Here is a 71455-nt window from a genome sequence, read left to right on the forward strand (position 1 = left end):
CAAATTTATTTGGGCATAAGCTTTCATGGGCTAGAACCCACTTCATCAGATGCAGGGAGTGGAAAATACAGTACCAGGTATATATACATAGTACATGAAAAGATGGGAGTTGCCTTTGAGTTATTGTTTCAGGTAGGGTTACCATATTTCCACAACCAAAAAAGAGCACACTGTGCTAGCCCCGCCCCCGCCCTGCTCCCATCCACTCCCTCGGGGGGGGGGTTGGGGGGGGGGAGGAGGTCTGGGGTACAGGTCCTGGGTTGGGGATTAGGGTGCAGGAGGAGTGCAGGGTGCAGGCTCTGGGATAGAGTTTGGGTGCTGGGTGCAGGCTCTGGGCTGGGGCAGGGGGTGGGTGTGCAGGAGGGGGTGAGGGGTGCAGGCTCTGGGATGGAGTTTGGGGGTGGGAGGCGGTGCAAAGGGAGGGGGTGCAGGCTTTGGGAGGGAGTTTGAGGGCAGGAGGGGGTGTGTGGGAAGGGGGAGGGGGTTTGGGAGGGAGTCTGGGGATAGGAGGGGATGCAGGGGTGAGGGCTGTGAGTCTGAGGATGAGGGGTTCATGATGCAGGAGGAGGCTCAGGGCTGGGGCAGAGGATTAGGGTGCAGGGGGATGAGGGCTGGGGCTGAGGGGTTTGGGGCGTTGGGGCTCAGGGCTAGGGTGGAAGGGCAGGGGAAGGGCAGCCTGTCTTCCCATTAGTGGATGGGGGACGCTAGGACCCGGCGGCAGCAGACAGCAGTTGCTGCTGGCTCTGGCAGTACAAGCAGGCGGGCGGGGGCATGGGGGGGACGCGTGGGGGGGGTGGCAGGTGGAGGCCGGGGACCCATCCAACACTCCCCCGCTCCCTGACTGCCCACCCCCCCGACTCCCCTTACCATTCTGGCTCCACGTGTTTGCAAAACACGCTGCCCGGTGGGTCGGTTTGTGTGTTACACAGGGCTGCAGACAGAGGGAGGGGGGAGCAGGGGAGGGCTCTGGCTGCTGGAGGCCAATGGGAGTGGGTCAATCGGCCCAGCCGCCCAATCAGCAGCCGCACTCTGCATGGAAGGGAGGGAGGGAGGCGAGGGAGAAAAAAACCCCGGACATTTTAACCTTGTTACCAATTCCTCCCGGACGGCTGTTTAGAGATGCAAAAGCCGGACATGTCCGGGGAAATACGGACGGATGGTAACCCTATTTCAGGCTGATTGAAAGCAGTGCTCTATTGGTTTAAACCAGGTTTACACTGGAAGGTTTATTCATAAACATAAGGGCTACAAATGTAATTTTTTTAATACAAATTTAGATTCAGCATCAAAGGGTGAATTTTGCAGCAAGTTCCACAGCCACAGTATCGCAGAGGACACAGGACCTTGATTATGACATTATTATGGTACTGGGACTAGTAAAAGTACAGTCAGATCCTAATTTCTACAAAGTTCTGGAGACTTCTGATTTGGGGTTCTGATTTACGTCATTTCCATCCAATATGTTCCATTGTTTGAGAAGAAACTGCTGATTGAGACACAGAGGCTAGAGTTTTGGAACCGATTTTATTTATTTATATACATTTCCATAGAAACTAGACTGGTGAGTCCTTTTCTACCAGATGTGAGGTTTCATGGCTAATTAGTTTATAAAAATGACATATTTTCTAACATGACATCTGGGCAGCTAAGATTTAAAATGCTAGCTAAAATGCTGCCTCTAGCTAAAACATGGAAAATATCAATAATAATTCCTAGCTTTTAAAGTCCGCACACCTCAAAAATCTTTACACAGAAGAGGCAAGTATCATTATTCCCAATTTACCTATGGCGAAACTAAGGCATACAGAGGAAGTGCAGATAACACAGCAGATCAGAATCCATGTTTCCTCAGTCCCATCCTTACCCACTAGGCTACACTGCCCCTCTACAGACTACACCCTTCTTATCCAGAAAAGATCAGGACCATGTAATAAAGTTCAGAACTGGACTAGCAGTAGAAGGTGAGGGAACAGGAGGCAAAAATGTCTTAAAGCCAACTTTGCATCCCCATCTCCTGAACTGTGCTGGATGGAGCCCAGGATCTGAGCCCTGGTCCCATTTTTAGACTCAGATTTACAACCCAAACATAGCTCTCCCTTTTGTTACTGACAGTGATTTAAAATGGAAATGCTGAATCATGAAGACACAATTATAAGTAAAACCATCAGCTGCCAAGTGTGAGCTTTCCGCCCTGCTTTTCAGCACATTTATCTGGCCACAGTTTGTTCCTTACCTTCTGAGAAACAGAATCAATCCTGTTTTGTTAACGAAAAGAAAGGTGGGGGAGGTGTTGGGGATTTTGAGTCAAGAAAGGGATGTGGGTGGAACTTTATGCATATTGAAATCTTTAAAACAGTTTATTTCAAATGTTTTCATTTCTGTCTCTGTAAATCTTAATGGTCTGTGCACATTAGCTTATTTTGCTTCCTGGCTCATGTTTGTCTAAGTGGGGAACTATATCCCAGAGATGGCATATACAGTGAAAAGTGCATTTAGGGGGAGGGATAGCTCAGTGGCTTGAGCATTGGCCTGCTAAACCCAGGGTTGTGAGCTCAATCCTTGAGGGGACCACTTAGGGATCTAGGGCAAAATCAGTACTTGGTCCTGCTAGTGAAGGCAGGGGGCTGGATTCAATGACCTTTCAAGGTCCCTTCCAGTTCTAGGAGATGGGATATCTCCATTAATTAATTTAATTAAAAAAAAAGGCCTACAGAAGAAATGCAAATTTTCATTGACTAGGCCTAATTAAACCCATGAGGGTTTGGGACTATGAGTGGCACATTTCCTCTAAAGAATACATGTAATATGCTCACTGGAGATGGACTTACCTCTTTTTCTGTTCTGATGTCAATGGTAATTGGGACAAAATACAACATGGTTTTCCAAAAGGTAGATCATGCCAAACCAACCTGATCTCCTTCTTTGAGAAGGTAACAGACTTTTTAGACAAAGGAAAAGCAGTGGATCTAATTTACCTCGATTTCAGTAAGGCATTTGATATGGTTCCACATGGGGAATTATTAGTTAAATTGGAAAAGATGGGGATCAATATGAAAACTGAAAGGTGGATAAGGAACTGGTTAAAGGGGAGACTACAACGGGTCACACTGAAAGGTGAACTGTCAGGCTGGAGGGAGGTTACTAGTGGAGTTCCTCAGGGATCGGTTTTGGGACCAATCTTATTTAATCTTTTTATTACTGACCTTGGCACAAAAAGTGGAAGTGTGCTAATAAAGTTTGCAGATGACACAAAGCTGGGAGGTATTGCCAATACAGAGAAGGACCGGGATATCATACAGGAAGATCTGGATGACCTTGTAAACTGGAGTAATAGTAATAGGATGAAATTTAATAGTGAAAAGTGCAAGGTCATGCATTTAGGGATTAATAACAAGAATTTTTGTTATAAGCTTCGGACTCATCAGTTGGAAGTAACAGAGGAGGAGAAGGACCTCGGAGTATTGGTTGATCACAGGATGACTATGAGCCACCAATGTGATATGGCCATGAAAAAAGCTAATGCGGTCTTGGGATGCATCAGGCGAGGTATTTCCAGTAGAGATAAGGAGGTGTTAGTACCGTTATACAAGGCACTGGTGAGACCTCATCTGGAATACTGTGTGCAGTTCTGGTCTCCCATGTTTAAGAAGGATGAACTCAAACTGGAACAGGTACAGAGAAGGGCTAATAGGATGATCCGAGGAATGGAAAACCTGTCTTATGAAAGGAGACTCTAAGAGCTTGGCTTGTTTAGCCTAACCAAAAGAAGGCTGAGGGGAGATATGATTGCCCTCTATAAATATATCAGAGGGATAAATACCAGGGAGGGAGAGGAATTATTTAAGCTCAGTACCAATGTGGACACAAGAACAAATGGATATAAACTGGCCATCAGGAAGTTTAGACTTGAAATTAATGAAGGTTTCTAACCATCAGAGGAGTGAAGTTCTGGAACAGCCTTCCAAGGGGAGCAGTGGGGGCAAAAGACATATCTGGCTTCAAGACTAAGGCTACATCTACACTACCTGCCTGAATCGGCGGGTAGAAATCGATCTCTCGGGGATCGAATTATCACGTCTCGTCGGGACGCGACATTCGATCCCCAAATCGACGCTTGTATTCCACCAGGGGAGGTAGGAGTAAGCGCCGTCGATGGGGGAGCCGCGGAGGTCGATTTGCCGCTGTCCTCACAGCAGGGTAAGTCGGCTCCGATACGTCGAATTCAGCTACGCTATTCGTGTAGCTGAATTTGCGTATCTTAAATCGACTTCTCCCCCCCCCTCCCGTAGTGAGGACGTAGCCTAAGCTTGATAAGTTTATGGAGGGGATGGTATGATGGGATAGCCTAATTTTGGCAACTAATTGATCTTTGACTATTAGCGGTAAATATGCCCAATGGCCTGGGATGGGATGTTAGCTGGGGTGGGATCTGAGTTACTACAGAGAATTCTTTCCTGGGTGTCTGGCTGGTGAGTCTTGCCCACGTGCTCAGGATTTAGCTGATCGCCATATTTGGGGTCGGGAAGGAATTTTCCTCCAGGGCAGATTGGCAGAGGCCCTGGGGGGTTTTCGCCTTCCTCTGCAGTGTGGGGCACGGGTCACTTGCTGGAGGATTCTCTGCACCTTGAAGTCTTTAAGCCATGATTTGAGGACTTCAGTGGCTCAGACATAGGTTAGGGGTTTATTACAGGAGTGGGTGGGTGAGATTCTGTGGCCTGCGCTGTGCAGGAGGTCAGACTAGAGGATCATAATGGTCCCTTCTGACCTTCTTAAAGTCTGTGACTCTATGTGAGGCGGGCTCTGGCCATTCACCTGGAATGTACAAAACCGTTCAGGAAGTCCTTGGAGCTGTTCATCGACTTGGTCGAACGCATGAGGCTCTCCAACTGGATCACCTCGTGTATTCATACCTGTTACGACCTGGCGGGAGTCCCCCTGCCGCTGATTGTGAGGGCACACAATCGATGGCCCTTCGATGGCCAAGCCCTATTTGCAGGGCAAACAGACAGCAAATTGCATGGCCTCAAGGACTCCCGCACCACCCTAAAATCCCTGGGCCTCTACGTCCCAGCCCCGGCGTGTAAGCAGTTCAAACTGAAGAAGCCGCAGGGCCAGGGGAAGGTTCCACATGTTGACGAACCTCATCGCAGAAGTCTCTGCATTCCCTCTGACTACAGCCAGGGTCTGCCTGCGCCTGCTGGGCCACATGGCAGCATGCACTTACGTGGTCTGCCATGCCAGGCTCTGGATGCAGCCTCTGCAACAAGGGCTGGGGAGGGTTTATTCCCAGTCCAGAGACCCCCTGGAAAAAATTGTTGCCATTCCCCAGGTGATACTTACCTCGCTGCAATGGTGGACCGACCGCAGGACAGTCCTGGAGGGGGTTCTGTTCAACAACCCCCCTCACTCCATTGAGTTGGTGTCAGATGCCTTGGACCTCGGCTGGGGGGACACATCTCTGCAACCTCCAGACACAAGGGATGTGGTCCCCGGGTAGGCGAAATTGCACATAAAAGTCAAAGACCTCCGAGCAGTCCGACTGGTGTGAGGAGCCTTCCTGCCCCACCTGTTGGGCAAGGTGGTACGAGTCCTGATGGACAACCCAGCCTCGATGTTCTACATCAACAGGCAAGGGGGAGCCTGCTTGCCGGCTCTCTGTCAGGAGGCGCTCCGTCTGTGGGACTTCTGCATCAGCCACAAAATCCACCTGAAACTTGTCACCTTTCTGATGTCAGAAATACGCTGGCAGATCAGCTCAGCAGGGACTTCTCCTCTCACCACGAGTGGCTGCTCCATCCAGAGGTAGCCTGCATGATTTCCCAAAGATGGGGAACTCCCCAAGTGGACCTGTTCACTACCAGACAGAACAGGAAATGCCACCGGTTTTGTTATCGACAAGGTCTGAGCAAGGACTCCCTTTCTGATGCCTTCCTTCTGTCGTGGTCAGGGAGCCTGATGTATGTGTTCCCTCCAATTCCACTCATCGGCAGGGTCCTGGCAAAGATCAAGAGAGATTGAGCGCAGGTCGTCGTGATCGCCCTGGCGTGGCCTCGCCAACATTGGTTAGGCACGCTCATGAGCTTGTCAGCGGCCTGCTGTCACAGGACCATGGCCGGCTCCTACACCCCAACCTCAGGTCCTGCCACTTCTCGACGTGGATGCTGCGTGGCTGAACCCGGAGGAGCGGACCTGTTCAGAAGGAGTCCAACGGGTCCTCCTGGGGAATAGGAAGGCCTCAACTAGACTGACTTACCTGGCCAAGTGGACGAGGTTTTCCCGCTGGGCGTCCGAGTGTGGCATCTTTCCCTCGCGTTCTTCCATACAGGCTGTCCTGGACTACCTGCTCCATTTGAGGAACCAGGGTCTGGCACACTCTTCCATTAGAGTGCATCTAGTGGCCATCTCCGCTTTTCACTCGCTGATCCAAGGACAGACGGTGTTCTCCATGACACGATGGTCAGATTCTTGAGAGGGCTGGAGAGACTCGTCCCACAGTGGGATGTTAACTTGGTCCTCTCTAGGCTCACTGGCTTGCCCTTTGAGCCGCGGGTTCCTGCTTCCATCTGTCATGGAAAATCGCGTTCCTGGTGGCGGTGACGTCGGCAAGACAAATCTCGGAAATTAAAGCCTTGACCTCAGAACTGTTGTATACGGTCTTCTACAAAGATAAGGTTCAGTTGCGGCCCCACCTGGCCTTCCTGCCAAAGGTGCTCTCCACCTTCCATATGAACCAGGACATCTTCCTCCCGGTGTTCCGTCCCAAACCGCACAAGACCAGTGAAGAGAGGCGTCTTCACTCCCTGGCCTTGGCTTTCTACTTAGAACATACAAAGCCTTTCCGAAAATTGATTCAACCCTTCATCGCTACAGCGGATAGGATGAACGGCCACCTGGTGTCCTCGCAGAGGATTTCCAATTGGATCACCTTGTGCATAAGGACCTGTTACGACCTGGTGGGGGTTCTGCCACCGCCGATTGTCAGAGCCCACTCGATGAGAGTGCAGGCATCTTCGGCAGCCTTCCCAGTGCACATCCCTATCTAGGACATCTGTAGAGCAGCAACAGGGTCCTCTGTTCACATGTTTACTGCTCATTATACCATCACTCAGCAGGCCTGAGACGACGCTGGGTTCGGCAGAGCTGTGTTGCAATCTACACTTCCGTGAGCTCCCACCCACCTCCAGGGGTATTGCTTTGGAGTCATCTAATATGGAATGGACATGAGCAAGCACTCGAAGAAGAAAAGACAGTTACCTGTTCCATAACTGGTGTTCTTCGAGATGTGTTGCTCATGTCCATTCCACAACCCGCACTCCTTCTCCACTGTTGGAGTTTCGGCAAGAAGGAACTGAGAGTGGGGGGAGCCAGCAGCACCCCTTATACCGTGCCATGCTGGCGCCACTCCAGAGGGCGCCAGAGCTGGTCCCCTATGGATATTGCTGAGGGGAAAACTTCTGACACCGGTGCATGTGGCAAGCACGCACACCTAATATGGAATGGATATGAGCAAGCACTCAAAGAAGAACCTTTTTTTAATCGGGCCACTGACCCACAGAAAAAATTAGTCACGGGCCACACACAGCCCCGCGCGGGGGAGGAGAGGCGGAGGGGAAGGAGGGCGGAGGCTCGGGGTTTCTCCTAGGCTCTGGGGTGGGGCCAGAAATTAGGGGTTCAGGGTGCAGGAGCGGGCTCTGGGCTGGAGCAGGTGGTTGGAGTGTGGGAGGGGGTTGCGACCTGGGGAAGGGGGTTGGGGTGCAGGTTCTGGGAGGGAGTTAGGGTGCAGGGGGGTTGAACTGGGGCAGGGGGTTGGGGTGTGGGTAGGGCTCTGGGAGGGAGTTTGGGTGCGGGGGGGGGCTCAGGGCTGGGGTGAAGGTGGGGATGTGAGATCTGGGAGGAAGTTAGGGTGTGGCAGAGACCAACCTGGGGCAGAGAGTTTGGGGTGTGTGCTCCGGCCAGGTGACGCTTACCTGAGGCGGTTCCCAGTCGGCATCGCAGCGGGGCTAAGGCAGGCTCCCTGCCTGTCCTGGCTTCACACTGCTCCTGGAAGCGGCCACCATGTCCAGCCCCTAGGCAGAGGGGCGGCCAGGGGGCTCTGCGCGGTGCATGCTGCCCGCGCCCGCAGCTCCCATTAGCCATGGTTCCTAGCCAATGGGAGCTGGCACTGGGGGCGGGGGAAGCACGCGCAGCTGCCCTGATCGCCCCTTTGCTTGGGAGCTGCTGGGGGGCACTGAGGCTCGGGGCTTCCAGCCTGCAGCGCAGAGACTTGCCGCGGGCCAGATTAAATTAAACCGGGGGCCAGATCCATCTCGCAGGTGCTAGAGGGTCCCTACTCCAAAGAGCTTACAACCTAAGTATAAGACAAGCGACAACAGCCAGACACAGACATATGGGGGAGGATTTGCATCCATAACTGTAGCTTGTATGATGGCTGTTTCCTGAATCCTAACAAGCAAAGTAATCCAATTGGGGATTGTGACGGGTTGGATCACAGAAACCTCCTTGGGAGCTGCCACCTAATGTACCAAGACTACCTCTGCTCCTGTTTTTCAGCTCAGGACTCCAGCACCCTGTCTTGCTGAGCCAGACACTCCCGTCTGCTCCAACAAAGACCCAGGGTCTGAATTACTTGCCCCAAAGCTGCAGGTTTAACTGAAAACAGCTCACAGAAGTGTGCTTGTCTTTAGCACTCAGATGCCCAACTCCCAATGGGGTCTAAACCCAAATAAATCCGTTTTACCCTGTATAAAGCTTATACAGGGTAAACTCATAAATTGTTCGCCCTCTATAACACTGATAGAGAGATATGCACAGTTGTTTGCTCCTCCAGGTATTAATACATACTCTGAGTTATTTAATAAGTAAAAAGTGATTTTATTAAATACAGAAAGTAGAATTTAAGTGGTTCCAAGTAGTAACAGACAGAACAAAGTAAGTCACCAAGCAAAATAAAATAAAACACACAAATCTATGTCTAATCAAACTAAATACAGATAATCTCACCCTCAGAGATGCTTCAGTAAGTTTTTTCTCAGACTGGACACCTTCCAGGCCTGGGCACAATTCTTTCCCCTGGTACAGCTCTTGTTCCAGCTCAGGTGATAGCTAGGGAATTCTTCATGATGGCTCTTCTCTCTTCTCTTCCACTCCTTTATATATCTTTTGCATAAGGCGATAACCCTTTGTCCCTCAGGGTCTCCACCCCCCTCACTGGAAAAGCACCAGGTTAAAGATAGATTCCAGTTCAGGTGACATGATCACACGTCACTGCAAGACTTCATTACCCACTTGCCAGCACACACATATACAGGAAGACTCGCAGGTAAAACACAGCTATTTGCAGACAATGGTCCTGGTTAATGGGAGTCATCAAGATTCCAAACCACCATTAATGGCCCACACTTTGCATAATTACAATAGGCCCTCAGAGTTATATTTCATATTTCTAGTTTTAGATACAAGAGTGGTACATTTCTACAAATAGGATGATCACATTCAGTAGATTATGAGCTTTGTAATGATACCTTACAAGAGACCTTTTGCACGAAGCATATCCCAGTTGCATTATATTCACTTATTATCATGTTTTTATAAAACCATATAGACTGCACAACGTCACAGGGATATACATTGTTCTTCCAGTAACCCATAATGTGGATTATTCCCCAATAAACTGTCAAAAGTGCTCAGGGCCATTGAGACCTGTCATATGCATTTATTTGGACAAATAAGTCCTCAGCCGGTATAAATCAGCTTCCATTACTTCAATGGAGTGATGCCAATTTACGCTAGCTGAACAACTGTGGGCTGATCCTCTTCTTATGTGCATCCAGTCACCCCAGTGAGATCAGTGGAGTTACACCATAACCCAGTTGAAATGAGTGGAGCTGCACCATTGTAAAACTGGTTTAAATGAGAGGCGACGCAAGCCACTAGTGACCCAATTTTGATTCTGCAAATTAAGTGTAGGTGGGAAGCTTAAATACTTGCACATCTAGCTGGCATTTTATGTAGTGGCGCAACTAATCAGCTGTACAACTACAATTCATTATGTAGGCACAAACTACCCCTGCTAGAAAGGAAGATGCATGGAAATGTATCGCTTAATTTTGGGAGATAAAATATTTGGGCCATTTGTAATAAGCCCACTAGAGAGCAGCAGGAAATTGCTACTGTGACTACTCCATTTTGCAGAGCTTGGGCCTATCAACAATAAATAAATGATTCATCATGTTATCAGTTAATGCTTTTAAAAAAATTGTAAATGCCAAATGTAGCCAAAGTCATTGGATTTAAGAAAAAGAGTTTAATAGTGTGTTTCAATTAAAAATAACAATAATTTCCTCCCCATGTTTTAAAAATGCTCTGGATTGTGGGTCCCAGCAGCAGTTGAAGGTGGCAGCAAAATTGAGCCAGTGTACTACTTAAATCCATTTTTAGCCATTTTATTTAGATGTTTACAATGTGGTAACAAACAGGATAAAAAATGAAACCCACTTCTAAGATATAGAGTACAAGGTTAAAAATGCAGCCTTATATATATATAAGGATGTGAATTCAGTCTGATACAGCACTGCAATACTTCAGTTTCCCACGGCTATAACTATATTGAAATTCCTCCATGCCAAGGAAATCTCAGCTGCACAGACCCTGCTGATGAGATAGGTGAGGGAATGCCTAATTTGAGCATCCCAGTTCGGGGCCTCCAGGACTTGGGTTTGAGATACAGCTCTAAGCAGCATGGTAGCTGTGGGGCAGCATCAGCCTAGGTGGCTTTGCAAATGCTGACCAGTGGCCGCTGAGTAGCAGTTTTGAGAATAGCAGTAGTCACTAATGGTGGACTTAGGCACGTAAGTATTTTTGAAGATGTAGCCCCCAGTGTCTACAGCATCGGCATCAAAAAATATTTAGTCTGATTCTTCTCTCAGGTGGGTTTTATATCACTGTAATTCCATTGGCTTTCTCCTGGTTTGTAAGTGACAGCAGTCAGGTCCTGTGTCCTTTGCCCATAGCACCCGTACACTGTCCATGTTAGGAGCCCCCATTTCCACTTGGTTAAAAAAAAATCCTCTTAAATTGCATGAAAACAATCATATCCCACCAATGTAATAGAGTCAAGTGTTTTTAAATGCATATCCAAGCCCCTATACATAGTCCAAAGAGTCAACAGCATAAATTCTGCCATAAGGGGATGCTCAGGACTTGAGGATCCATAGGCAGTAAAAAGAATGCTCAGTAAAAAGGCATACATATACTTGCATTTCAATTGCACCTTTCATACAAAGATCAAAAAGTACTTTATAAAGATTAAATAAAGCCTCATACCACCTGTATGAATTAAGTAAGGGAGATGCGTTTCACCCACAAATAAAATGCAGATACTTAGATGGAAGCAGGCAGCAATTAGCAGCAGACACTGAAGTTTAGAATGTGATCACATAACCCAACTGCATGGAGAATTTTTGGCAGGCAGAATATAGTTATCTGAACTGAACTTTAGTTCAAACACCAGCTTTAATGCTCCTAATGCTAAGTTTTGTGGCATCTTTAATGATCTCAAGCTGTCAAAACCAGGGTTTAACAACTCAGTCAAGTATCATCTGCCAAATCACTAACCCCACTTCCTTTAGTAGCCAGGATCCTTAGAGTTCTCCATTTAAATATTGGTACAGCTCAATGCTGTAAGTTGTAAGAGTTGACAGGATCATAATGCAAAGTGACATGGGCACAGGTTATGTTCCGCATACCTTTTGGACTAGATCTCCAAGGTTTCTTATATTTTCCACTATCCAGGGTGTTCAAGAACAAAAAGGGAAAGCTAGGACAGTGCAACATTCAGGCTTTATTTCTTCCTCTGTACATACTGTACTATCCCATCAATCACTTCCCGAAAGTGGCATTTTCTAAGTTCCTAGTCTATACATAAGCATATTATAACATTTGCTATTGGGAAGCTATCTGTCATAACTGGGCTTAGCAGAATTCAATTTTTCTTATTTTATAATTGACAGATATCCATGTTTATTTTACACAATTGTTAATGCTTATTGATTTAAATTTTCTGTTGCACAAAATTATGAATGTTAAGCTTTATTTTTAGCAATTTACATTGTCCATTATGAGAAATTATGGGGGCAGACAATTCAGTAAATGTTTAGATTCAAAAAAAGTGAGTGCTCTATAATTGTTAACACATTGTCAACATATCAAAACATACGAAGTAAATATTCTTAAATCAAGCTAAGATCTCAAGCAGCATTTTTCTTACACTGCATATCTGTAAATTTCAATAATTATCAATGGAATATTTTTTCATCACTTTGTGTCTGTACAGTGAAAGTGACGGTTTCTGATAAAAAAAAAAATCTTTCAACCCTAATCATAACAGAGGGAGCCTTGAATAGATATATCAGTAGAGACATTTCCCTTTGCAACTGTTTGCCCATCATGTAAAAAACCTTCATTAGAACAATGAATCTTTAAATTCATGAGTGACTGAAGAACAGAGGAGATCTAATGTATTGCACATGTAAAGAGAACTGACTAGGTATAGTTTCCTCACATTATTACAGATAAAATATAGTCTATTTAAAAGGGCAGCAGCTACACCTTGTGGAAATATGTGGCACTGCAGTCTTGTTTTGGGGGGGAAAATCATGAAATCCATGAAGATTCATCACAGTAACTAGTTCCCCAAAAATGTTTAATGGAAATAATTAATATTCAAAGAAAAATCCCAGGGAGCGATATATCTTAAGACCACTGATAGAGCAGAGAGCTTTCCACTACAAGGCTAGCTGGTTAAATCCATTGCAAATCAGACCAAAAGTCAATATCCTCCAGCCATCCCTGCTGGCTGTTGAAACAGGCAGAGGAAAGTATGGGAAATTTTTGCTGTGAGGTTCCTGTTCTGTGAATAACTTACTACCTTATGTGAGTGTCACTTTCATGAACACTAAATTAATTTAAGTAAGGAAAACAGAATGGGTAGTAAAGTAGTATGAACAGGGAGAGATTAATACAGGGCTGTAGGGAGGGAGAGAGGTCAAAGCTGCCTTAGCATGGACTGATTAGTGCTTGCCCCTGCAAGGTGAAGCTCCATGTTGTACCCAAAGTTGCATATGAGTGGCAAAATGCCTCCCTCCAGTGCTGACTGTAATAGGAAACACTGCAGGGCCTTGAGCCATATTTCAAAACAGGAGCTGCGGTTTTAAAGAACTGAATCTCAAATGCCTTTATTTTAGGTTGTGTCACAACAGCTCCTTGATCAAGGGTCCCGTTCTTTGCAAACAACTTTCCTCTCAGACCTGACATACTCATGTCAAATACATTGCTCAGTGTCCATAAAATGACGTGTAAGATCTCTATTGAAAGCTTGCAACTTCTCAATGTTAATTATCCTGGCATGATGGGAAGGGGCATTGAAGTTTATGTCCTTAAGGTTAAGAGGAGTAATCAATTACTTAGTGATTGCCTATTTATACCAGAGGGAATTGGCACTGGTTAGCCAGTGATGTAATGCAATGCTCAACTGTCTACCATTGTCCTATCAACAACAAACCCTCAAAAAACAACTGAAAACAATTGAAACATTAAAACAGACAAGGGATGACCCTATGAATAAAGGCAAGAAACTGTTATACTCTAACATGAGAGAGAAAAGGCACTTTGGATCCAATCAGGAGGCATCTTGTTGATCTGGGCGGTTTTTTCATGAAAAAAAACTAGATCCTGGTTCCTGTTAAACTAGCCAGCTCTATAGGATGAACATGGTGGAGGAGGCCTACTTAGATAGGAAAGTTAACTATTCGTAAGTTCAGGCCCTAGTTTGGGTTTTATGACTGAGTTGTATTGTAATCATTTTTCTGACACTGATTTCTAGAGAAATCCTTATTCTTTCTTAAATAAACCTTTTGTTTTATTACAAATGCTGATACAAGACAGGACTGGTGATTTAAGGTAAAACTGGTGTATGCTGCTCCTTTGGGGGCAAAGTAGCTGGGATGTCTGTGAGTAATCAGTATCAGGGGCTGGATTTCATAGGGGAATGCTTCAAGGGTATTTGGGGTGCACATCTTGATAACTGCAAGGCAAACAGGGCTGGTGTAGCCAGTAGGACATTGGACTAAAGGTCTCAGAGCCCCTGAGGAGATTGCCACAGCTAAGGGATTAAGAGCCATGAGTGTCCAAATTTATTTACAAAATGTCAGTGAAACTTACACTTGCTCATTTATTCAATTGACTTTTCATAGACGTGGTGAACCTACTCATTCTAGTGAGTTTCTGAGTTAGGCAGACACTCCACATTCATAGCTAATACACAGCCAACATTATGTGAAGGAACAAGTGCAAGTGAAATCTATTACTTTTTATTACTTTCAACATACATAATTAAAAAGTCACTGAACACACAAAGAAAAAAGGACAGAATGAATCTGAGAGTGAACATATGTACAACAGTCCAAATATTAGATTTTTTCCATCTTTAAAATCAAGTCGTCACAGATTTTTGTTAGTTCATCATTTTCTTTTGCCTGTTAAGAAGACAAAAGAATTAGTGAGTCAAGAACAAACTGCAACACATTCATAGCACCGAAGGTGCTATGTGGAACAGGAGTTCCATTACAAATGCTCAAATTCCGTAAATGCAGTAAAGACTTGGAACAAGGCATCCTAAGGAGGCATATCTCGATTAGATTTTGAAGGGACAGCAACATTACATTGTTTCCTTAACTTTCCAGGCAGTGTCTAAAATTTAGACTGTAGTCTCGACTGTTAGACTGTTGCACACTTTTGTAAGTTCTCTTTACAACTAAATAGAAGATACAACCTTCAACATACCTACTACTGGTGCCTGTTTTTCCACTTCATAAATGGCTGAAGCAATTCAATATGGAACTACGTTTATAGCATGGGTGATGCTGGTTCTCAATGCTTTCATTCTCCTAAAGCGAGGAGTATTTAAAAATGCTTCTGTGATGCCACTAGTTAATCCTTATGATGACAAGTGGAAAGTGTGATCCCACTACACAGAATTTTAAAAAGTTAAATTTGGAGGAAGTAGGTTTGGTGTGGGACTTCCCTCCACGACAGCTGGATACAGGGGGAAGACACACCAACGTCAGTAGCATCACAGAATTAGTTGCCACTCTGTTCCTTTCAACAGCACTATAGTATCAGTTAAATATAGGAGCAGGATACTAGTGACAAGCATTGGTTTTGCTGACATACCAAAAGCAGGGGAAAAGCTTTGCATGAATGAGTATTTGAAGAACTTACAATGAGCCACTGATCTTTGGTAAGCCCATTTGTGCCATTAGACTATGCAATAACAATTTACATGCAAATATGAAACCCTGCACTTGCAGATTACTGGATTTTCCGACTTGACTATTCAGGCCATTGAAAAGATGTCAGCCAACAATACTGTCTATTGGTTGGTAGTGGTCTGCAAGTTTACATACTGGAACATGATAGTCCAGGGGTTCTCAAACTGGGGGTTGGGACCCCTCAGGAGGTCATGAGGTTATTACATGGGGGGTCGTGAGCTGTCAGCCTCCACCCCAAACCCTGCTTTGCCTCCAGCATTTATAATGGTGTTAAATATATTTTAAAAAGTGTTTTAAATGTATGGGGCGGGGGAGGTCGCAATCAGAGGCTTGCTGTGTGAAAGGGGTCACCAGTACAAAAGTCTGAGAACCCTTGCAATAGTCAATGCTATTAATATCAAAATGCATCTAGAACTGATACAATGCCATCATATTTAAGCCTTATTCCCTGGACAAGGTGTACTGTTCACTTTCAACCTGAACCTGTATTTTAGTTGCACCATTTCAACAGTTCAGCTAGTATCCAGTCTTGGAAGTCTATATGGGCTGGTCCACACTAACCCCCCAACTTCGAACTAAGATACGCAACTTCAGCTACGTTATTCACGTAGCTGAAGTCGAACTACCTTAGTTCGAACTTACCACGGGTCCACACGCGGCAGGCAGGCTCCCCCGTCGACTCCGCGTACTCCTCTCGCGGAGCAGGAGTACCGGCGTCGACGGCGAGCACTTCCGGGATTGATTTATCGCGTCTAGACAAGTCGCGATAAATCGATCCCAGAAGATAGATTGCTTACCGCTGGACCCGGAGGTAAGTATAGACGCCACTTCTGAGGCTCATCTATGCAAATGAACCCATTATTCACAATAGATCCCTCTGCAAGGGTAGATGGATTGCATTTCTCAGTATCAAAGGGTTCTGCCATACCAAAATTTGAGACATAAAATCAAGACTCCTATTTCACAGTATCAGGGGGTAGCTGTTAGTCTTTAAGGTGCCACCAGACTCCTTGCTATTTCACAGTGGTACTCATGAGAACACCAGTTCTGATGCTAGTTTAGAACTTAGCTTATTACAAGTTTAAAACCCACTCAAGTAGCAGATACTTAAACTGACCTTTTGTTCAAGGCTTCTTTCTAGAGACTGTACCCTCATTTGTTCTTTACGCAAAGTAGCTTGCAGTGCTACAGACTCTGTCTTGGCTTTGCTTCGTACCTGGGCAATCTCTTCATTTGCTCTGGAATGAAAGTGAGATAATGTTTAAATCTGACTTAATTCAAAACAGCTAGCAAGTTAGGTCTGAAGTCAAGCTAGGTTCTTCCACTTTAGAAGTGGTTACAATATTTCTAAGAGAGGTTTTGAGATTAAGACACTAAAGTGAAATCCTGGCCCCACTGAAGTCAAGGGGAGTTTTGCTTGTGAATTCACCCTACATAAAAGGTAAACATCAGGGACTAAGAAGGAGAAAGTACTCACTGATGCAGTTTTTCTTCAGCATGTGCCTTCAGTGCTTGATATCTCTGCTCCTCCTTCTTAATCCTTGCAAGATAATCCTCAGCACATTTCTTCAAAGCCTCTTCATTCTATCCCAATATAATGGGAGAGTTCAGTTAGTGTCAAGGTGGTTGTTTGCATTTAACCTCATTACCCCAGAGGCAGACAAGACTCTACTACTGCAGGGTTGTTTTGTTTAAAAACGACCTGTTCAAGAACACAAATAGTTAAGGGTAGAGCAGAAGGTCAGATCTTTCCTCAACACAGCCACTTGTTCTCTCCCACCTCTGTTTTCACTTATCTTCAAAATGCCAACAAAGGAGAAATTCATCCTAGTTTGTATCCTCAACTTTATCTCTTCTCTTACCAAAAGCCACCATGTTCTTGAAATTTTTTCATTCTGTGCCACTTCTATTCGTTCAATCAATATACCCCCTACTCTGGCTCAAACTAAAGCTAAATCCACCCTCTTCCAGGAAAGGTAGAAGATGGGGGGGGGGGGGGGGGGGGACGGGACAAAAAAACCCACACAGGATTTGGACCCTGCTTCAGCTGAATCAAGCATTAAATATTTAATACCAAGTATGAAACCATGCAGTGCAACAAAAGCCACTACAGTGAGATGGGAGGAGAAAAGATAAGCAAGTTTCCCCTGCCACCCCAGACCTGGATTTTAGCAAAGGGATCCCCATATGGCATCAGGCCTCCAGTGACCCCTGTGTGCTGGAGAATCATAGCAGAGACCGCTATAAAAAGAGGGGGAGGAAGAGAGAAAGACACCCTGCCCCAGAACTTGACCAAGACACCAGTGACAAATGTGATTTTGAACTTTAAACTAAAGGGAGGAAGGCAAAGCCATTTAACAAAACTGGAAATAGAGAAGAGAAGTATATATAAACTCCACCCTCACAAAAACTGTAATGCAACTTTATGCTGGAGCTGGTCATGACAACATAACACATGCTAAACTATAGCTATGGAGTGCCACCAGCACATCCTTTTTATATAAGGAGGCAAGTGAATCCAACCTGTCACTCTAGTACCATAGATTGGACAGTGCACATGTGATCTGTTACCTTTGTCTTTCCTCCCACTTATCCTTCAACCTGTTAGTTTACCTTTAAGATCAGACAGAACAAGTGGGTTTGAGTGAGACTCTTTAGAGCAAAGGCCTGGTCCGCCTTGGTTCGTACAGTTCTGGTGCAAGGGAGTCCGGATATAAAAGTTAGGGTCTCCAAGGGCTAATGTAATAGGCAGACTTCTCCTGAACCAGATCCTTCTAGTAGAAATGGTCTTGGCTCATGTGATCACCTAGTCTGACCTCCTGTGGCCTTGGAACCTATGAATAATCCAGAGACAGGCTGTCTTTGGACACATCTAATCTCCTCCCCAGAGTCACTCATTCAATTGTTAATGATAGAAAAGGATAGGACACTAAACTAGTCACAATTTGATGCAACTATGAAGACAGCCAGGAAGATGTGGAGTACTTTCAGTTTAAAACAAAAACAAAAACAAAAAACCCCATACTTACTGCATTTTAAAACATGACTTGAACCTGGTCTACCCTAAGTACTAACATCTTTGAGATGTTAACCAGCCACATTTCTAGGGGGAGTTTAATTTTGACAGTGACCACCTAACACTTAGTGTAAAGAGAGGTGTTTTAGAAGATCAGCTATTTCCCCAGTCTCGACAGGGCCTTAGTCTTGTTTGGGATTTGGAAGCACAGTACCCAGTGTCATTCCATCATCTTACTTTGCGATAGCCTTCTAAAACCTCTTTCTGTTTTTCAAATCGTTTGAAGAGTTCAGAGAAAGACTTCTCCATGGAGTTCAGATCTGACAGAACTTGCTGTTTCTCCTCCAGCATCTTCTGGTTTTCCTTTTTTGAAAGCTCCTTCTGTTTTTGGGCATCCTCTAAAGATGAAAAACAAAACCTCAAGAGGGCTGGGTGTTTGTTTTTCTTAAAGCAAAGCACCCCCTCATCCCAGTTACTAAAGACATAGGACCAGACATTACTGTAGCATAATGAGACCTTCCTTACTAAACCTTTAATTCTTATCAGCACACTTGGCCATATTACCTTTCCTGAAGAATTCTCTTTAAAGGACCAAAGGACAAGCATCATAGAACGGTCATTCTTGTAAACATGAGTCTTCCTTAATTAAGGATTTAATCTAAATTATGCACAGATTTAGCATGCTTACTCTTAAAATGAGGACTAAATGTATACCCCAAATTAAATAGTAATAGGGATAAAAAGCCACCAAGGCTAAAACAGAGTAGAAGAAGAGGTATCCTTTAAAAATTGGAAGTCAAATCCTATTGAGGAAAATAGAAAGGAGCATAAACTCTGGCAAATCAAGTATAATTAGGCAGGCCAAAAAGAGCAACTAGCAAAAGACTAACAGCAAAAATAAAAATAAATAAATAAATAAAAGTACATCAGAAGCAGGAAGCCTGCCAAATAATCAGTAAGACCAGTGGACAATTGAGGTGCTAAAGGAGCATTCAGGGAAGACAAGGCCATTGCAGAGAAGCTAAATGAATTTTTTGCTGTAGTCTTCACTGCAGAGGATGTGAGGGTGATTTCCACACCTGAGCCATTCTTTTTAAGGGACAAATCTGAGGAACTGTCTCAGATTGAAGTGTCAATAGAAGTAATTTGGGAATAATTTGATAAATTAAACAGTAATGTGTGATCAGGACCAGTTTTGAAGGAACTCATGAAATTGCAGAACTACTAACTGTGGTATGGAACCTGTCACTTTTGTACCAGATAACTGGAGGATAGTTAACGTGACACCAATTTTTTAAAAAGACTCCAGAGATGATCCTGGCAATTATAGGCTAGTAAACCTAACTTCAGTACCAAGCAAATTGGTTGAAACTACAGTAAAGAACAGAAATATCAGACATGGATGAACACAATTTGTTGGGGAGGAGGCGAGATGTCTTTTGTAAAGGGAAATCATGCCTCACCAATCTATTTGGATTCAGGGTTGGGGGGGGGAGGCGGAGAGGAGGAGGAGTTGTCAACAAGCATGTGGACAAGGGTGATCCAGTTAATATAGTATACTTGGACTTTCAGAAAGCCTTTGACAGCATCCCTCACTAAAGGCTCTTAAGCAAAGTAAGCAGTCATGGGATAAGACAGCAGGTCCTCTCATGGTTAAAAAGACAGGAAACAAAAGGGTAGATTCATAAATGGTCAATTTTCATAATGGAGAAAGGTAAATAGTGTCCCCCAAGGATCTGTTCTGGGACCAGTGCTGTTCAACATATTCATAAATCTGGAAAAAGGGCTCAGTGAAGTGGCAAAATTTGCAGATGATACAAAATTATTCATGATAGTTAAATCCAAAGCTAACTGAAGAGTTACAAAGGGATCTCTTAAAACTGGGCGACTGGGAAATCAAATGGCATATGAAATTCAGTGTTGATAAATGCAAACTATTGCACATTAAAAAATATAATCCAAACTATACATACAAAATGAGGAGGTTTAAATTAGCCATTATGACTCAAGAAAAATCGTGGGGTCATTATGGATTGTTCTCTGAAAACATCCGCTCAATGTGCAGTGGCAGTAAAAAAAAAAAAAAAAAAAAAAGCTAACAACGTTAGGAACCATTAGGAAATGGATCGATAAGATGACAAAATATTATAATGCTACTATATAAATCCATGGTATACCCACACCATGAATACTGCGTGCAATTCTTGTCGTTCCATCTCAAAAAAGATATTAGAAATGGAAAAGGGCAACAAAAATTAGGGGTATGGAATAGCTCCCATGTGAGGAGAGATTAAAAAGACTGGGACTATTCATCTTAGAAAAGATATGACCAAGGAGGGGAGGGGGTATGACAGAGGTCTATAAAATCTTGAATGGTGTGGAAAAAGTGAATAAGGAAGTGTTATTTACCACTTCATGTAACACAAGAACCAAGGGTCACCCAATGAACTAGACAGCAGGTTTAAGACAAATATGAACAAATACTTCTTCACACAATGCACAGTCAGCCTGTGGAACTCATTGCCAGGGGATGTTGCAAAGGCCAAAACTATAACTGGATTAAAAAAATAATTAGATAATTTCATGGAATATAGGTACATCAATAGATGGTCAGGAATGCAACCATGCTCTGGTTGTCCCTAGGCCTGAATGACAGTTACTGGGACTGGATCACTTGATGATTGCCCTGTTCTGTTTGTTCCTTCTGAAGCATCTGTCATTGGCCACTGTCGGAAGACAGGAAACTGGGTTAGATGGACCACTGGTCTGACCCAGTATGGCCATTCTCATGTTCTTATGACTCAAGATACAAGCTTTTGGCTGATGTGTTAATCGATGCCTTTGCAGTTTAGAAGTCATATATACAAACTACAGTCGAAACAAGAAGTGTCCACCAGAGGGTTCCACTGACATGGCTGTGTGTGATCTACAGAAGTGGAACAGATTATTGTTCTCGTTTAGTATCAAGCTGTGGATGTTGCTTAGTAAGAAACTGGAACTTGTAGCTTCCAATGGACCATCTTGAATTGAACAGCTATGGGCCATATTGCGGCCATTACTGTGCATGCCTCAGTTAGGTACAAATCAGGCACCTACCTTGCTACATGCATGTGTCTGTACAAGTCAAGCAAACATGCAAGTACCTTAGTTGTGTAATTAGGATGAATACGACTGTGCATACTCTACTTTAGAAATCTGTCCATAAACACAACTTTTCTAGCTCTGATCTGTTCCAAGGATTCAGTATGATACAAGTATAACATGTAATGCAGTATTGACAGCACGACTAAAGTACTAGCCAGAAGAGTACTAGATATTCTTGTGTCAAAGACAGCTATACATTTAGCGTGCCCTTCAGGTCTAAGCAAAAGCCCATCTCAAGTAGTGTTCCATTTACTCAGTATACTTACCCATCATTTGGGTTATTGTACCTTCAAACTCTGCAACAATTTTTCTAAAAAACAATATTGAATATAAATTAGAGAAAGCAATCAAAAGCAATAAGTCAAGCTGTACAATTAGCAGGCACTTACCCCATTTCCAGGTATTCCATATAAAGCCTGTCATATTTCTTTTTCCATTCTAAAACTTCCATCTGCTTTTCTTGAACCTTAAAAAAAAAAAAAAAAAAAAAAAAGTTCTAAATTTAACAGGGATTGAGATAAACTGACATTCAGAACAACTTGAAGGGTATCTTAAAGAGGTATTGACAGACGGTAAAATTTTCCCTATGGACACGATTTTGTAAGTGTCAGTTATGGCAGAAAGCTCTAGTACAAGTCACAGTCAGAGATAGATCAGTACACTGAGTGATATAGTGTTATCACTAGTTTCAACATTTCTAAATCAAAAAGATTCACACAAAAAATTGTTTTAAAGCAGATTACAAGTGACCTTCTGATGCTATTCCTGTACACACAGCACTGGTGTTTGTTGCACCACACAGAAAGACTAAGTTTACTATTTCTTCATACATGGATCACAGACTTGTTTTTTCCAAGTAGACTTGCCCTATATCACAAATTAGGGATCTTACTCCCTCACTGTTAGAGGTTTTACACTATTGACTCTCAGCATGCAGCCAACTCTTTTAATCTATTCACGTCAATGTCAATTTGCAGGTTGAATCAATCTTGGTGTTCACACAAATTTGGAGGGAACAAGGATAACCTTACATTCTCAAACAAGTTATATTAAGATGGAGTTACAGTTGAGAAAAACCAAACCAAACCCAACACATTAGCTATGTAGGAACTATCCTAGTAGCAAGGATTATAACCCTAGGAAATTCAGTCTTAGTTTAAAATGGTTGGCTCTCTTTTAAGTTATAAAATGCACCGTTAAGGTCCCCAGACAAACATGACTCTGTCCTGTAGTGAAGCCATGCAATAACCATGAAGTTATATTAGTGTTTGTGGCTCCAGATTAGAAGAAACTGATTTGTAAAGATAAGATTCTTCCCCTCATGTTGTCACTACAAGGCATTTAAAAAAAAAAAAAAAAAAAAAACACACAACACACCACACACAACACCTTCCTCCTTCAGAGAAACTCATCAAGAACTGTCTTTTCAAGGCATCTATCATTTTTTGTTCTTGTCACAAATATTGCTCTTGGCAAATATGGCCTCTGCCTCCCACTGAAGTCACTCCCACTGGGGAACAAACTGTCTAAGAAAAGATGGTGCACCCCATGCTATCTGGAAGAAGAGTGGAAACACTAAAAAGTGCAGATGGACTGTAGGTACTGGCCATCTTTACTAAGGACATTCTATACCCTTAGCTCTATTGTTCTCAACAGGATTTGCCAATTTGAAAACCTTTGCTGAAGAAATTCTATGAAGACAAGGAAAAGCGACTATTAAATCTGAAATTTCTCTTTACAAAAGCTATCCATATACAAAGCACACCTCCACCAGTTTATGTAACTAGACAATGCCTAAGCAGAGATAATTTGGGACAAGAGATATGTAAGAAGTGAGCACTCTGACAAAAGTATCTCTTAAGTTGGATGTTTAAACTAAATTCTACAGTTTATTCAGTATTTTAAGAGCAAGTGCAGTAATTTAGGGATGGCTACACTGTTCATAAATTAGCACTGAATCCCTGTTTCATGACAAGCACCTTTTGTAGCATGAAGAGCAGTGGTCGCATTAATATTACTCCTTGCCCCCTCCAATAAAAAAAAAAAAAAAAAAAAAAAAAAAAAAAGGGAGCCAACCTGTGGCTTCATCTGCCATAACTTGGCTCTCTTTAAGGATCTTTCACTATGGCTGATTGCTCCTCTGATTGGTCCCCACCACCTGTAGTTCAGTACAGCTGGCAGACTGTTTCTTTTCCCCTCCACACTGCTTGCCCAGGATCAAATAGCTTAGGAAAGTGTCATCTTGCTTCACTGTTATCAAAACTTGTTTTGGAATTAAAATTACATTAGTCCCTTTATGTGGGAGTTTAAAATTTCTCTGAAGGCACCAAACAAGGCAAAAGGTCTCTTGCTAGTAGAGGCTCCTGGATGGAGCCTACTTAAAAAGGCAGTAAGTCTAGAAGATTGGACACATGGGGTATGGCAAGTCTATCTCCAACTCTGAAGATGCTGGTGCAGGCTATTCTACCCATGTAAGCAACAAGCAGTAACTCATTAGGAATGGGACACTGTACTTCAAAACCTGAAGGAGCTGGGGGGGGGGGGGGGGGGGAGAAAGAGGAAAAGAGGGGGGAGGGTAAGAGAGAACAACAACTTTTGAAATAGATGCCCAGTATGTGCCGAGTAACTCAAAAAGAGGGGAAATGTTATAATGACAAGCCTTTTCAAAAGTAAGTGCCACATTCCTAAAGGCTTTTAAAGCTTTCTTCTTACCTCTAGTTTAACTGTTTCAACAGCTGTATCCATATCTTTTTGGCTATATTTCAGCACTTCTATAATAGCGTCAACTGCAGTGTTAATTGGCACAGCAAAAGGAGAAAGCGGTGAAACGTTACTGGTTGAGATATCTGGAATTAGAGGAACTGTATCCTTTGTGGAGAAGGGGAAAAAAAAAGTTTGAGTGGCTACCACATCAGCTATACTACAATCTATTCAGATTATCTCACATTATTTTAAGCCCAAAACTATCCCCATAAACTGCTTAGTCAAAGTACTATAGCTATATTGAGATGCAGCACACTGCACTATTTGCCTATTCATGAACAGCAGATACAGAAACAGCTCCCCCCGCCCCGCCCCACAGCAAGTTAAGCATTACTGCTGGGCAAACAGACCTAGATCCACATAAAGAGTTATACAAGGACAGTCAAGTTTAAAACTTTACATTTAATTGTAGAATTTGGCACAGACAGAGTGCTGCTTATTCAAGAAGCAGAGGAACTGCAATGAAAACCCATTTCTCACCTTACATGGGGTCAGCTGTATGAGAAAAGAATGCTTTGACTGAAATGGGAATTTGAGATGCCTCTAGGGACTGAAAGGCAACATGTAATGACACCAGTCTAGGAGTCCACTATCCAAGAGCAAGTCTGTTTTAGTGTTTAACATCAGAAACATTGCATGCCATTAATAGCGCCAATTTTCAGAGATATGATCAATGCTATTAGGCATCAGAGAACCATTTAATCAAGTTTAGTTTAAAGGATCATGTACAAAATGTTTCTCGTCATACAAGGTTTTGTAAGAATTTAGCTTAAGGTTATGGTAAGCAAGTGAGATTTCCCCCCACGCCCCAAGAGGGCCAGTGCTTAGTGTTGGAATTTCCTCCTTATCCTGAATTGCTGTACTCGGACACACAATATCTTAGCGTAATTTTAAGCCAAACATGAAATGCATGTGCCCTGTTTGAGGGTACTGGCAATTGTAACACCAACACTAACCCACAGCAGTGCAGGAACACTAAGCAGGCAAGAAGTTGATAAAGGTTGTCTATTCTTCCCACTAGAAGAACTCATCCAAAAATCCACTAACATGAAAATTGACATGTTTATGATTTACTTACTGGAGCTGGGAAAGTTCCCAGAAGATCCAGTCCTTTAGGCTTCTCTTCATTTTGAAGAGATTTCATTGCAGGCTTTGGGGTTTCCAAAGGCAGTCTACTGAAGTCAGAAAGAGGACTAAAAACAAACAGTTAAAATTAGAGTGTGTTCAAAACCAAAATTTGTGGGCTATAATTTAGGATTAAAATCTATACCTACCCACTTTGAAATGGTGCATTGATTACACAGGTGCTTATTGTTTCAGTAGTACCAGGAGCCAGCTTTCTGGGGCTGTCTCTCAGCAGAGGGTCAAACTTCAAATACAATGATTGCTTCCTCAAAGCAGACTCTTTAAACTGGGGAGAGATAGGGGAGATATTACTCACATTGAATGATGTGTTACTTTGTAGCATAGCCAACCCTGAAACTCCCAAGTGGTGTGTTCTCTCCAGAAGATAAGATTATTCAAACCTCAGCCTTGGCTAGACTGCCAAGGACAACAGTTAGTTTGGGGGTGGGCAGGGAGGGGGGCAGAATCATGTGAAAGACTGAGCTCAACCCATTGTACCATCTCTTGAGTAGATAGACATTAACTGCTACTCCCAACTGGGCCACATTTGAACCTACAACCTAGCGGAGAAAGGCTTAGATCTTATTGTTCTCTCCCCATCCCTACTCTTGAGCCAACAAGTTTAACTGCTTAAATATTAGATACTTACTGAGGATGTACCAAATTGTTCCAGGTAGTCTATTTCTATGCCCATTCCTAGAACTGGAAAAGGACAAATATATTAATAAAAATGATTTAATGCTGTCATACAGTTGTTAATAGAGCAGGATGGAAAGTGTCATTGATATGAAACTGATGGAAAGCAAAGGGAAACTCCTATACCCCTGTTAGATTAAGTTGTTAGCAGGAGAAAAGAACCCTGAACTTCAGCCTAGCAGGGAAAGAGTTGGCATTTAAAACAACAAAAAACCAACCCCACCTCTCCTCTTAAAACTCAGGTTATTTATTGGGGGGGGAGGGGGAGAGGAGGGAGAAGAGTTAAACACAATGATTCAAGGGTCTTGATGTAGTTGAAAAGCTAGTGCGCATCTTTAAGTTTAACGTGGAGGAGTCCTCAAGAATGGATACGCTGCTCTTCTATGAACTCTCTCCTTTTAGTACATCGTTGACAGTTCAATCTATGCACAGATTTACACACGCAGCTACTATTACCATAGTCATTGTTTTCCAAAATGATCCACCAACCTGAGTATTAAGAGGCTTGTGATAGATTGTAAAAGGGGAACAAGTAAACTTAATGTGCAATGATAGACCCAGCCCTCTAGTTTTGAGTGTACACAATCTTTTGAGTTATGCAGCATACTATAGAAGTTTATTTTTTAATAAAATTGCAATTCTGCGATTTCTCTATTTAAAAAGGTATGAAAATGCAGAAAGGCCATTTGTACCATAACAAGGACAGGGTGGGTCCTATGGGTTTGTATGAAGTAAGTGTCAAGATTGTTCAATAGGTTTGTGTTTTGTATAGCTGGCACTTTGGTAATGTGTGTTTTTATGAACGGAAAAGAATAATTCTCAACATAAAAGTGCTTTTCTAATGTTACAACCTGCCAAGTGAAACCCATTAGAAACCATATTATTGTCACTAAACAGGTGCAGTGGTATTGTTTGGATTACAACTGGATTTGGCACCTGGTTATTTAGTGTCAATTGCTTGACAGGACAATGTCAACATAAAATCTAGTCAGTTTTTGAAGGGGAAAGGAAAGGAAAGGAAAGGAATTTTTGGATATTCCACCAGCTCCAACAACCCTGCTAATTTTGGTGGCTTTAAAATGACTCCTCTCCCCCCCTCCTCCAACTTTTAAAATAGCTATTGGGTGGTACATGCACAAAGGAAACAGTCAAAGGAAACTATTACAGGGAAACAGAGCGTAAACAATGCTTTCAAGTGTTAAGTGTAACAAATCTTTTCTTTAAACTTCTGTCAGTTTCAGTAATCTTAGGAAAAGTTACCTGTCTGAATTTAAGGATTGTCCCTTTAAAGATAGGCAGGATGAAACATTAAGAACTAGAATTGGTAATGAGAGGTTTGTTCCTGTAACTTAAATGGAAGTAGAGGAAAACAGCATACAAAGCTGTTGTTTTAACAGCATGTGTCCCCAGTTCTGTTGCAGCACCTTGCTAAGAGCAACTGCTCTTACCTTCTGTTGAGGGTCTGAAGTACTCTTCAGACTCTGTGACTACTGTTGGATCATTTATATGAACTGCCATTTCAGTTTTCGTGCAATTGGCTTCATGTTCTTGGTCAGCCAAAGGGGATGTTCCACTGCCAATTAAAGGCAAGTTATCTTGACTGTGGGCATCAACTGGTGAGGTATCGGAGCTTGTTTTTTTCTCCTGGAAGGCAGACATATACTTAGTTTGTAATATGGAAAACTGGGAGTATGACTGGCATAGTGTATTTATGGCACTTAAACACATTAGTGATGGTTAAATCAGTGTGTTACACAACAGTTAAAAGAGTTAGCTGAAACCGAGTCCATGGGGAAGATTTCAACAGCAGCAGGAATTTGTTAACCCAACACATTGTGTTAATCCTCGTCAGGCAGAGCTGCCTTTTATCAGATTCCTCACCCTTGATTTAAGTTTTCAGCCTGTGCACTTTATGCTGTCAACTAAATCAAGAGATTTTAGATAGATATGTTCCATGATACTGATTTGATCCCTTCAGTTATATCAGGCTGAGTTTATGGATTTGGCACAAACAGGGCCCAACCCCTTTTCATTGGTTTTTAAAAATCAATTTTGTTTTCACTGTAGAAGTCTGAGGATCTGTAAGAGTTACAGTTTTAGGCTGAAGGGAATGCAAGAAGGGGAGAACAGCAACTTTATTAGAAATAGAAAACTGCTTTAACATAACGGTTTTGCCAAGAACTGGATATCTTAAATATAGATACACATTACCATAGTTAGTTCTCCTGTAGATTCCTCTTCAATTTCTGCTTGAACTACAGATTTATCTTCATCTTTGCTTGGTTTTTCTTCAGGGAAGCTACTAAACAAACGGTTAAAGTCATAGTAATCTAGTCAGTTCAAAGGTCTAAATACGTTCCTAGACCTGGCTAAGAGTCATTTAAGCATAGGAAGCTTGTTTGACAGCTTACCTTATCCCCACACCACCCCTGATAGCATGGTCTCTAAATGGCAACAAGCTCTCCATTAACAAACAATCAGCAGGTAAGAATGAATTTACATACCTCTCCCATGAAAACTAGAATGCTATTATGGATGTATAGAAAGTCATGACTGCCACAGAATGGCCAAACAGCCTTTTCCATTTAAAGGAGTTTCTACTTCTAAAACCTGCAGCATTTTTGTGAAAACGGCTCTGTTTGAGTTAAACCCCAGAACTCGTGGGTTTCCCACCCTTCCCTTAACATGGTCTAATATCAGTAGCAAAGTTTTTATAGACACTCCATAAAGCCTCACTGTAGTAGTCCAATACTTTAGCTGATGGCAGTGTAAATTTAATATTTATCCTAAGTTTAACAGTAATAGGTGGCTCTGTATGTGTGACCAGGATAGTGAACACGTATTACTCATTCCTGTCAAATGAACGTATCAAATGAAATAGATTCTACCCTGGATAAACAGCTAGTTGTTTCCAATATGTTCCGTAGTAAAGTCGTTGGCATGTAAGTGGTTAAAACTGGACTTCAAAACTCAATACCCTACCACCTAAAATTAACTAGAGGAGGAAAGCTCCAGTCCCTTGATATTACTACTTTTTCTTCCAGCTCCAGATTTTGTGAGAAGCATTTATATTACAGATTGTGTTCACAACCAGAAAGCAGTGTTAACTCCCTACTATAGAATAATAGGATGAACAAGAGTGTCATTTATTCCTTGCTTGCTCTTGTCCTACTCCCTAAGAATATTAGGGGTACGTACCAGAGGTGAAGTTCTGGTCCCACTGAGGAATTGATTTTAGGCTAAGAGTGTAAAACAGGACAATTGTCCAGTCTGTTCCGCTCCCTGCTACTGAACCAGCCATTATCTGGTAGCTCTCCAAGCTTTAACATCTACAGTGGAAGGGGTGTGACAGATCAGTATATCTACCCTGTTTCCCATTAAATATTTATTTTAAAGGCATAGCGGGGGCAATGGTGAATGGAGAGCAGGCACACAGATCTGATGCTCTTTTATCTTTCACTTTCTGAAGCAAGACAGAGGTATTTTTAATTTTTAGACTGTCTCAACACACACAAAAAAAAAATCTGTTCACAGGCACAAGCACAGATTTCTCAGAACTGTACAGATTTCTGCACCCATGAGTTTTTGGCATCATCTTGTCCTTAAAGGTCTTTGAGGCAGTTCTACAAGTCCAATTATAAAGATTTACTTACTGAGTTTCAGGCACTATTTCTTCAGCAGTCTCATCTGCAACAACAATTCTGTTAATTTGCTCTGCTGGAAGAGATTCCCTTTTTGGTAAGGTGCTATCCTGTTCCTCTTGCTGATTAGCTTTTTCAGTGTTGGGTTTAGGGCATTTGGGTGAGCTAGAAACTTTGGAACCTCCTCCAAATGGATTAAAGTTTGGATCATCAAATTTGTCCCAGTCAAAGTTATAAGATGCATTGGAAACAGGAATTTCATTTTCTGTTTTACTCTTGCTTTTTGCCTCAGAGTTCTCCAATGTTTTCCCTAGAGCTATAGCAGTTTTCTTGGAAGGAGGCTTAATTCCAGGTCTTTTGCCTAGTTTCCTAGGAGGTGGCCTTTTACTAGCTGTGTTATCGGTGAAGTCAAATTCTAGTTTTACAGATTCGGCCTTGGAGAAGCTAGCCTCTTCTTCAGATTTTGACTCTTTTGTTGAAGTTCTTTCTACTACTGGGGAATTCTGTAGCTTTGAATCCCTAGTTTTGAAAGGATGGGTTACATCAGAGCTGTTAGGATCAAAGTTGTAGGACCCTTGTACAGGTGGTGGAGAATTCTGTGTTTGTGTTGATCCGTTGGAAGAATTGGTTTTGCTGACTTCACCAGAAGTGGGCTTTATATCCTGTTCAGTGTCATTAGGAATTGGTTTGGATTCATTACCTGACAGCACTACATCCATGGAAACTGTCTCTTTTGTCACACCAATAAGGGTGTCTGCATTTAGATTTGGTCTCTCAGACACTGCAGCAGTCAGTGGGGAAGTAACAGGAAGTGTATCATCCAGTGGCAGAGAATTTGTATCATTTTTCTCAGAAGTCTTTTCAGGGTTGCTAGATAATATAGGAGACTTTTTTAGGCTCTCAGGAGAATTCTGCATCTGAGAGGAACTCTGGAATGGATTGATGTTGTTTAAGTTATCAAAATCAATGCTGTATGTACCACAGCTTTTCACTGGCATCTCATCATCTGGATAAGGAGCAACACTGGCTTCCTCCTGCATTTGTGCATTTTCTCTAGTAGTTTTAATCTCAAATTCAATTGCTTGTTGATTTCTGTTACACAGAAATAAAGTCAGTGTTAAAATGGCTAATTATAAATTAAGACACCATTTAAAAAAACAAAAAACAAAAAAAACCCCACACATTTTCAAACTCATATGCTGGAATTTGCAAAGCTTTATGCTACACGAAAAGAGTTGGATGTGAGACGGTTGAGATCATCATAAAAAGCAAGAGAATTCGGCCTCTTTCTAATGAGCCACCCTGGTATCTTGCTGTTCAGGGATTGAGAAAAGCCAGCAAGATCTTTCACATTGTGCTCATATAGAAAACACATTGCTGAGTCCCCTTCCTTTTCTCCTCAACCCCACCCAGGAATGCTTTACAAGAGAGGCTGAAATTCAGAGCATAACTCTCTGGATAGGCTGAATATGTACTACAGTAGTAAAGAACCAGTAATACTGAAAACCCCTACAATACTTAGTCCAGGAATGTGTACCATTATCTGTATCTACTGTAGATATCCATACAGGGTTTGTAAGAATGGGGGGTGACCATCAGCATAATATATCAAATTATAACACGACTCACTTCTTCCATTCCATCCTTTGCTTTCTGTGGTCAGTGTTGACTCCCCCCCCCCCCCCCCCCCCACCTCATCAGTGAACACTCCTTCCCCTCCCCTGCAATCTATGAAACATGTATGCCAGAATTTCATAGACTGCTCTGAATACAGAAGTTGAATGTTAAGACTTACTAAAAACAGAGGGGCAAGGAAAAACACAAGGGGGGGGGGGGAGAAGAAATAACTGACTGCTGTAAGTGAATAGATTATAGAAAGATTATGCATAATCACTACAGACACATTCTAATGTCATGTTCCCATGTCACCCCTGAGCTCAAGTTCGCCAATTTGTAGCTCATGTACAGACTATAGAGCATTAAGACATTACTTCCTGAAAAAGTATTTCCTCTCATTGTTTTGCCTCTTTTGCAAAAAAGAGTACAAAAATAGTTATATGAATGCCACACACAGAAAAGCTATACAGGAAAACATAATTAAAAGCCAACCAGTTAAAGTTCCAGCGTGATAAAGTTGGAAGCAAGAAAGGATATGGTTCACTATGGTCTCCCCACCCTGTGAGTCTCTTCTCTGCAAGACTTGTTGTTTAAGTAATCAGACCCCTCCCATCCTCTTTCAGTACTTAACCAATAAGAGCCTGAGAACTATGCACCACAGTGCCGTTCTTTGAAAGTTTCCGTCTGTAGTACTTTCTTCTTCCTAGTCCTAAAAGTCCGGATGCTCCTTACCACAAATACAGCACTAGACTGTGCAGCAACACAAGCATTCTCATTGTAGCATGGGGAAAGGGAGAGAGGAGACAACAAAAGCAGTAGCTCTTGAGATGCTGTGTTACTTCCGCCTGAATCATGACTGTACAACACCATCAATAAATGTTCCACTTTGCCATTGTAAAAGTCACTTAATCCCTACATGTCAGACCCAGACATTTAGAGATATAGGAGCAATAAGTTTAGTTGGCATATGAATTACAACTAAGAAATTAGTGACCATACCTAAAGATCTAGATCCAAATACTGCTGTTCAGTTCAGAGGGGCTGCTTGGGTTTGAGATCAGAATTTGACCACTAGTCAAAGAGTATCCAGTTCTTTTTTAGCCAGCTTGGAGATAGTGATTTTCTGGGGGGGGGGGAGGGAGGGGAGGAGGAGAACGACATGGGACGAAAGAAACGAACGAAATGCCATACAAGTAGGGTTTTCAAGCGATTAAACAAATTAATCGCGCAGTTAAACAATAGAATACCATTATTTAAGTATTTTTGGATTTTTTTGCACATTTTCAAATATATTGATTTCAATTACAACACAGAATACAAAAAGTGTACAGTGCTCACTCTATTATTTTTATTTCAAATATTTGCACTGTAAAAAAAAAAAGAAAAAGTATTTTTCAAGTCACCTAATACAAGTACTGTAGTGCACTCTCTTTATCATGAAAGTGCAACTTACAAATGTAGAATTATGTACAAAAAATAACTGCATTCAAAAATAAAACAAAGTCCACTCCGTCCTACTTCAGCCAATTGCTCACACAAAACAAGTTTGGTTACAATTTGCAGGAGATAATGCTGCCTGCTTCTTGTTTACAATGTCACCTGAAAGTGAGAACAGGTGTTCACATGGCACTTTTGTAGCCAGCATTGCAAGGTATTTATATGCCAGATATACTAAACATTCGTATGCCCCTTTATGCTTTGGGCACCACTTTGGCGGACATGCTTCAATGATTGTTAAAAAAATAATGCATTAATTAAATTTGTGACTGAACTCCTTGGGGGAGAATTGTATGTCTCCTGCTCTGTTTTACCCGCATTCTGACATATATTTCATGTTATAGCAGTCTCGGATGATGACCCAGCATATTCTTTGTTTTAAGAACACTTTCACTGCAGATTTGACAAAAATGCAAAGAAGGTACTAATGTGAGATTTCTAAAAATAGCTACAGCACTCGACTCAAGGTTAAGAATCTGAAGTGCCTTCCAAAGTCTGAGAGGGATGAGGTGTAAAGCATGCTTTCAGAAGTCTTCCGCATCGGAGTGTTACTCTTTTAAACTACAGAACCCAAACCATCAAAAAAAAAAAAAAATCAGTCTTTTGCTAGTGGCATCTGACTCAGATGATGAAAATGAACATGCGTCAGTCAGCACTTCTTTGGATTGTTATTGAGCCAAACCCATCATCATCATCATGGGCACATGGCCTCTGGAATGGTGGCTGAAGCATGAAGGGACATATGAATCTTTAGCGCATCTGGCACGTAAATATCTTGCAATGCTGGCTACAACAGTGCCAGGCGAAAGCCTGTTCTTACTTTCAGGTGACATTGTAAACAAGAAACAGGCAGCATTGCCTCCTGCACATGTAAACAAACTTGTTTGTCTGAGTGATTAGCTGAACAGGAAGTAGGACTGAGTGGACTTGTAGGCTCTAAAGTTTTACATTGTTTTGTTTTTGAGTGCAGTTACGTAACAAAAAAATTCTACATTTGTAAGTTGCACTTTCACGATAAAGAGATTGAACTACAGTAGTTGTATGAGGTGAATTGAAAAATAGTATTTCTTTTGTTTATCATTTTTACAGTGCAAATATTTGTAATAAAAACAAAGCTAGCACTGTACACTTTATATTCTGCATTGTAATTGAAATCAATATACTTGAAAATGTAGAAAAATCATCAAAATATTTAATAAATTTCAATAGGTATTCTATTGTTTAACAGTGTGATTAAAACTGCGATTAATGTTTTTGAGTTAATTGCATGAGTTAACTGCGATTAATCGACAGCCCTACTTACAAGTGAGTACCACTGGGGGGGGGGGGGGGAGGAATATCTTAGTCATGTACATTTATTACAAAGGTGTAGTCTAAGGGCTTGTCTTCACAGCATCGTTTTATAGGTATAACTCAAGCATTGCCTCTAGTCAGACTCCTTTGACCAGTATCAGTGAGTATTTGGTCCTGCCATGCGGGCAGGGGACTGGACTCGATGACCTCTCGAGGTCCCTTCCAGTCCTAGAATCTATGAATCTATGAAAGCATTGGGAATAGAACGCAGGAATTACTATTGTAGTATTGCTTATTACTAGGGTATTTTTGCTCCAGCTATGTAGGCTCCCCTGTATCATTTTTAATTGCAGCACTAGATTGCTTTTCTTGTACAATTTAAACTTGCTGACAAGTATGAAAGTGTCAGAGTTGATTATGCAGACAAATTTATAATGAGAGATCGTCATCCTCAACATATATTGCATTCACAAACTAGTCACTCTTAATAGCCTTAATGATTTGCAAGAAGATCAAGTGTAGATTACTCACGCAGCATTGCTGGATTCAGACAGATGAAGGTCTCCTAGAACTTCAGTACAATCATCTAGTGTGAAAGTAGTCTCAAGTTTGTTTTCCATACTAGGACTCAAGATTCTGTGAGTCTGAGGATCCCGCATAGGAGTTTGAAAAGTTACCTTTGAGATGGGGGGGGGGGAAAAAAGTAGTTTCTGATTGAATATTTTTAAGCCCCCAACAATACATACATGATTTGTTCTCTTAAGAGTGAGAAGGAAGAGGCTAACATAAATGCAGACATACCTTCATAGCTTTTGCTACACTTTTTGGTGGCAGATTTTCTTTTTGTGATGGACGAAGGATAGAAGGTCTCCCTGTGGACTCTGGTGACGGGAAAAGGAAGGAACAGCTTTCTGCTGTTAGATCATCACTGATGTTTTCGCCATTTAAAATCTGCAGACTCATTCTAGAAAATAAACACATTTACATGCCCACACGTGAATGAGAGGGTGTGGTCAGACAACTGTGCTTTCAGATAATTGGACACTTAACCATCAGCCTGGCATGCTAGTGAAGAAAGACTAACAGCCACAGAACTGAGTTTTACGAATATTCTAAATCCTTATGCAAGTTAACATACTACAATACATTGAAAAAGCAGATACATACAATATTACATCAGCAACTCTGCCTTTTAAACACAACATGGTCACTACAGTTCTCTTCTCTTCCCTCCTTTCACCCAAACCTGACAGGAATGTGCAGTCATGCAGTTGTCATGACATTCAAGCTAGGCGTAGCCATAGTTTTTGCAGGGGAAACAGAATGCCTGCAAAATTTCTACATTTTATTTATAATGCATCATGATTAAGCTCTACAAACTCCTTATTTGAACAGAGCTTTTAATAGTTAATGTTCTGAAATGGTACAGAAGGCATAAAGGTGTAATATGTATTTCCTCCCACTTTCTCAGGATGTCAGTTATTCATCCCCCTCAAATATAAATTGTGACTCAACAGTTCAAGCAGACACAATAAGGCACATAGAACCATAGGGTCATATTTACAAAAATACTGTGTATAATATTTTAGCATGAGAACCAGAAGAGCTTTATAGGGAATATAATTTTTCCCATTCAACGTTACCTTTGACATAAAGGAGCCTATACACAGCTCATTGGACTTTGTAAACTGATTTGTTTTATGAGTGATTATGGGGAGCACAATTAAGTATGCTTACTTTTCAGTGGATTTTATATCAAGGACAAAAGAAAGGCAAGTTTAGAGCACAGTGAAAGCAAGTATTCAATAATTATTATATAAATGCTAATTTCAGAGTAGCAGCCGTGTTAGTCTGTATCCACAAAAAGAACAGGAGTACTTGTGGCACCTTAGAGACTAACAAATTTATTTGAGCATAAGCTTTCGTGGGCTACAGCCTACTTCATCGGATGCATGCTGTGGAAAATACAGTAGGTATATATTACACACACACACACACACACACACACACACCGAACATGAAACAATGGGTGTTACTATACACACAATAAGGAGAGTGATCAGTTAAGGTGAGATTTTATCAGCAGGAGAGAAAAAAAAAACTGCTTGTAGTGGTAATGAAAATGGCCCATTTCCAGCAATTGACAAGGAGAGATGAGGAACTATGGGGGGGGGGGGGGGGAGAATAAGCATGAGGAAATAGTTTTACTTTGTGTAATGGACCATCCACTCCCAGTCTTTGTTCAAGCCTAATTTAATGGTGTCCAATTTGCAAATTAATTCCAATTCAGGGAGATTGACTGTACTCTTGTACATTGGCCAAACCGGACAGTCTCTACGTAAAAGAATAAATGGACACAAATCAGACGTCAAGAATTATAACATTCAAAAACCAGTTGGAGAACACTTCAATCTCCCTGGCCACTTGATTACAGACCTAAAAGTTGCAATATTACAACAACAAAAACTTCAAAAACAGACTCCACGGAGAGACTGCTGAATTGGAATTAATTTGGACACCATTGGACACCATTAAATTAGACTTGAACAAAGACTGGGAGTGGATGGGCCATTACACAAAGTAAAACTATTTCCCCATGCTTATTCCCTCCTTCCTCCCCCTCCCCCCCCCCCCCCCCCCCCCGCATAGTTCCTCGTATCTCCTTGTCAATTGCTGGAAATGGGCCATTTTCATTACCACTACAAGCAGTTTTTTTTCTCTCCTGCTGATAAAATCTCACCTTAACTGATCACTCTCCTTATAGTGTGTATAGTAACACCCATTGTTTCATGTTCGGGGTGTGTGTTTGTGTGTGTAATATATACCTACTGTATTTTCCACAGCATGCATCCGATGAAGTAGGCTATAGCCCATGAAAGCTTATGCTGAAATAAATTTGTTAGTCTCTAAGGTGCCACAAGTACTCCTGTTCTTTTTATAAATGCTAGTGTTTTTGATCCTGGTACGGGACACTAACTCTGGCAATTTCTGACAGACACTCTTTTCATTAGTCTGTCTTTTTGTGGGTAGGACCCTGATAATAGTTACAGATGCCTAGTATTACTCTTGAATGTTTAAGAACGACCTATGAGGGTTTTTTTTTTTTTTTTTTTTAAATGGATAGGGAATGCAAGAAAGTTTAGCAGGATTTAAAGCATGTCTGCTATTCTTTTTAGTTATCTTGTTTTAAAGAGACAGTGTCAATTCAAACTTTGGCCCCAAATTACAGCTCTGAGAATCTTCAAGTGAAGTTAACCTCACTGCTTTTTGTCCAAGCCAAATGGGGGGGGAGGTGGTGTGAGGGGTGAACACACACACAAACCTGTGAGCAGCAGTGAACTGAATTTTTAGCGTTGTAGTTGTAATAGTCTAAGTAGTCAGTGTATAAAATAGAAAGTTTAAGATAAGATTTAAGTTGACAGCATCTTTTTAGTACCAGATCTCTTTACACAACAAGGACCATTCAAAAACTTGTCTACTTATTCAATGTAGCTGCCTTTGCTTGTGCTGGAAAAGGCAATAAAAGACCACTAAAAGACATATGATGTGCACAACAGGGATCCAGCATTAAGTTAAAGATACTATATATGCACACACCACATATATCCAGTTTTCCATACACTAGCAACCATTTCTACATTCTGAAACAAAGTCATTGTAAATACTTGATATCTGAAGTAGTGTTGCAGAGAGTGGACTACTTTAATGTAAGATTTGGTTGAGATCTTACCTACACAAGTTAATTAATTGCTGTGAAAACTATAACTTGATCCAGTTGCATAAATATTAGTATGAGATACAACTGAATAAGAATTGTCATGTGTAAATGTGATTGAATTAGTATGTGAAAGCCATCACTGAGTTTTCTGCCTTGTATAGATAAATGTTAAATTGTTGAGATTTTAATTGCTTTAGGTTTTAGTGAAGGAGATGATTAAATGCATTGGTGCCAATCTGCAACTGCATATTCAGAGTTGTCAATATCATTAGATAAAAAGGTCAACTCAAGTTTCTCAGACCAAGTGCTGTGAATGCCTCAGAATGCACAAAACCTGAAATTAGAAGATGTGCAGCTAAAACTTTTTAGTAGTACATTTTGGCATATATGTCAAACTTTAAGATCATGGCAACAGCATACCCAAATACTCATACAGTTGTACATACTTAAAAGTTTGCATTGACTATTCAGCGTAGAGAGAAGAGACTTCTGTGGAGCATTATGAACAATGCCTTCAGTTGTTCAGCAGAACACAGGACATGAAGAACAGGTAGCTTCAGTGCTTTGCATGCCCAGTGTTCTATACTGGCATGTGCATGTTGTCTATGTACAGTTCATAGAACAGTGGTTCTCAACCCACAGACCACTTGGGGCCCAATCAGCACACAGCTACAGCCCATATGACATCCTCAGGGCCATACAGGTAGTATATATTGTGTGGATGTGGCCCACAATGGTAAATAGGTTGAGAATCAGTCATAGAAGAACATTGATATTTAAAGATACTTTGGGCACATGTGTAAAACATGCCACATTTTTAAAAAACTAAGTTTTTTGGCAATATTTAGCTCTTATATTTATCACTCAGTAAGAGCAGTTATTGGGATGATAATATCAATGTAAAAAAAACAAAACAAAAAAACATTTAAGTTAGCACCAAACATAAATGAAAATAATTTTTTATTTACAACTAGAAGACATGATTGCCAGGCTGATTTACTCAGACTTCCCAACCACAAAAAGTCCTCATGTTTAGTAAGTTCCAGCCCCAAAGGCAAGTCTGCAAAGGTAATACATAACTCAAAGGAACGGGCTTAGAGTGACACACCCTCCTCAGTGAGCGGAGGAGATCCCGGTCATGCCACTGCCAAGTCAGCTGATGATTAAACCCCCTTCCCGTCCCCCACGTCCCCGTCACGCATTTCACGGGAACAAAAGATGGCCTTTTTTTCTGGTGAATCACCAAGACATTCGGTTACCAGCAGAGCCAACAATGGAGCAGCGACTCCCACACCGAGCAGCCACAGACGTTACCACTGAGCTGAAACAACGGGGAAGGGAGGACAGACTAGAGGGGGGTGGGGGGCGACAGGAGCCAAATCCACCATGCCTAGGCAATCCCATTAGTCCTCCACCCCGCACATCCCCCTCCCAGCCCCGCACCACGCCCCAGGCTCCCTCAGCGGGGAACCCACCCGACACCTCAGCGCCTCCCGGCTCCCACACCACCCCGCCAGCTTCCTCACAGCGGGGGGAGAGAAGGGGCTCCTACCTGCCGGCGAGTTCCAGGCCTGAGACCTTGCCTGTGCGCTCGGCTGCCCGGGTGCCTCCTCTGTTCACGACGGCGCTGCTGCTGCTGCTGCTGCTGCTGCTGCCGCCGCCGCCGCTCCCCCTCACCGGCAAGCAACCGGGCTACACCACTCGCCGCAGCGCCCGCTTCAGGATTTCAAATGTCAACGTTAGCTCGACTCTACCAATGACAGGCCAGAAACCTATCAAGTCAGAGGTGGCCTCGGTATGAACAGACCAATCAAAGAGGGGGCTGGGGGAGGGGCCCCCAGCTAATAAAAGCTCCCCAGCCAAGTCTCTCAAGAACTAAGCGATGCTGCGTGAGGCATGCTGGGAAATGTAGTTTTCTAGGGATGAGGGTGTAACAGGAGAACTTTTTCATCTCGCTCCCCGTAGCTAAGCACCAAATTCTCCCCACTGGCTTCAGGGGGCTCAGAATCAGGGGCTGATGTTGGTGAGCTCAGGAAAGCCAATGAGAGACCTAAATATATTCTGCTTCAAATAAATGTTTCCTACAAGGAACATGCTGTAATATTTACTAATAAAGAGCATAGGTCACTGAAACAGCCCCACAACTGTCTCTATTACAACAAAATTTAACCTGGGCAAATAATTACTTTAATCCTACACACATATTATTTAAAAATCTTACTGCAATATAAATATTGCAATTATCTATTTCAAGTCCCAATGCTGCAAGGATTCTTACGCTCACATGGGCACAAATGCCATAATAAGTTGTTGGTAGGTGGATCACTACACCTGCATTGACCTCACGTCAGGATTCAGTCCCTGGACTTGCACAGGACTTTGTGTGAGCAAGGGGTATGCACAAGTGGGTCCCTTTTGCAGGATAAGGACCTTTGGTATTTATGAAGCACCAAGCCAATAAAACTTATTTATTTCTGAAAAATGTAAATGTTTACAACAATGACATAAAACATTGCTCTGGAAAGAACTGAATAAAATACTCTTGAAATTACTAACATAAGGCCCAACCCTGCAATTCTTACTCACATGAATCTCACAGTCAACCTGTGACACTCAATGCCATAGGATGTTGTGAATGCCAAAAGTAACTGGGTTCAAAAAAGAATTATATAAGTTCATGGAGCATAGGTCCTTCAATGGCTATTAGCCAAGATGGTCAGGGAGGCAACCCCATGCTCCGGGTGTCCCTAAAGCACCAACTGCCAGAAGATGGGACTGGACTCAAAACTGCCCTGTTCTGTTCATTCCCTCTGAAGCATCTGGTGCTGGCCACTGTCAGAAGAAAGGATCCTGGGCTAGATGGACCATTGGTCTGACCCAGTATGGCTGTTCTTATGAATAACCCTTACTTGTGTAAATAATCCGGATATGCAAGCTATCACTTTAAGAGTGTGTGTGGACGGAAGAAGTTTCAGGTCCACTTGCAGGCTAGGGACCTTAGTCATCTGGGATGGGGAGCAGCACCATAGTCAGTCTGAAAAGAACAAGGGGAAGGTGAGTTGTGCCTCTCTGTCTTAGGGAGCAGCTTTGTCTCTCTTTGGTTCTTGTGTGTTATCACTCTGAATTCTAAGAAATAGTGTTAAGTTGCAACCTTCCAGCAAGAGTATTTTACTTGTTTATCTAACTTCTCTGTGTTTATGCCATGAACCACTTTGCAAAGGGGGAAATTTTAGAAAATTAAGCCTAGTGATCACAAGGTTATGGGATGAAATTACAAGGCAAGGTTCTGAATTTGAAGCCTCAATTGGATTTTTATATGGTGTATTGGTGGAAGCTATGAAAACACCTAGACCCCAATTCTGCAATGAGCTCTTCACAGGTGGACCTCTGAACTTCATGAAGCACCATTGACCTCAAACAGGCACAAGAGTCCGCCCATGCAGAATTCAATGCAGGATCAGGTCTCTATTTAACAGTCAGAAGTGAAGAGGCCTATAGAAGGCCTAGGTCTCTGTTCTGTAAAGGGATCCACACAGGCAATCAAAACCACATGCAGTTCTATTGACTTAATCCTCACACTCAGCCACCTGATTGTTGCAGGGCTTTCCCCCCCCCACCCCCTGCTTAGATAAACCAATTGTCTCCCCTTGCTGTATTCTGTACTTCTAAGGCCCCCTGTACTTCTACGGTCCAGCTCATCAAAGATATTTAGGCACCTAACTCCCATTTATTTCAATGGGAGTTAGGCTCCTAAATACCGTTGAGGATCTGCACCTAAAATCCTCAAGAATAAACCCACAAAAAGAAAACTTATCCCCTCCCCTGTTTATTTATTTATTGTTGAGCCTGCTGATCTATCCCACCTGCTAAAACTGTTCTTAGTTTCTCTCAGTGAGAGTTCTTCTGTCAGAAAGGCTACTTCACATCCTACATTAGACAGTGACAGCTGCCACATAGTAAAACACATACAAATTCAGTTTAATTTCAATATATTTTTCTAGGCACAATAAGGTCATTCAAGACAAGTGTTGCCAAAATGTAAAAAGGACCAAGAATTCTAGTTTCTGTCAGCAAAAATATATTCACTTAGGGCTCCACCGTGTATCTGGGGTTTGATACCCTGTACCCATTTGGGGGGGGGTTATTATTATTTATTTAATGGCAGGTTACAACACTGCGTGATGCTCTTTCTGTTATACATCTGGAGTTATGCAGCTTTTCTCTGCTTTTTAACAGAAAGTGTTAATGATTATGATTATTATGAAGTGCAGACAGCGCACTTGGTGCTGTAGAAGAAAAAAGACTTCTTCCTGCAGTTGTTATTACGAGTTATTATTGTATTACAGTAGTACCCAAAGGGTCTTGGCCTCACTTGGCTAGGCAATATACAAACATATATTAAGAGACAGTCCCTCCCTGCTCACAATCTAAACAGACAGACAACACAAACACACCGAAGCCCAGAGGAAGGTTTGTTCAGTCATGGCCCCAGTTCTACAGAAGAAGCCATACACCCGTGTGGAGTTCCACTGACTTCGAAGGAACACTATATGCACATTAATAGTTAGCTGGTTTAGAATTTAGATTAGCCCTTACCATTTTTAGCTCAGCCAGTAAAATACTCAAATTAAAAGTGGCCTAATTCTCAGAGGTGCTGAGCACTCAAAGCTCCCATTTAAGTCAGTGGGAGCTAGCAATGGTCAGCACCTCTCGAGTTGGTTGCCTAACGTTAAGTGCACAAGTTGGAAAATGCTGGTTTGTGTAACTTGACCAAGACCAAAGGAATCAGTTTCAGGATCAGTCCCTTGTACAGCCCCTGTGACCAGAGCTCAAGCTGCCGGCTTCTCAGTAGAGGAACTGACTCAGCCACAGGCAGTGAGCTAGTAGGGAATTACAACAGCCGAGTAGTAACCGGGGCACGCAGGACAGCCTCGTTGTGTGAAATGGCCACGGCTCTTCCTAAAAAATCAAGGGGCCGATTGTAATGAAGTTTTTGGACCTCGAAGCCCAGAAGCCCGGTGCTTGTGGGAGGACTTTGGATAACTCGCTCAGGAGTTGGCTACGTGTTCAAGGCTAGCGTCACACGGGCTAGGAACCGGAGAGTTGTACACGAAAGCCGAGCTAGAGTTCGCGGCGGGCCGGGAAGGCTGCTCACGGCCCGGGGGCCTCTCCTTGCTTTGCAGCCCGCTGTAGCTTCCCCGCCCCCGGGACAGTCCCGAGCCGGCTCTGTTGGGGGCTGGTGTCCCGCTGGGCGAAGACCACGCCGGGGATCGCCGCCTTCTGTCTCGCCGCACAACTTCCTCTCCCAGGGAACTGCGCGGCGGCCGGGCCGGGCGGACTCGGAGCCGCGTCTGGAGCGGGCCGGGCAGGGCGCGGGGCCATGGACAGCCCCGCCGTCACCTTCACTCTGGCTTACCTGGTGTTCGCCGTCTGCTTCGTGTTCACCCCCAACGAGTTCCGCTCGGCCGGGCTCACCGTGCAGAACCTGCTGGCCGGCTGGCTGGGCAGCGAGGACGCGGCCTTCGTCCACTACCACCTGCGGAGGAGCACCGGCACCATGCTGGCCCACGGCCTGCTGCCGCTCGGTGAGGCGGGGCCTGGGGCACGGAGGGAGCGGGGATGGGGGAAGCAGCTGAGGGGGTAACGAGCGGGGCTCTATGGAAGGACTGTGGGGAGGGGGAGAGTTGCGGGGAGGGAGATTAGCCAGGGGGCTGTAGAGGTGAGGGAGAGTAGCGGGGCGGGGGGGCTATGGGGAAGGGCTGGGGGGGAGAGCAGGGGGGCGGGGAGGGGGCTATGGGGAAGGGCTGGGGGGAGAGCAGCGGGGCGGGGGGGGCTATGGGGAAGGGCTGGGGGGGAGAGTAGCGGGGCGGGGGGGCTATGGGGAAGGGCTGGGGGGGAGAGCAGCGGGGCGGGGGGGCTATGGGGAAGGGCTGGGGGGAGAGCAGCGGGGCGGGGGGGCTATGGGGAAGGGCTGGGGGGGAGAGCAGCGGGGCGGGGGGGGGCTATGGGGAAGGGCTGGGGGGAGAGTAGCGGGGAGGGGGGCTGTGGGGAAGGGCTGTGGGGGGGAGAGTAGCGGGGAGGGGGGCTGTGGGGAAGGACTGGAGGGGGGAAGGTGGTGGGGGACAGTAGCCAGGGGGCTATAGGGGTGGGGAAGAGTAATGGGAGGAGGGGGAAAGTGGTGGGGAGAGTAGCCAGGGGAAGGGGGTGGGAGAGGATAGTGAGGGGGCTGTAGGGAAGGGTGGGAGGATGGCCAGGCAGGAGAACAGTTAGGAGGTTGGATGAGATTAACCAGGGGACTGTGGAGAACCGGGGAATATAGCTTGAGGGGAGGGGATGGAGGGAAATAGCCAGGGGGCTGCAGTGAAGGAGGTGTGGGGTAATAATAGCTAGGTTGTGTGGTAAGAAGGAGGAAGACGGTGATAGCAAATTAAAATAGGTATTTGTACAGTCTCTGCTGTCAGACTGTCCCATTGCATCTTCAGTTAGCAGTGACTATTCGTGTGTGGAAAGCCCTGGACCCTGGTCTGCCATCATTTAGTCAATCTCCCGACAGTGTGGTTTCCCCTTCTCATCACTTTCACTTGCTGTGATTTGCATCCCTACTTCTTTACTGAATGTAGCCTTGTCTGCACTGAGTTTGACATGGATATGGCTGTGTGGGCTGAGGGAAGGCAAGAACCAGATCTTGAAGGTTAAGGGCTTGGCTCTTTACATGCTTCTGTCTCTTTAGCAAATGCACGAACACATCTGAAGTACTTGTGAGGTAAAGCAGTTCCTTCATCTGCATCAGAACCTCATTAATTTGCACAAGAATAACCATGGTCTTACCCTGCCTATGAGTGGAAATCTAATATCAGAATGCTCTAGTGAGATCTGGTATTACTAAGAGTTCATTGTTTTATAATGAATTTATAGAATATTTACTCAGATATTACAGAATATTATAAATAAAACAAAACTACAAGTCAATGAAAAAATACTGTGAGATATAGCAGTATCTTTTGACCTTTTAACTGACTGATTACTTCATAATTTGCAGAATCTGACAATCAATAATGGGTTTCCCAGCAAATGGCGCAAATAGCGAGGTTCTGCTTGGGGTGTTAGATGTGAGCCGCTATTGAAAGTGGCCCCTAGGGTGCATGTTGTAGGGAGGTAAAATTCTGTGTAAACAGAAAATAAAGACAGTCTTGCATTCACCGCACCCATGGTGCCCTGTGTCTCTACACCGCTCTAATAAGGCAGTATAAGTAAACATAAATAATACTTGACCCGTAGTGTTAAACAAAGTAATCCATTGTGGGAGGAAAAATCTTGTATCTCACAGGTATGAAATCACATTTACATGTGAATTGTGAAACTGAACAATTCAGCACCACTGGCCAAGAAACTCTCTCCGTCTGTTGTCATCAGAAGACCTGCTCCGGCAGTATTAACTAACCCCAGAGAAGCAAGCAAGCACAGAAAGGCAGTTCAGGATGGTAGTGTGGTGCAGGCAAAGTTCTGAATCCATTTATTATAAAGTTAAAAAAAATAACTGTCAAATTTTAAATAATGGAGTTAAGTCCATCTTGGGGACCTGCATATTATATACATACCACTTGACTTTTATTCTTGGTAACTCTCAATTGGCTATGTTTGACTATATGTTATATAGGGATATGGTTTTATTTACTCAGCAAACTGCAATGACCTCCCTTTACTAACTATATAATTTGGGTAAAAATAAATGCCTTCTAAAGACTCAGGCTAGGAAAGTTGGAATTGAAGTCACCACCCTAAAAAAAAAAAAAAAAAAAGCAAGTCACCCAGAGTGGAGCAAGCCTGCCAGATGAACTATTAGATCAATTGGTGTGAATGTGTGTGAGCTAAGATCAAGTGTAAGTAGTCTTTTGGCCTATCCAAGGCCGTGATCAAGTGTCTTGATGTTTTTGGTCTTTTGGTCTCAAGATGAAAACCTTGTCTGTGTCTCTTGGACCTTGAAGTAAAAATATTATCTTAGTTATATCTATTGTCTTCTGAAAGCAAATATCTTTCTTTGCAGGTTATTACGTTGGCATGTGTTTTGCAGCACCAGAGAAACAGCTTTTCTATTTTTACCAGGCCTCAGAAGGCTGGAAAATATTCTTCTTGCTGGCTATTCTTGCTCCAACAGTCACCGGCCTCCTGGCATATTACTGGTCACAGAACAGCTGGGATAACCATCCTTTAGCTCGGACACTTGCCTTGCATGCTCTTCCACAGTCTGGTTGGCGGGCAGTGGCTTCTTCCATCAATACAGAATTCAGGAGGATTGACAAGTTTGCTACTGGAGCACCAGGAGCAAGAGTGATTGTTACAGACACTTGGGTGATGAAAGTGACCACCTACAGTTTACATGTTGCCCAACAGCAGGACATTCATCTGACAGTGACAGATTCCAGACAACACGAACTATCACCTGATTCAAACATGCCCGTGCAGTTCCTCACCATCCGTGTTGCCAGTATTAATCCCTATGTGAAAGCTTTTGATATCCGGTAAAACAAATTAACCTTGCAATGTTATGCCGTATCGCATAGTATATGCTATTTGTTGGTGGTTAGGGAAGCACATGTGTCATATCTGCTACTGCTGTGACAGATCCCAAAACTTTTAGGGTGTTTACACCTCCCCTTTGCCACCCACAGAGAAAGTTGTCTCTAGTACCCTCAACATGCAGTGGGAAAATGTTGTTCAGGGAGATTGCTACTCTGTAAGGCAATGAAGGCATATTGGCCAATCAGAGGAACAAGTCACTCATTCCCAGAGCATGTTAAAGAGAGGAAAGCCACTAGAAGAGCTCTGGGTGAGGGAGAAGGATGGGGGAGAAGAGGGAACAAGGGAAAATCTTCTCTGTCAAAATTGTGATAAAAATCAGTGACTCTAGCAAAATTGGCCATGATTCATCCATGATTTCCTTCTTCCTTTGAAACATACATAACACAACCACATCTCGTAAGGGTATCACAATGATATATTGCAAGCAAACCTAATTTAAAGAGTGGACAAGTAGCTTTGGCCCCAAATTTCACCTGATTTTAAATTTAAAATCCTGCTAGCTTCCATATAAGGAGAGATTAATAGGACTGGAACTTTTCAGCTTGGAAAAGAGATGACTAAGGGCAGGGATGTAATGGAGGTCTATAAAACCGTGACTGGTGTGGAGAAAGTAAATAAGGAAGTGTTATTTACTCCTCATAACACAAGAACTGCAGGTCACCAAATGAAATCAATAGGCAGCAGGTTTAAAAAAACGAAAGGAAGTATTTCTTCACATAACACACAGTCAACCTGTGGAACTCCTAGCCAGAAGATGTTGTGAAGGCCAAAACACTAACAGGGTTCAAAAAAGAACTAGATAAGTTAATGGAGGATAGGTCTATCAATGGCTATTAGTCAAGATGGGCAGGGATGCTGTCCCTAGTTTCTGTTTGCCAGAAGTTGGGAAAGGGGGACAGACGATGGATCATTTGATGACTACCTGTTCTGTTCATTCCCTCTGGGGCACCTGGCATTGGCCACTGTCGGAAGACAGGATCCTGGGCTAGATGGACTATTGGTCTTACCCAGTATGGCCATTTTTATGTTCTTAGTGAATGTCCTCTGGATTGTAAATACCGATTCTCTGTTTTCTACACTGTCCCTCTCTATTGCTGTTTTTGTTTTACAAGTCACTGTTTATGTAGCTAGATGAACCTATAGTTCTGCAGCAAAATGTAGTTAACAAAGGCTATTTTTAGTGATGCTGACATCCTTAGTAATGCTGTCTCACAAAGGAGTAAACAAACAAAGCCGTGTTGTTTGTTTTTATTCATGCTTCTAAAAGGATATTCAAAACTATATATTTGAAAAGGTAGCTGACAGTGTCCATTTACATAGCTGAATCTGTAAGCTTCTAGTCTATGGGACAGACTGTGGATATGACTGACAGACTAAATCGTAAATGTCAGTGGGCTGTGAAGTCTAAACTAGAATAGCAGATATATTCAGGCCTGATCTAAGATACTAATCCATCAATTTCAATGTGTTGTTGTTTATTTACAGTAGCATCGGCTATGCCTTGTTCAAACACTGAAAAAGGATGGTCCCTACTTCTAGGAGCTTAGTATAAGGACAGTTAAGTAGACAGAGTTTAAGGAAAAGGCCACAGTAATGGACAACCTATATACAAATCAACTTGACTTGCAGCATGACAGAGGTGTGTCTAAGAGAGATTTAAAAGTGGACCGGGCAGGACCCTTGCAGGATAGCTCAGAGAGGTCATAGGAAGCATGAAAGAAGGCACAAGGGTGATTGTGTGAAAAGCTGACAAAGCTGGAACATTTGCAGAACTGTGGAGATTGTGGGGGGGAAGGGAGGAGCCCAATGCAATCCTTGACAAAGGAGTATAAGTAGGAAGGGGCAAATGTGTGTAGGGCTTTGAAGGTGGTGACACAAAGATTATTCATTAGCTGATTATTTCAATTGTGTTTTAATGAGGCAATAGTAAAGTCACATCCACTGTTAAGAATCAGACACTTACCTTGGTAATTTTTTCCAAAGAAATATCAGGGCTTTCCTTTTGTGGCTAAATAAACTAGCACCAAGAATAGTTTTTATAAAATCAGAAAGTTCTTGTAATAAGAAAATGCAAAAATAGCAAATCTCCATAGTATAATGTAGATGTAACATAATTAAGTCATAATAGGACATAGGACAAAACTTCCCCTTCCCACTGTGTGCAGTATGGGTACATACCCACAGGCTGAGCTGCACCACTGCTGGCAACAGTGGAAAGCTTTTTTAAAAATTCACTTGTTTGAACAAGGCCCCAGACATCACATATGTTCAACATGAGAAGCTAGGACCTTCTGCCCTGAACACACAGGCCTCTACCATTTGCACTGAAGGCATACCTCTACTTGCTATCAGCAACATTACCTTTAGCTATAATTCTTCATTTAGCAGTGCACTGGAGCAGCTCTCCAAAGGGGTGTATCATGCCTTTCTCACACAGTTGATTAATTTTTTTCAGTTTCTCTTACACATCTCTCCATTGACCCTCACGCCCAGCCCCAGTTTCTACCATCTTGCTGCTGGCCAGCGGTGCTAAACAACACTTGGGCTTCCCTTTCTGCTCCTGGTACCCTGCCTTTTGTGCTTCTCCAACCACTGCAAGGCTTCTTGCACCTGCCTGTAGCTGCAGTTCTGCGCACCACTAGTTCGCTCTCCAGTACTCTACTCTTCTGCTGCTCCGGTTAACCCCACCCCCTGCCCATTTCTGCTCATTAAACCCTTCTCAGCCTTCTCCCAGGTCAGGTGCATCTGATTCTCTTCCCCTGAACTTTCAGAAAACATTGGGGGTTAGGGCATTTATCCACTCTGTAGTCTGCAGACACCAGAAGGTAGCATCACAAACACTTGAGCAGATGTGATTCCATTCAACCAAGGGCAGTGGTGACACATTCTAGCCAGCACATTACGAATACGTATGTTATCCCAGGAATGTCTCATTTAAAGTATCTCCTAGGTGCAGGCCTCATGAACTGTTCATTTTCCGTTTTTATTTTTTGCAGACTCCTACATATTGTAACGTTAACGAAGTATTATTCAGTGTGATTGCAGCCCTACATTAAAATAGCATAGAAATGTCGGGCTGGAAGGGACCTCAACCTCAGGAGGCCCTTTAGTCCATCCCCCTCTGCTGAGGCAGGATTAATTTTACTTTATCATAGGTTAAATTACCTATCAAAATGGTTCTCAGTCTACTGAAGTTAAGATGTAGTCAAAACAAGATGTGTTGTTTTCAGATACATATGATCAGTATTTAAGCTTAACTTTTAAAGGCTGAAAAGCTGAGTACTAGAGACTATATCTCTGTAGACAAGAGTTTGATCTGTTAAATCAGCTTAGCCTTAGCCTTGAAAGATTTCTTTCTAGTAATGGAAGAGTATTCTTTATTGGTTCTGGCTGTGACAGAACCAAAGAGCTAGTTGTGTCCCTGCAAACTGCACTGTCCAAATAAGATTTCATCATGCTCCTGAAATTACAATCCCAATGTAGGGGTTTTGTGTTAGAGGCTTCCGTTTCCTAGAAAGATCCAGCAGTAATTGCCTTTCACAGCCTGATTTTTTCCTGTGTGCCATCATTGTTTAAAGCAAAATTGCTGTATCACTGTGCTGCCTCAAAATGGGGGAAGAGCAGGTTTAAAAAAGAAAATCTTAGTTAAAGAACATGGGTAGCTCAGAGAATTAGCAATAGGATGTAGAGCCTTTACCTCTATGGCCTTGTCTATATTAGAACATTTTTTGCTACAGATTCTCACTTTTGCTACCGCAGGTTCAGCTCCACCAGTGATAGCACATATGAGAGCCCTAGTATAGACAAGTTACCCTCTACCACAGGTTTTAAGCCCCATGTTGTGGTGATCTGTGCTGAGCAGTGCTTAAAACAGTAGGGGCCACCAGAAGCCGTATCTAAACTAGCATTGCCACTGTGGCTACCACCTTTGGAGCTAAACTGGTGGTAGCAAGGGTGGGCAACTTCAGCAAAAATAGCTTAATGTGGACACAGTCAATGTTGCTGGACAATAGTGATACAGAGTTGTTACCATCTAATGCAGGGATCGGCAACCTTTGGCACGCGGCTCGCCAGGGTAAGCGCCCTGGCGGGCCGGGCCGGTTTGTTTACCTGCCGCATCCGCAGGTTCGGCTGATCGCGGCTCCCACTGGTCGCGGTTCGCTGTCCCAGGCCAATGGGGGCGGCGGGAAGCGGCATGGGCCGAGGGATGTGCTGGCCGCGGCTTCCCGCCGCCCCCATTGGCCTGGAACGGCGAACCGCGGCTAGTCGGAGCCGTGATCAGCTGAACCTGCGGACGCGGCAGGTAAACAAACCGGCCCGGCCCGCCAAAGGTTGCCAATCCCTGATCTAATGGGTGTAGGTATAGCCTATGTGAAACATGAAATCTCAGTTGTGTTACCCATAATTCTACATACAAAGCAGTACAATGGTTGGCACTAATTAACACTCATTTATTTATTTTAGGGCTGTCAAGCGATTAAAAAAATTAATTGTGATTAATCACACTGTTAAACAATAATGGAATATTATTTATTTAAATATTTTTGGATGTTTTCTACATTTTCAAATATATTGGTTTCAATTACAACAGAGAATACAAAGTGTACAGTGCTCACTTTATATTTATTTTTGATTACAAGTATTTGCACTGTAAAAAAACAAAAGAAATAGTATTTTTCAATTCACCCAATACAAGTACTGTAGTGCAATCTCTTTATCATGAAAGTTGAACTTACAAATGTAGAATTATGTACAAAAAAAAGCATTCAAAAATAAAACAACTTAAAATTTTAGAGCTTGCAAGTCACTCAGTTACTCCTTGTTCAGGCAATCACTCAGACAAACACGTTTGTTTAAATTTGCAGGAGATAATGCTGCCCGCTTCTTGTTTACAATGTCCCCTGAAAGTGAGAACAGGTGTTCTTATGGCACTTTTGTAGCCGGCGTTGCAAGATATTTACGTGCCAGATGCACATGCTTCAACCATCAGTCCAGGTGACATGGTCCATGTTGATGACGGGTTCTGCTCGATAACAATCCAAAGCAGTGCGGCCTGATGTATATTCATTTTCGTTAGCTGAATCAGATGCCACCAGCAGAAGGTTGATTTTCTTTTTTGGTGGTTCAGGTTCTATAGTTTCCGCATCGGAGTCGTGTTCTTTTCAGACTTCTGAAAACATGCGCCACACCTTGTCCCTCTCAGAATTTGGAAGGCACTTCAGATTCTTAAACCTTGGGTCGAGTGCTGTAGCTATTTTTAGAAATCTGACATTGGTGCCTTCTTTGATTTTGTCAGATCTGCAGTGAAAGTGTTCTTAACATGAACAACATGTGCTGGGTCATCATCCAAGACTGCTATAACATGAAAGATATGGCAGAATGCAGGAAAACAGAGAAGGTCACATACAATTCTCCCCCAAGGAGTTCAGTCACAAATTTAATTAACGCATTATTTTTTTAATGAGCGTCATCAGTATGGAAGCATGTCCTCTGGAACGCTGGCCGAAGTATTAAGGGGCATGTTTAGCATATCTGGCATGTAAATACCTTGCAAAGCCGGCTACAAAAGTATCATGCAAATGCCTGTTCTCACTTTCTGGTGACATTGTAAATAAGAGGGCAGCATTATCTCCTGTAAATGTAAACAAACTTGTTTGTCTTAGCAATTGGCTGAACGAGAAGTAGGACTGAGTGGATTTGTAGGCTCTGAAGTTTTACATTGTTTTTGAGTGCAGTTATGTAACAAAAATCTACATTTGTAAGTTGCACTTTCATGACAGAGATTGCACTACAGTACTTGTATGAGGTGACTTGAAAAATACTATTTTATCATTTTTAAAATAATATACACGTTGATTTTAATCAACACAGAATACAATATATATGAAAACGTACGAAAACATCCAAAATATTTAATAAATTTCAATTGGTATTCTATTGTTTAACAGTGCGATTTAAACTGCGATTAATCGCGATTTATTTTTTTGAGTTAATCGTGTAAATTAACTGCGATTAATCGACAACCCTAATTTATTTATTTATTTGTATTGCACTTAGCTATGTGATATGTGCCTGACAGGAGCAATAACTAAACTGATATCTGCCCCAGAGAGCTTACAAACTAGAATTTAGACATGATGTAAATGAGTGAGTGCAAATGGGTCGAGGAAGGGAGTGGGCAAGGTAACATATATAAATCCTGCAGCGACTCAGTAAGTTGATTTACACTTACTGGTGAACAAGGTTTATTTTGGTTTTATGTAATATTTTGATTTATCTCTTGTATAGCCCCTTTTGGCAGTCTTGGCAGAGAGGCCAAAGAATTGAATGGGCATGAAGTCCGAACTACACTCTGAGCCCTAGTAGCTGTACATCTCGGTCTGGTTGAGGCATGATGTGAGAAGCACGCACTGTCCAGGTTATATCTGTCCTGTAGCTAAAGGGATGGCTTCACCCTTCAGGATTGTCAGACTAGCCCCTTTCATGCATGCTTAAAACCAACATTTTCAGAAGTGGCTTCAGGGTTGTGGTGTTCCAATTTTTGGAACCCCAGCTTGACTGAACTTGGCCATGATTTTCCAAGGTGTCATAGACCTGCAACTCCATTTGAAATCAGTGGGAGTGTTGGTGCACAGCATCTCTGAAGAAACAAGCCAAAGGTGTCTCAAGTTGGGCACTCAAGACGAGAAGCCAGTTTTGAAAATATGGTCCCACATGAACCAACCACAACAATTAAAAAAAGAGTGAACAAGTTTAGGGTTTCAGGGTTTGTCTTGACCTGTAGAAAAGGAAAATAAAGTTTTTCCTTTTACTACCTATTTAAAAAATAAAAAGCCCAAAGTTTATTTATTCTGACTAGATACCAGACTGCACCAAGCTACACAATTTGTCTAGGTATTCACTTCTTTGATGTTATGCTTCAAAGTAGCAAGCAAGATAAATGTTCTTTTCTTACTTAAATGGATGATGAGGTGACATTCTATTCCATCCTTTCTTCTTTAGGTTGAACTCCACAGAGTATGGGGAACTACGAGAGAAACTTCATGCTCCAATCCGTAATGCAGCTAACGTTGTGATCCATCAGAGCCTCAGTGACTTGTTTCTGGAAACCTTTACATCGCTGGTGGAAATTAATCAGACATACCCTGTTCCCAGCAATCAGGTGGGAGTTTCTAATCACTTGACATTATAATAATTGTAGTTTCTGGCTTAGTCAAATCTATGATTACTGTGTTTGCATAGTGGTTATCTTACAGTTCAGTAAATATTTAGTAAAGTAAACCTGGCTGTTTTTTCTGCTGTTTGCTCCAAGAGAAGCCATTGATTGATTAAGTTTGGGGGAGGACGGGAAATATCATAATAAGGAGTTTTATTTTAATTTAATGTTAACGCTAGGGTTTTACCTGGGGAATTTGGAAATGATGGAGTTAAATTTCCATATGTTGTCTAGAGAGCTGAAGTCACAACTCCTATTAATAACTGAAATTGATGGGCATACCCTGCCTTGACAATTTGCCTTAGCTAGTCTCACACCTTACATCTTGTATTTCTGGAGAGCTAAGTTACTTTAGATCTGAGCCCAGATCCTTAAAGGTTTTTAAATACCCAATGTCCTTTGAAATCAATGGAAATTAGGTGCCTAAACATCTTTATGGATCTGGGCTATTATCCTTTAATGCATGAAATGATTCCTAATCTGGACCTTATTTTCATTATAAACAATATTTTGAATCTTTTCTTCAGTAATAATAAGGACCAAGTGTCAATGGAAACAAACATTCAGGCTCAGAACTGTACAGCTGTTGGGTTGAGAGAGAGTCACTTTATTTCAGTCCTTTTAGCTTGTGCTATCTTTAGGTGTAAAGTACTTGAGCTTCTGGGTTTTGGTTTGATACTGACTGATACCATAAGTAATGGTCTACATTGAAAAAGAGAGATGATGATTTGGGGGTTAAAACACAGAAATGGGAATTGAGAGATCTAGGGTATCTCCCTAGCTCTGAGACTTACTTTCTGAGTGACTCTGAGCAAGGTACTCGATCCCTCTGTGTCTGAGTTTTCCCCCTCTGTAAAATGAAGATAATATCTTGCAGGGGAAGTATGAGACTAATTTGATTATAAATAATACTTGGCACTTTTCATTTATAGAGTAAAGGGCTGTACAAAGTATGGTAAGTATGATAAAGGCCATTTTACAGATGAGCAAAGTCAGGCACAGAGTGGTTAAGTGACTTGCCCAGGGCCACACTAATGATTGAAAAAGCTGAGAATAGAACTCAGGTGTAATTCTCCCAGTTTAGTGCCCTATCTGCTGGACCACGTAAATGCTTGGAGGGTCTGGGCTGGAAAGCCCAATGGCGATGCAAATTGTTATTGTTAATAAAACCATTAATAACTGTTCTTCCAGCCTTCACCTTCCCCAGGGGGCTGCAGGTGCACACCCAACATGACTAACTGTGGATAAATGCCCAGATAGTCTGTCCTTTTCAGTTATACAAAATTTGCTGGAAAACTCCCAGTGGGTGAAATCCTGGCTGTCTTGAAAAACACCCATTAACTTCACTGGAGACAGGATTCACCCAATATGTCTTCCTTCCTTTTGGGGGAAGGAGAATACATAACAAACGTTACATTTCAAGTAGCTTCGTAAATGTTGTTGAAGAGCAATAAAAGCAATAATTTGCTATACGGTGTTGCTTCTTTACCCTTTTTCTCTCTCTCTAGGAGCTCGAGCCATGTATAGGGTGTATGCAGATTAATGCAAACATCAAGCTTGTTAAAAATTGCCAAGAGCCAAACGAAGGAGAATGCCAGCAATGCTACTGTCGTCCTATGTGGTGCCTGACTTGCATGGGGAAATGGTTTGCCAGCCGGCAGGATCAGCAGCACCCAGAGACCTGGCTATCAAGCCAAGTGCCTTGTCCAACCTGCCGAGCCAAGTTTTGCATTTTGGATGTTTGCATAATACAATGAATAATATCTTGGTACAATTTACCTTTTGAAATCTGAATGTATTCACAGCAGGGTTGGATGCAAGCCCCATTAGATTTGTTTCTTGCTCTTCTGCTTCTGAAAAGGTAAAAGCTCTGGAGTTTTCTTCTTCAAAGCCCTCAAAATGGCAACCCAACATTTTCTTTTCATTTTTTCCCACTCCACAAATGTGTTCTCAGTTTTTATTCACTAACATAACAGTTAAAATTTTAGATTGTTGAGTTTTGTGGGTTTTTTTGCTTTTCATTTCCAAACTCTTGGATGCACTTTAAACCAATAATAGTGCCCCGTTTGCTTCCCTTATATCAGAGGTGAAATCCTGGTAAACTAGCTATATTTTAAGTGCTATTCTAGTTACAGGATTAAGCATTGGTGTTTAATGATTCTTTAGCTAAGGGGCTAATTTTCCTTTATAATAAGATGTACTAAGCAAGTTGCTATTGCTAAGGATAGTCGGCTCAAATCGCAACCTACCTTTCTTCATCTTGAATCCGTTTGTAAAGTCTATGTTAAGCTTTGTGGGCTTTCCTCAAAACAGATGTCTCAGTGTTGTGTTTTTCCTTTCCACCAAAACAGGCCCACCGATCAACTACTATAGACATCTAGGAAATTACGCTCCCAAAGTTCTGTAACTTCTGCAGGGAGCTTAGCGCAAAGAAGAATATAAAATATAAAATAATTTGTTTCCAGATATATTTAGTATACAAGGAAGCTCATTCAAAAAGGGTCGTTTATTCAGTTCATTAACCTGAAGTGCTGTTGGTGCTGTTTAGAGCATCTTATAGCTAAAGCTATTTTTTCCCTGTTTGGAGTCTCAACACTCTCTAGCTAATGCTAATGTTAAGCATGATTTATCCATATTTGGAAGGAGAGCAGTGATCATCTCAGTTTTCTGAGTAATCCAAAAGAATGTTCGGCTGTGTCAAAATCTGTAGCTTTTCCCTAGGCAACTGCTTTTCCAAATGAATGGGATGTCAGGACTGGATAAGAACATGTAGCCATGCTGGCTATTTCATGTATGACCATTATTAGTGAAATGGGTTTTGGTTTTGGTTTGGTTTTTTGCTTTATTTTGAAGCCTGATAATAAACATTTATCACTGCTTTAACATGAATAGGAGAATTTTGCATACCTCTTAGCATGTGTCTCCACCAGGCTCATTTGTCAGCAGGTTTTGCGCTGTTGGTTGAAGCTGTAGTATAGACAGAGTGTGGATTAGACAACACAGTGGTAAAAATGCCTGTGCTTTCCTATACTACAGCTTCCACAATGGAGCTGCACCAATGCAGAAAGCCTAAAGATTTTCCTGGTGCAGACAAGACCTTAGTACTAGCGCCTGTGTGGCCTTTCCGTAAAAGCTCCCAGTGATGCAGCTCCACAAGGGGTAGATAGTAGCAGTGGGAGTATAGACAAGGTGCTAGTGATTGCCAGCATTTGAATCACTGTAGGTCATTTAGGACCGCTTTGAGCAGAAGTAGATGGCATAGTGTAAAACATGATAGCGGCCACTCTACACTAGAGCTCTCACCATTGGTAACAATTATGCTTTGAAGAATTAGATTTTTATTGGTAAATGTCAGTAAACGTTGATTTCACCATACATGCACAAACTGATGACAAAATATTTCCAGCAATACTAACTGAAATGTATAGATAGGCAAAGTGAGAAAAATGCTGCTTGAGAACTTATTAGAGTCCCACCTCAATGTGTATATAGCATGTTGTAATGCTGGCTTTAGTGGAGCTGGAGCAAGGATGCCATTTAGGTATCTTTAACTTTTTGAATCTCAACATCTACTGTCATTAAATAATTATTGTCTGGACCACCACCATCCTCTTCTTCCCCCCCCCCCCCTTTCCTGCAAAGGTGAAAATTTAAATAAATAAAAATCTAAAAAATGCTTAAAAATAAACCTCTGTATTATCTGCCAAAATTATTAAAAAAAAAAAAAAAAACAGTTCTGCCAAGCATAGTAATACAAGCAGTGAGCTGCAACAGTGGGAGATTTCATTTAAACTTTGGTGTAGCCACAGCCTGTGTGGTATGTAGACACAAACCAGACATGTCAAGAACTGGTTACAAATATGGTTAAAACTTGTATTGTGGACAGGTTTAAGGGCACTTAGAAATGACATAGAGACCTCTTTTTTGTTTTAATATTCATATATATAAACTGCCAGACTATTTGTATTTGGGGAAGATACTCACTTGAGCATGCATCACAACTGTTAGGCATTCTCTCTTTACTATGAAATACTGGCTACTATTTATACTATATATTAATTAATAATGATGATTTTCCTGGGTTTCATATCTCAGCTGTTTCAGATCGTATGGAAGGGAAACTTAACACGGAGGCTGGCCATGTGGATCTGAATCTCTTTCATAAAAAATTGCTAACTGACATCAGCTTTTTTTTATTTGACTAGAATCAAATTGAATTCCTTAGCTTCAGGCTTGTGCTAAGTCTGAAAAAAAAAAATCACAACACTAACTAATAATTTAAAATACTCTCCAGTAGTTTGTGGGGAGGTTATTTTGAAGTGACATTTACAGTATTCTTTCAGCCTACATTACACAGTCTTAGTGGGCTGAATTCTGCTCTCAGATAGGTGTGTGCATTTCCCCTCTGTAATAATTTTTGCAAATAAGGATAATTTATTATTTATTTCAATCAGGTTTGCACAACACAGTTGTAAGGAGGTGTAGTCTTCGATGGAGTAGGTGTAGCAGGGAAATGGGAGTCTGAACTTGGCTCTCCCACTGACAGTCAGTCAATTTCTATGTCTGTTTTCCCATTTGGAATAATAATCTTCTACTGGAGAGGTGTTATGAAGCTTAATTCATAAGGGATTTGAGATCCTTGGATGAAAAGCACTATAGAATTGCAGAGTATTTTTTAATAAAGTAAAAATAAGATGATTGCCAGTATGTCTTTTTAATAAGAGCTTTCCTATCTGAGCAGCTTGCCCAGTAGATTCACTGTATATTTCTTTATTTTTTTAACTATAAAAAGCTTCTCTTTGAGGTGATTGGAAGTTTTAATTTCAGTGGATCTTTGTGTCATAAGAATAGAGCTTAGTGTAACACTTTATAATATTGTAGTATACCAAATGCACTAATACACATAAATGTAAAATAGTCTTGCATCTTTTAAGGGTAGTGCTGTATCTATAGAAGTACAGTGTTTTTCAAATGCAGCCACTGTGGCCACATGCAGTCACCAGAGTGTTTTCCTTTGGCCATGACAGCCTCCTGGGCAGAGATGGGGGAGGGATCAAACAGAAACCCCGCCCTGCAGTGTCCAGGTGCTCCAGGAGAGGGCGTCAGCCCTCCTCCTTCCCGCTGCAGGACTCCAGAGGCGGGCTTCAGCCTCCTCCCCTGGTTCAGCCAGAGGTGGCCTTCAGCCCCCCCGGGGCTCCAGCAGTGGGCTCCATGCTTCAGCCCTTCCCCCTGCCACTCTTCAGCTGGGGGGCTCTGGGCTTCACCCCTGCCCCAGCTGGTGAGGCTTCAGGCCCGCTTCCACCCTCCCTTGGCTCCAGCTCTGGGCTTCAGCCGGGCTGGCCTTACCAGGCACTGAGGTCAAAAGGCATGGAGTGGGATGAGCCTGGGGTGTGAGGCCATGGGGGGGCGGGGGTGATTGAGAGCCTGGGGAGGGATCTGTGAGGCCTGGGGGTGGCAGCAGGGGCTGAGACACCAAAATACAACTGTACATTATTTTTATTATTGAGTTGGCGGGGGGAGGGAGCCTCCATAAATAAATTACAATGATTTGGACATGCATATGTGCTTATTTATTTGTTTTTCCTAAAGTTAATTAAGTATTTTAGGAAAATTTGTCAGACTGGCCACCAGCAAGAGTTGGTGGCCACACTCTGAGGCCATCAAAAAATTTGTTGTGTGAACCCTGGTCTTAGAAGACTCACTAATATTTACCAAATAAAATGTTTTTTGTAATGTCATGAATACTAATTGACATAAATTCTTTAAAATAAACAACTTCTGACGTTTAGATTGTTTGAATGAGTCCAACATGCCTCTAAGTTCTGCAAGCATCTTATTGGATATGTTAGACTAGAGAACCAACGGTTTTCAAACCTCAATGAGCTTTACCTTTAGAGCTAGTAGAAAATGAGAAATGGGCCAATGGCCTCTTACTACACAACCCCCCCTAACTTTTTAATTGACTTGCATATTTTAATGGCGACTAAGTGAATATAGTGTAGAAATGGACATCCATTTTTGTGGCTTCATCAGGTCAATGGCCTGAAGAGTATAAGGAGAAATAAGGTCCTTTTTCTCATTTCCACGGAAAGTAATAACTTGCACTGAAGAATCGCTTTAAAAGTATTTTCCATCCACCCTGTCCTGTTAACATGCCTAAGCATAAAAGCAATATTTAGAACAGTTCTTTTTACTGTTCATCTTTAAAAATAGCCAAACTCATTTTGTAAAATAAAATATTTATTTATAGAATAATCATTTCCTGGAAACAGATTTAAGGTGGAAATCCTAAAAGTGTGTGTGCACGTCTACATTCCCTCGTGCATACACAATATCAGTACTGTATATTTGAGTACAAATCCCCCGTTTCCATGCACAGTAGCGTTGGGCATGCATTTCTGAAAATTCAGGCATTAGTTACACTAGTTTGTGCCACTGCCATAGTGTGAATATTTAATGTCTAGAGACTTGTGGCATTTATATTCCCACTAACGGCAGAAGTGTGTCCATTCATTGTTGTCAAGCATAATGTGCTGTGCTAGAAACGGCATTTTGTCCAGCCAAGTATGATTTTTTGTGTCTTATACCAAATCTGTGTTATGAATGAAATTGTAATCATGAGGGTCTGTTTAACTTGAGACAAAAATATATGGTCCAAAGGCAGAGATCTGTAACCCAGTCACTTCAGATTAGAGTATTTTCATTGTATTAAATCTCTGTATACTGCAGCTGTGTACATCCTCAGGTTAAATCTGAGGATGTTTCATGACTTTCTATGCGATTCTTCTCTGTGCCACTTCTCAGGATGGATGAGAATTTGATTTTGAGATATTTCCGGAGTTCATGTTGAATGTCAGTTTAGTTTATGGAAATACTTTTCACACAGTACACTTTCTCCCAAAGATTTAGTGCAGTTATTTTAGTTAAGTACTTTATCTACTTTTAAAATTTTATAGCTTACTTGATTAGCCTTTAAGGAAGCGGTTTTAATGAATGTAAGTAGCTTGGTTTAAACACTGTTTGAAGAGCTGAATTAAAAATGAATTTAATTTTGAGTAAGGCTTCTGGTTTTCAATTTCAACTAATATTTACCAGCTAAATACGGTACATGTGGAAGTCAGACTGAATCATACATAACGGGCCAGATCTTTAGCCCAAGATACCGTATATACTCATTCATAAGCCGAATTTTTTTAGTAAAAAAGGGAAGCACCAGAGAAGGGGGTCGGCTTATGAACGGTATAGAGAGGGAGAGGTGGGACACAGCCCCTCCCCCCAACAGAGGGAGCAAGGAGAGGCAGCACAGCCAGCAGAGACAGAAGGGAAGTGGCGGGTCCAGAATCTCTCCATTTCTGGCCACGCTGCTCTCCCCCCAGCCTCCAAAGCAGCTGCAGCTCCGGGGTTGGCCGGCTGCAGCCATGCCACTCGGCCCTGCCCCCCAGAGCAGGCTCTGGCCGCGCTGCCCGGGAGCTGGTGCACGCTGTGGCCGTGCCACCCGGCCCAGCCCGCTGGAACATGCTGCGGCCGCGCTGCCTGGTCTGGCCCACCGGAGCAGGCTGCGGCCGCGCTGCCCAACCTGCCGGAGCAGCTCCAGCCAGGTCAGAGACATTCTCCCCTGGCCCTCCCCAGATAAGGTGGGAAGAGATGGGATGGGGAGAGTGTGGGGGTCCCGGGCTAGGGTCACGCGGGGGGTTGTCACAGGGGTTACTCCCCTGACTCCCAGCTTCTCCCCCCCAAAAAATTTCCCCACAGGTTGCTGTCCCGGCCCGTCAGGGTAAGCAGCTGACGCGCCAGGACACTTTGTTTACTTAGGTTTACCTCCGTGCCTGCGGACGCTCGAGGTAAACAAACCATCTCGGACCACCAGCGGCTTATCCTGATGGCCCGGGAGCCAAAGTTTGCTGACCCCTGAATTATAGGGTCGGCTTATGAACAGGTTATAAAAATTTTCCATTTTTACTTCTCCATCTTGGGGGGGTTGGTTTATAAACGAACCGGCTTATGATCGAGTATATATGGTAAATCAGCATAAAGGGAATTTAAGATGCCCAAAGAGCATTGTTATCCTGGTGTATCTCTGGATTAGACTAATCCTGAGCCTGACAGCCTTCAGCACGTGCTGCAAAATGTCCTTCTTTGATAAAGTCTTCCTGCCATAACCTGAACGGTGGAGTGGGGAGAGAAGAAGAAGAAGGGGAAATAAGGAATGAAATATCTAGATGTATATCTCAAGAATTGATTTGAATAACCAGGGAGGGGAGACAAGCAGAGGCCATTAAATTGGGTAGTGTTGTAATAGGTTGTGGGCTGTAGTGCATCATCAAGGTTGTAATAGGTTAGGATAGTAGGAGGCCAGGTCCTAACTAGACCTATCCTGAAGAACGATCCTTCACCCTCACAGACCTTGCGAGACAGGCCAGTCTTCGCTTACAGACAGCCCCCAAACCTGAAGCAAATACTCACCAGCAACTACACACCCCACAACAAAAACACTAACCCAGGAACCAATCCCTGCAACAAACCCCATTGCCAACTCTGTCCGCATATCTATTCAAGGGACACCATCGTAGGACCTAACCACATTAACTACACCATCAGGGCCTCGTTCACCTACACATCTACCAATGTGATGCCATTATGTGCCAGCAATGCCTCTCTGCCATGTACTTTGGCCAAACCAGACAGTCTCTACGCAAAAGAATAAATGGACACAAATCAGACATCAAGAATTGTAACATTCAAAAAACTGTAGGAGAGCACTTCAGTCTCCCTGGACACTCAATAACAGCCTTAAAAGTGGCAATTCTTCAACAAAAAAACTTCAGAAACAGACTTCAATGAGAAACTGCAGAACTGGAATTAATTTGCAAACTGGACACCATCAACTTAGGCCTGAATAAAGACTGGGAGTGGATGGGTCACTACAAAAAGTAATTTTCCCTCTGTTGATACTCACACCTTCTTGTCAACTGTTGGAAATGGCTGAAGTCCACCTTAATTGAATTGGCCTCGTTAGCACAATCCCCCACTTGGTAAGGCAACTCCCATCTTTTCATGTGCTGTATATATATACTGCTTACTGTATTTTTCACTTCATGCATCTGATGAAGTGGGGTTTAGCCCACGAAAGCTTATGCCCAAATAAATTTGTTAGTCTCTAAAGTGCCACAAAGACTCCTTGTTGTATTAACTAGACAGCGCTCTCAGGAGCTATCCACTGATAGGCCAGGGTGGAAATCCAGCTTTAGTAGTTGCCCATCTTTAACCACAATTACAGCACCAGGTAGGCCACTCCCAACACTACAGAAGCAGAAGAAAATACTGCATGTATCTCAGAGTACACCATAGGGTAATTCTCCTCACCTTGCTATTCAGACAGCAGACAGGATGTTGTAGGTGAGACCTGTTTAAGCAGAGGAAGAAGTAGAATGCTGTTGAACCCACCAGGTTCCATGACGGTTGTGGGGAAGAGCTCTTGTGACTGCTGAACAAGGCTATTACATGGTCCCTTAGAAAAACACCAGATTGGTGGTGGGAAAGTGATAGGCCAGTGCAGAACTGGGAGGGTTATAAAATATGTTTTAGTGAGACCCATGGTGATAGAGGCAAGGTGAAATATGGGCTATTTAAAAACAGATTTACTGTGTTGGCCTTTGGGAGACAGGGCAGGTATGGGAGGGGGCTTAGGGACATGGGAGGTGGTTAAGACTTTGGAAATGAGGAAAGAAATACCTTCCCTTTCCATTCCCCACACTATCACTTCCTGCAGACCAAGTTTGCAGAAGACCTCTCCTTTCCTGCCCAGATTCCAAAAGTCTAACCTAATATCTTTTAAAATAAAGATATTTGCTCTCTTGCTCTTTGAGAGAGAATCTCCTTCCCTTAAAACCGCTGCTATTTTTACCACTGATGGAACTACAAAAAGGGTAAATTCCAGCTCCTAACTTTCCCAGTAGTAAAAAGGCCAAAAACACAACATGGTATCTGTTATACAACTGGCTAAAAGACAGGGAACAAAGGGTAGGAATAAATAGTAAATTTTCAGAATGGAGAGGGGTAACTAGTGGTGTTCCCCAAGGGTCAGCCCTAGGACCAATCCTATTCAACTTATTCATAAATGATCTGGAGAAAGGGGTAAAAAGTGAGGTGGCAAAGTTTGCAGATGATACTAAACTCATCAAGATACTTAAGACCAAAGAAGACTGTGAAGAACTTCAAAAGATCTCACAAAACTAAGTGACAGTGCAACAAAATGGCAAATGACATTTAATGTGGATAAATGTAAAGTAAAGCACATTGGGAAAAACAACCCCAACTATACATACAATATGATGAGGGCTAATTTAGCTACAACTAATCAGGAAAAAAGATCTTGGAGTCATTGTGGATAGTTCTCTGAAGACATTCACTCAGCGGCAGTCAAAAAAGCAAACAGGATGTTAGAATCATTAAAAAGGGGATGGAGAATAAGACGGAGAATATCTTATTGCCCTTATATAAATCCATGGTACGCCCACATCTTGAATACTGCGTACAGATGTGGTCTCCTCATCTCAAAAAAGATATACTGGCATTAGAAAAGGTTCAGAGAAGGGCAACTAAAATGATTATTAGGGGTTTGGAACGGGTTCCATATGAGGAGAGATTAAAGAGGCTAGGTCTTTTCAGCTTGGAAAAGAGAAGACTAAGGGGGATATGATAGAGGTATATAAAATCATGAGTGATGTGGAGAAAGTGAATAAGGAAAAGTTATTTACTTGTTCCCATACTATAAGAACTAGGGGCCACCAAATGAAATTAATGGGCAACAGGTTTAAAACAAAAGGAAGTTCTTCTTCACACAGTGCACAATCAACTTGTGGAACTCCTTGCCTGAGGAGGTTGTGAAGGCTAGGACTATAACAGGGTTTAAAAGAGAACTGGATAAATTCGTGGAGGTTAAGTCCATTAACGGTAATTAGCTAGGATGGGTAAGGAATGGTGTCCCTAGCCTCTGTTTGTCAGAGGGTGGAGATGGATGGCAGGAAGAGCGCTCAGGGTGCAAGGACACGCTGTAGCATGAGCCCATACCGCTGCCCCACGCCGCCCCGTGACGCAATATACCCTGATCCAGGGCGGGTGACATACAGCCGCCAAGCCATGGACTGCAACAATACAACCCCTTCCCCGCTGCCGGGTTCAGATTCTCCCGCCAACACGCCCCTAGGGGCGGAGCCCTTCGGAGGGGAAGAAGGGAGAGGGCGCGCGGCGCCAGCTCTAGGACGAGCCCACGGGGGCACTCATGGGGGGGAGAGAAACATGCCCCCCAGTACGCGGACATGTGCCCATTCCGAACCTCCATTTTCCCCTCAGGCGCTAATAGGGATGGATCACTTCCCGGGCTGAAGGGGTGGGTGGCTCTCCCGGCTTGAGACAGCAGGTTCTTTCTCCTTACAAGCTCACACCCCTCTTCTCGATGGTCGGGCCCTGGCCGCCCGCGCATGCGCTGTAATACGAGGCGGGCGGGGCGCGTGCGTCGCGCGGGAGCGCAGCTTCCCGGTCAGTCTGTGCAGGCGGGAGGCGCGAGCGGGGTGACTTGAGGAGGCTGCGACATAGACCCCGGGCGCATCACCACACACCGGCTGTAGCACCAGCACTGCCTCCCTCCGCTCCCACCCAGCCGCGGGCCCGAGCCTCCCGCGCGCCATGTCCTTCCGCCAGAGGAGCCCCCACAGCGGCGGCTGCGGCAGCGAGAGCAGGTGGGCGGTGGCGGGGACAGGTGTCTCCGGTCCGGCCGCCGCCCGCGGGGTGCTGGGGCGGCGGCAGCAGCGTCGCGGTGGGGGGGAGGGAGCCGTCTTTCCTCAGAGCGCCAGGGAAGCTTCCCGCCCTGGAGCAGTGAGGCCGGGTGACCCTGAGCTCGCCCGCCCGCCGGCCGCCTCTGTTTTCCGGGGCAGTCCCTGGGCTCGTCCACAGACTGGCAGGGCCGCCCAGAGGATTCAGGGGGCCTGGGGCAAAGCAATTTCAGGGGCCCCTTCCATAAAAAAAAGTTGCAATACTATAGAATACTATATTCTTGTGGGGGGCCCTGCAGGGCCTGGGGCAAATTGCCACACTTGCCCCCCCGCCCCCGCATGGCCCTGCAGATGGCGCCTGGTGTGAATCCTCCCCCAAGCCCTGGCGGCCGAGGGCGCACAGGACCGGGGCACTTCCCTGGGCTGGTGAAAGCGGGCCTGGGGGCACCACGTCTCCTGAAGAGAAGCACCACCCGGAGGCAGGGCGAGTATCCTGGGGCTTGCTTGAGGTGAAGTAAGGGTCGCGCAGGGGGCGAAGAAACACGTGGTCTTGCCATGGGCTCCCAGTACGGGAAAAGGGGGGGAGGGGATGCAGACTGGAAAGAGAGAACACCCAGGTTTTTAGATTCCTTCCAGGAAGCCAACATTTTCTGTGCAGATTCGGGTTGAGAAGCCTTTCAGGGACAAAAAGGGAACTGCTGGGTGTTGCTTTCAAGGTAAAAGTGGTGCCTGTATGCTTCTTATTGCAATTGTTGTTGCATTGTGGCTGTAAAAGGTTACAAAGCCAACATGTAAGTTTCATTTTTTAAAGACTGACCTATTTCCCAGCAGCCCACAACACCCAGCTCGTTGGTCTCAAGGAAGGAAACGTGGAGCAGATGGGAAACGCAGAAAACAGAATGATTCAGATTCGTCCGTTTTTGATGATGAGAACAAGTATGGCCCTTCTGACAACAGGTTGGATAGGTATGTTTAATAAAGGATTTGTCCATAGTGTATGCAGCTGAAACAGGCCTAGGTTTCTTGTGCATGAGAAACCGTGAAACTGACCAGTATATTTTCACTTTCCAACCCTCCTGTGATATATAGGGGGGAGGGATAGCTCAGTGGTTTGAGCATTGGCCTGCTAAACCCAGGGTTGTGAGTTTAATCCTTGAGGGGGCCATTTAGGCATCTGGGGGGGAGAACTATCAGGGACAGTACTTGGTCCTGCTAGTGAAGGCAGGGGACTCGACTTGTTGACCTTTCAAGGTCCCTTCCAGTTCTATGAGATAGGCATATCTCCATATATTATTATATCACTATCAAGTAACCTTGGGGGTGGGAGAGAGACAGGGATTAAAGTACCAGTAGGGTGTAAAAACCAAGGAGTGAAAAACATTGCTTAGTGACTTCTTACCTTTTTATCTTGAAGCTATTTCAATAGCCGGGTTGTCCTTTTGTGCCCTGTTGTTTTTTGTTAATGGCCCCCCTGCTCGCTGGAAGGCCTGAATCTGCTCAGCTTGCAGATAATTTAGCTTTGTGAGTCTGGGCATCATGTGACCTTACGATTGACATGAGTGAGCAGAGAAGAGTGACTTGGGGGAGTGACATGAGTTAATGCTCATGGGAGCCGTTCCCAGGACTGGATGCTTTAGGGCTACTGCAGGAGCAGGGAAGCAGTGTGGATGGCTTTCCAAGGAGCTACTTTTAGCTTTGGAAGAATACATGCAGGGGATCAACTTGAGGTCATACATTGTTCTCTGTTCGTGCTGCTACTTTTTTCCCTGATCCACCAGGATGGGAAATGTCAGTTGAGCAGCAAAATAGGTCTGGTAAGTAGGAACATTGGGATAAAATTAGAAAAGGTAAATTTGAGCTGAATATTGGAAAACGTTCTCATGGTGAGAGATGTTAGGTTTTACAATAGTCAAAAGGGAGATTGTGGCTTTATTGATTCAAATATTTAAGATTGGTCTGGACAGGGCACGGGACAACATACTAAAATGCCATAGATCCAAAGTTTTATATTGTGATGTAGTTCTGAGAGTTCTGCGGCAGCTCTAGAGCTTGGTTACATGAAAAAGCAAGTGTTAAGTAAACAAAGGTGGGGAAAATGCACCTTGCTGATATTGTCTTTCTGTGACAGTTAAATTACATCGCTCTTTCTTTATTTTTTTGTAATCTGTGTAGTTGAATCAGCACAGTCAGTTAAAGAATGCTCTTGTGGAGGGAGGAAAATTGTTCTCCTTAACCTCTGAGGATAGGACAAGAAGCAATGGGCTTAAATTGCAAAAAGGGCAGTTAAGGTTGGACATTAGAAAAAACTTCCTAACTGCCAGGATGGTTAAGCACTGGAATAAATTGCCTAGGGAGGTTGTGGAATCTCTATCGTTGGAGATTTTTAAGAGCAGGTTAGACCAAGGGTGGCCAACCTGTGGCTCCGGAGCCATATGTGGCTCCTTGTATAGGCACTGACTCTGGGGCTGGAGCTACAGGCGCCAACTTTCCAACGTGCCAGGGGGTGCTCACTGCTCAACCCCTGGCTCTGCCACAGGCCCTGCCCCCGCTCCACCCCTTCCCGCTCTCTCACCTGAGGAGTCCCCTGTCAGGGAGGTGGCAGACTAGTCCTATTCTAGGCGGTCTTTCACCAATGGCCAACATCCAGGCTGCTGCAGCTTGCTGGCTGGCAGGGATGGAGGGGGGTGGTGGCACTGACAAGGTGGTCATTAAGAGTCCTGACCTAGCCCACCCCACAGTGACCCACGCAGGTCCAAGGGAGACACCACAGTGCGGCCTGGTGAGGAATTGAGTGGGTCCACACACCCCCCCCATAGCCAGTGTAGTGGCCACTATTGCTTGGGACATAAGCAGGTGTGTGAGGGTCCCCTACCCCAGTGGGGTTATCAGGGTCGGGAGGTGGATCCCAGTCTCTTCTCCTCCTTAACTAAACCTGGACCTACTGTGAATTTAAAAAAAAAATAAAAAAAAAATTGTGACATCCCCCACTCCCTGGGGCCACAGTGAGAACTAGTGCTCTTAAGAAGTAGTCTTGCATCAGCAGAGTGATGAACTAGATTTCCCAAAAGGACTTTTCCCATCTCTGATTTTTACCATAGCCCACTTCTGGAGTCTTGTGCACAATGTTGGACACCATATTAGAGGAAAGATAAACTATTCAGCCTCCTAGTTGCAGTAACTGAAAAACAAATCCAGAAATATGCTTAAGAGAGGTTAGGCAAAATGTCAGATCTGCTGCTTGTAGTGCAGAGGTGGGCAAACTATGGCCCGGGGGCTGCATCCAGCCCTTCAGACATTTTAATTCAGCCCTCGAGCTCCAACCGGGGAGTGGGGTCCGGGGTTTGCCCCACTCCAGCAGGGGAGCGGGGTCCGGGTCAGGGGCTTGCCCCACTCCGCGCATGCAAGCGCTCCACGCAGCTCCAGGAAGCAGTGGCATGTCCCCACTCCGCCTCCTACACGTAGGGGCAGCTAAGGGGCTCTGCACACTGTCCCTGCAGCTACCGTTGGCCGGCAACCATGGTCATTGGGAGCTGCGGGGCAGTGCCTGCAGACGGGGCAGTGCCTGCAGACGGGGCAGTGCCTGCAGACGGGGCAGTGCCTGCAGACGGGGCAGTGCCTGCAGACGGGGCAGTGCCTGCAGACGGGGCAGCGTGGATAGCCACCTGGCCATGCCTCTGCATAGGAGCCGGAGGGAGGACATGCCACTGCTTCCGGGAGCTGTTTGAGGTAAGCACTGCCCAGAGCCTGCACCCCAGGCCCCCTCCTGCGCCCCAACCTGATCCCCCTCCTGCTCTCGGAACCCCTTGGTACCAGCCCAGAGCTCCCTCCTGCACCCTCATCCCCAGAACCTGCACCCCCAGCCAAAGCCCGCACCCCCCTCCTGCACCCCAACCCCCAATTTCATGAGCATTCATGGCCCACCATACAATTTCCATACCCAGATGTGGCCCACGGGTCAAAAAGTTTGCCCACCCCTGTTGTTCTGGCATTTATAAAGCATGCTATTTTTTCCCTTTGCTACCTTACAATCTATAGTTTTTGTTTAACTGCAGAGGTCAGCATTATAAATGAGAAGCTATACTACTGAAATGGTGGTGGTACTTTGAAAAGTGAATTGTCATTGAGTTCAGTGTTTGTGTCCCACTTCCATTTCAAGGCTTCAGAATGTGCTCCATTTACGAGGAACACGTTTCTTATCATGTGATCCTGCAAACTCAATTTAGCAGCTGAAAGTCAAGCTTTGTTTGTGGCTTGTCTGTTGTTGGCAGGACAGATTCTCTCACCTGTGCATCCCCATTGCCTTAAATTACACTTGCATGGCCCTGTTATCAGCTCTGCAATTTGTTGATGCAAAAAACATAACGGAATACAAATCATTCTCCCATAGCTGTGTTATACTGTCTGGAGTGACTCTCAACAGCGAGTGCCTACCTCAGGGCAGACACTTGGATCACTGTACCAGTCTTACCATGGAGTCACAGTCTTAGCCTCTCCAGTCTATCTTGCCACCCAGACAAACTGAACATTGTGATAAAAGGTTACTAAAACCAAAAATCACACCAGATCAGGTTTCTCCCAGTCCCAAGAGCCCACTTACACGAGATCTGTTGATACTCCAGATCTCACACCAAAGACGATGCTGGCAGCCAGTTCTATAGTAAACTAACTATAGGTTTATTAGCTAAGAAGAAAGAGTTATTGAGAGGTTAAAGCAGGTAAAATATAATAACAGGTAAATCACAGTTTGTAACTCTAATGGTGACAGTGATGTAATAAACTTCCAGTTTCCCAAAAGCCTTTCAGGGCTACCCAGATTAATTCTGGGGATCTCCCTCTTCTGGTTCAGTTATTCTGCCCTGTTAGAATCCAAACAGTCCAGAGATGATGGATCATTTCCTGAATCCATATTTATAGCTCCTTTACACAAAAGCAAGCTGATTGTTTCTACCCATGTGGGCTTTTCCCTTTTACACAATGTGTGAGGAATGCACATAGACTTTTGACCTCCCACCATATGCATAATGGCCACTCACTTTGAAATAAGCATTTTCTGTTAAAGTCCTTAAGTCCTTCATTAGCATTTAACTAAAATTACCCATCAAGAAAATCTTGTGATCAGGGTATTTACTATGTAAATGTTTGCTACTACATTATGACAGGAATAGATAAATGAAAACAGTACCAGTAACATTCCACTAGTTTTCATGAAGTTTAAAAATCTGAATACATGCTTATATATCTAACCATTACTTCGATGTACACAAGTGAATTGACCTGAATACGCTCTAGCATAACCTGGTCACCAGCGTCACAAGCTATACAAGCTCTGCAATGGTAACTAGTCTGAAACTTTGTAAACTTTTTTATTAGTGCATGTAGATACGATTGGATACACATAAGGAATACATTAAGTAAGCAGTTCTATTGAAAATACTTTAAATAGCTATCAAATTAGAGATTAATTAGGTGGGGTAATTAGGATAACATTCCAGTTTTCATGCAGAGATTTTGTTTTTCAGTTTTACAACACCAGAAGGTCCTGGGCCCTTTTCAAGATGTTCAGACTGGGGATCTGTAGTTGAAGAAGATGAAATGAGGACCAATGTTAATAAAGAAATTGCAAGGTACCATAGGTTATATATGATTGGTGTTCTTGTAGAGTCATAGCTGCTTTTTTACCTTCAATATTCTAGCAGTACAATAACTAAATATCACTTATGGCTGTCATATGTAGGGACAAGTTCTGATTTCTGTTCCCAGGCCAGCTTAGACTTAAAAATACTGTAAAAGTGATGTGATGTAGTCCTTTGGAAGGAGGTGACCAACATCACTGAACTGCCAACAGTCTAGCAGATTCAGGATTGTCTTGCTGTGAGATTGACTCTCTTTGAATGTCATCCCTTCCACTACTCATCTGTTTACATGGTAATTACTGTGATAAGACTTGAGGTGGAGTTTTGAAAGATGAATCTTCCGATTCCAAAAGAGAGATGAAGGACCCATTTCCATGATGGGAAAAATGCTTACCGTGCACCTATGATTTTGAACTTCA

The 71455-nt window shown here is 43.3% G+C and overlaps 3 protein-coding genes across 4 annotated transcripts in view; 2 read left to right on the forward strand and 1 right to left on the reverse strand.

The window, feature by feature from the left end:
* Positions 1 to 14356: 14356 nt before the first annotated feature.
* Positions 14357 to 39468, reverse strand: TACC3 (transforming acidic coiled-coil containing protein 3). 2 transcript variants are annotated; one of them, XM_065404754.1, is made up of 16 exons: positions 39389 to 39468; positions 34920 to 35082; positions 34650 to 34795; positions 29724 to 30803; positions 28282 to 28372; positions 27519 to 27714; positions 26024 to 26076; positions 25524 to 25660; positions 25328 to 25442; positions 24199 to 24354; positions 21876 to 21952; positions 21753 to 21796; positions 18580 to 18740; positions 16804 to 16910; positions 16444 to 16564; positions 14357 to 14531 (listed from the first exon to the last, which is right to left on the reverse strand). In XM_065404754.1, exons 2-16 carry the CDS (start codon positions 35079 to 35081, stop codon positions 14466 to 14468), a joined length of 2712 nt encoding a protein of 903 aa, XP_065260826.1. In that variant the 5' UTR covers position 35082; positions 39389 to 39468; the 3' UTR covers positions 14357 to 14465. The 2 variants fall into 2 exon arrangements, with proteins under 2 accessions (XP_065260826.1, XP_065260827.1); XM_065404755.1 differs by lacking the exons at positions 34650 to 34795; positions 39389 to 39468 and having other exon boundaries at positions 34920 to 34964.
* A 3748-nt stretch (positions 39469 to 43216) lies between these two features.
* On the forward strand, positions 43217 to 57329 carry TMEM129 (transmembrane protein 129, E3 ubiquitin ligase). The gene is made up of 4 exons (XM_065404978.1): positions 43217 to 43421; positions 45881 to 46355; positions 53419 to 53578; positions 55141 to 57329. The coding sequence occupies exons 1-4, from the start codon at positions 43217 to 43219 to the stop codon at positions 55387 to 55389; spliced, it is 1089 nt and encodes a 362-aa protein (XP_065261050.1). The 3' UTR covers positions 55390 to 57329.
* Positions 57330 to 65179: 7850 nt separating this feature from the next.
* The window catches only part of SLBP (stem-loop histone mRNA binding protein), a 17977-nt gene continuing 11701 nt past the window's right edge, over positions 65180 to 71455 (forward strand). Inside the window, exons 1-3 of the mRNA XM_065405285.1 lie at positions 65180 to 65370; positions 66232 to 66369; positions 70923 to 71027. Of these exons, the coding sequence (XP_065261357.1) occupies positions 65318 to 65370; positions 66232 to 66369; positions 70923 to 71027 (296 nt within the window). The 5' untranslated portion in view covers positions 65180 to 65317. The remainder of the gene's footprint in view (positions 65371 to 66231; positions 66370 to 70922; positions 71028 to 71455) is intronic.

This window comes from Emys orbicularis, chromosome 5 (assembly GCF_028017835.1).
Source record: "Emys orbicularis isolate rEmyOrb1 chromosome 5, rEmyOrb1.hap1, whole genome shotgun sequence".
In the NCBI taxonomy this organism is placed as follows: domain Eukaryota; kingdom Metazoa; phylum Chordata; order Testudines; family Emydidae; genus Emys; species Emys orbicularis.

What these genes read in the sequence shown, in the direction of transcription:
- TMEM129 (XM_065404978.1), top strand. Translation starts at nt 43,217, where the DNA reads ATGGACAGCCCCGCCGTCACCTTCACTCTGGCTTACCTGGTGTTCGCC. An exon ending in CCACGGCCTGCTGCCGCTCG is followed by an intron (nt 43,422 to 45,880) that starts GTGAGGCGGGGC and finishes CTTTCTTTGCAG; the next exon opens with GTTATTACGTTGGCATGTGT. An exon ending in GTGAAAGCTTTTGATATCCG is followed by an intron (nt 46,356 to 53,418) that starts GTAAAACAAATT and finishes TTTCTTCTTTAG; the next exon opens with GTTGAACTCCACAGAGTATG.
- TACC3 (XM_065404754.1), bottom strand. Translation starts at nt 35,081, where the DNA reads ATGAGTCTGCAGATTTTAAATGGCGAAAACATCAGTGATGATCTAACA. An exon ending in GAAATAGTGCCTGAAACTCA is followed by an intron (nt 28,373 to 29,723) that starts GTAAGTAAATCT and finishes CCGTTTGTTTAG; the next exon opens with TAGCTTCCCTGAAGAAAAAC. An exon ending in TGGGAACTTTCCCAGCTCCA is followed by an intron (nt 24,355 to 25,327) that starts GTAAGTAAATCA and finishes TTCTCCACAAAG; the next exon opens with GATACAGTTCCTCTAATTCC.